The following is a 72,089-nucleotide window of genomic DNA, read 5'->3' on the forward strand; positions in this document are numbered from 1 at the left end:
TGGAAAATGAGGAATCTGGAGAATGATGGGAGGTTTTGAAGAAGGAGAATAATCACCTACAAAAATAGATGTGAGAGAGATAATTCTGGCTTCAGCATCAAAGACAAATTGGAAAGATAAAAAATGGAGAAAGTGAGACTGTTTAAAGAGTCCAGATAAAATTATGTTGGCCAGAAAAGTGCGAAAGAAGTTGGGATAAAGATAATGGATGGATGAGAGAGACTTTGTGGAGATTAACAGACACATCCATTTATTCAGGCTAATTCTGACATGAAGAGAAAGAGCAAAGGGATGCATTCATCAGGTACACATGAAGAACTTGAAGCTCAGGCGTGTTGAATACTTTTTTTCAAGGCCGAACACCTTACAGGAATCGTAGCTTATTCCCCTTGGGCTTTCTTACTCCCGGTACTATGAGGTCCTCTCCCCACACTGTCCACTGCTTCTCTTTTGCCAGTGAAGATCTCATGTGCAACCACTCTAATTTTGTGAATGTTGCCTTTCTTGGTTCCCAGGATACATTGCTAATATTTGTTAATATTTAAAATGAACAGCCTGGATGTAAAGAAGCCGATCTCACTGACTTCTAGTTTACAGTATGCAGCACAAAGGGAGCAAGAGCACTGGGATAAGCTCTGTTCTCAACTCTACTATGTCATGCACGTAGATTAGCAGCAAAAATAGAAATGCACATTTAGTTCCTTATTCAGCAAAAACTGGAAAGCCACCAGATTATAGGCGCAGCAGAATACAAAGATTGACATTTTGACAAAGCCTTCTTTCAGAAATGAACACCCAAGAACGATGACTCAGGCAAATTATCTCTTAATCGCTGACCAGTTTTTAACTGGGTCAACCCCAAATAAGGACATAAATTGAATTGGATGGAACAAATGCTTGTTACCTGATTTGGTTTAGAAGGACTTGGCAGAATTGGGGTTAGATGACTAAAAACATTCTGGGCTAGATAGTGATACAAGTTTAATCACTCAAGTTATTAAATAAACATTTATAACTTAAGACATTATCTTGGGAAAATAAAATATTTTATATATGAATATTAATTTTCCATTGTTCCATAACAATTTACCACAAGTGCTACAGCTTAACACAACACAAATATATTATCTCACAGTTCATGGTCAAGATTCCAAATCCATAATTAGCTGGGTCCTCTGCCCTGGGTCTCACAAGGCTGAAATCAGAGTATGGGCTGAGACTTTTCCAGGCTAACTGGTTGTTGGTAAAACTGAATTCCTTTTGATTACAGAACAAAGGACTTTGGCTCTCCAAGGTTAGTCTCCATTCTCTGCCGTATGGCCCTCTTTATAATATGACAGGTTCATTCTTTAAGACTAGCAAGACTACATCTCTGCTGCTTCAGCTCTATCTGCTTTCTTTCATCTCTGACCTCTGGATCCTCTTTCATAGGTCTCACCTGATGAGATCAGACCCACCAGGAAAGCATCTATTTTGATTAATTTAAAATAAACTGATAAGAGGCCTTATCACATTTGTAAAACACCTTCACCTTTGCAACAGAAAACAACCTAAACACAGGAGGGGCGTTCATACTTACAGTTTCTTTCTTTACTCAAGGGAGTATATGAAAGCGTATACTAGGGTGAGGAAGCACTGAGGTCCATTTAGAATTCTGCCTACCACCATGCATTTCTAGGTAATGGTGAATAGATGCAGATGTGGAGTTGTCCAAGTAACACTCTATTTTGAGGCAGGATCTAGATTCTAACCTAGAATCTACTCCAGAATGTATTCCTGATTCTAAGCCCGCAAGTTTCCCTCGAAGATGTGAAACTATTAGTAACAATGTCTCACTGTCATGGGCTTCTATTCATTATAAAACAAAATCAACAACACCTCCTGACACACAGCAAATGTTCAAGAGTTGGTGAATAAATGATCCAGTTGTAAGCGCTAGCTAAATTTCCAGCCACAAGGCTATAAGTAAGCTATTTAAAGAGAACAGAAACACACAAGGATGGTCAACAAATTGCCATGTAATTTTGAGGGATGTGCAATAATAAGGATAAAACTGATTAGAGTTAATAGCAATTGAAGACCCGCTAAGTGGCATAAAAGAATACATATTATTAGATAATGAGGAAACATATCATTTCTAATTAACATAGTAACCTAGCCAGGCTTACTCATTTGTTAAATGAGTAGATTGGGAACCAGCAGGTAAATAGTAGAGAGAACTCCCAGATCTTGACAAAATTGGCTCCGAAGTCCAGCACTATTTAGTATATCAAACTATATCTGAATTAGGACTAACCACGATTAATTAGGATGACATGGTAGAAAGTTTGGCTACTCTGAAGTGAATATCCAGGGGTCCAGAAAAAATATGTCAAAAGTTGTCATTTTGGTAACTTGCCAAGAGGTATGTGATATCAGGCCTACTAGCTTGGGATTTCTTTCTTAATCCGAGAAAGAGACAAGAAATAGAAAGGTCCTATTTCTGTGGCTCTAAACCCAAAACATGGTGACCTGGAGAAGAATCTACCCACAGAAGTAAAATAGTTCTGGATAGCGTATAGTGAGTGTATTAGTTGTCTATTGCTGTGTAACAAATTAACACAAACTTGAGGGCCTTAAAAACACATGCATTTATTGCCTAACAGTTTTGTGGGTCAGGTAAAGTGGACATGGCTTGGTTGCGTCTTCTATTTTTGATCTCTCATAAGGCTCCAATTAGGATGCTGCTTAGCACTAGAGTTTCATCTAAAGACTTGACTGGGAAAGAATCTGCTTTTCAAGTTATATGACTTTTGGTAGCATTCATTTCTTCATGCATTACAGGATTGATGATTGGAGCCCCTTGTGGGATTTTAGGATGAAAGATAAAATTTCCTTAGCTGGAGGATGTAGTCATCCCTCTGTTCCCTTCCACACAGGCCTCTCCAACTTGGCGGTTTGCCTCATTCAAGCATGCACACCAAGAAGTCAACAGAGAGAGTCTGATAGCAAGATTGAACTTGCAATTCTAAGTAATTAAATTGCAGAGGGGACATCCCATCGTCTTGGCTGTACCCTATTGATCAGAAGCAATCACTACATTGAGCCTACACTCAAAAAGAGAGGGATTTTATAGGGATGTATATACCAGGAGGTGGGGTTCATTTGAGGCCATTTTGAAGTTTCTCTGCACAAAAGTATAACATAAGGGTTGAGGATGTATACTTTCAGAGCCAACTCAGTGTGTCGAAGCCTTGGCTGCTTCATTCAATAAGTATGTGATATTTTTCATATTGGTAAAAATTTGTCGTTTTAAAAAATTTACTTATTTTTATTTTAATTGACAAATAATTGTATATATTTATGGTGTACAATGTGATTTTTTAATCTATGTATACATTGGAGAAAGGTCAAATAAAGCTAAGGAACATATCCATCATTTCACTAATTTATCATTTTGTGTGGTAAGGATGTTAAAATCTATTTTTTAGCAGTTTAAAAATATACACTACATTATAACTAATTGTGGTCACCATACAGTATAGTAGATCACTAAAACTCATTTCTCCAGTCTAACTGAAACTATGTACTTTTTGATCAACATCTTTCTTTTCTCTATTACTCTCTTCCCCCTACTCCAAACTCCTAGCCCCTAGTAATTACCTTTCTACTGTCTATTTATATGAGAGCAACTAAGATTCCACCTATAAGTGAGATTACACAGTATTTGTTTTTCTCTGCCTGGTCTATTGCACTTAGCATAATGTCCTCCAGTTCAATCCACGTTGTCACAAATGACAGAATTTCCTTCTTCATTAAGACTGTATTGCATTCCACTGAATATATATATCACATTTTTAAATCCATTTATTCATTGATGGACACATAGGTTGCTCCTATATTTGGGCTATTGTGATATTGTGGATGCTCCCTCTAACAAAATCTATCTTGTCAACATTTTACTTTTAATTAATAAAGCAATATCATGATCTTGCAATAAAAAATATCTCTAGTATTCACTTCTCATGTCAATTTAGGTGACTTACCATTTCTCTGCTCCCATTTTCTCATGTGTAAGTTGGTGATAACAAAGGTAATATTGGAGGACATTAAGTGATGGGCACTGGCAGTGCTGTTGGTGTTCAAGACCCAGATCATTAAAGCTATTTCAAAAGAACTTCTTTGACCACCTGATACACTGGTTGTCACTTCACCAATTTCTATTATTGCACCAATTACAGTTTGTTTATCTACGCCTTTTATTAGACTCTCAACTGTGTGAAGGTTCATAGTTCAAGCTCCTCGCCCTGCCATATCTCAACACAGAGCTTGCTATGAGCCCTAGGCATTCAATAAATGCATGTTTAATGTTAATTATGGTCACAAGAAGGGCTTGAGAGTTAGAGAGTCACTGATTAAATAAAAATTTATTTTCCATATTAAAATATAAAATCAAATTTCCTTACAATAGTTAATTGTGATAGAATTATAGATGGGTTAGTAATTCAAGACATTTCCAAACAAGACTCTCTTGTAGCCTCCCGCTCAGGTCTTCTTGAAGTGGAGCCATATATTCTGCATCTTTGAAAACTGGCTTTTAGATAAACATCTTTTCAATGAAACAAGTGCTGGTATTAACGTTTCTCTAAGGATAATTTTTTCAATTGTCTTACTGCGTTTGCTAAATTATGAACATTTTAGGAAATGTCCTGATTTGATCTTTGTTCTAATCTATGTCCATTAGCCTTTTACTGAACTTATTCATTCCTGAACATGTTAAACATATACTACACTGAGAACAGTTTGTTTTCTCGTTATTCTGTGAGTACATTAAAGGTTCAATTTACAGTTTAAGGGAAAAATAAGTTAAAATTACCAGTAAGTGTGCCTTACTAATTTTATTTTAGATAGTAATAAATAACAAGGACCCATTCGGACTCTTCTAGAGCTGTGTTATTCCATCTTCTCTTGCTATAAAGAATATCTGAGACTAGGTAATTTATAAATAAAAGAGGCTAATTTGTCTCACATTTCTGTAGGATGTAAAAGCATGGCACAAGCATCTTCTCAGCTTCTGCTGAGGCCTCAGGAAGCTCCCACTCCTGGCATAAGGTGAAGAGGAGCAGATGTGTCACATGGCAGGAGGAGCTGAGACTACAGGTGTGCGCCCACACACCTGGCTAATTTTTGTATTTTTAGTAGAGACAGGGTTTCAGCATGTTGGCCAGGTTGATCTCAACCTCCTGACCTCAGGTGATCCACCCGCCTTAGCCTTTCAACGTGCTGGGATTACAGGCGTGAGCCACTGCACCCAGCCAGTGCCAGGCTCTTTTAAATAACCAGCTCTTGTGTCAAATAATGGAGTGAAAACTCACTTATTACCATGTGGAGGGCACCAAGCCATTCATAAGGGATCCAGCCCCAGGACCCAAACCCCTTCCACTAGGCCCCACTTTGAATACTGGGGATCACATTTCAACATGACATTTGGAGGAAACAGACACCTAAACTATATCAAAAGCTGAAACACATTTTTTAATAATAGAGGAAGTTTCTTAAAGAGAAAACTGCCTAAATTATATATGCAATGGTAACATATTGAATAAAAGTTCCAGTCATTTCCCCGTTTCAAGGTGTATCAGACCAAATCTCTAATATGTGAATCCAGGTGGCAAACAAACATGCTAATTTTATGCTGAATGAATCTACCATGGCTTATAAATGGAGATTCCAGCAGTTTAAATTATATTCTTGTATGACATATCAATAGACACATGTATTTTTTCATAGTCTATTTGGGCTGCTATAACAGAGTATCATAGACTGGCTAGTTTATAAACAACGAAATATATTTATCATAGTTCTGGAGACTGTCAAGTCCAAGATCAAGTTCTGGAAGATCTGATGTCTGCTGAGAGCTTGCTTTCTGCTTCATAGATGGCCAATTTTTTTTGCTGTGTCCTCACATGGCATAAAGGATGCAAGAGCTCTCTGGAGTCTCTTTTGTAAGGGTACTATCCCTTTTGGGAAGACCTATTCACCTCCCAAAGACCCCAGCTCCTAATATCATCACATTGGGGAGTGTTTTCACATGTGAATTTTCAGGGAACAAATATTCACCATATACCAATAGCAAACTGCTAAAATACAATCGGGGATATTTGTACATGCAAAATATTAAACAAATTACCCATAGTTTCTGTGGCTATAGTAACTTTCCAACATGCTTTCGAACCTATAATATTTGTTTTTGGTGTATATTCTGCACTATGATTTGAGACTTATTTCTCAAACAAAACATAAGAATAATGTTTTTCTTAATTAAAAACAAGAACACCAATAGTGGGGAAAAAAATCAGGTAAACACATATGAGCTCCTGACTTGCAGTATTCCATTTACATACAAAAAGAAATGTTAGTATTTCTACAAGTGTTTTCCTGGTTGTCTTTACAAAACTAAATCTGATACTCGGAGGACTTGAAACTTGATTCCCCTCTTCCTTGTCAAATGAAAACAGAAAAAGTCAATCATGCTGTAATTATAATATATTGTATTCAAACTGAATTAAAATTTTCATGACAGTGTAAGTGGTATTCTAAAATTGTGTATCAAAAGCACAAAGAACTACAAAAATATAATTTGATAAATTATAAATATCTACATACTAAATTAAACTGTTATGTAACTTTGAAAAATGTACTAGCAAAATAAAAATTTCTGAAGGCTTTAATATGCACAGCCGTCAATTTTACAAGTACATTGAAAATGTCAACTTCCTGTAATCAGATCACAGGTAATTTCTACCAACACTGAAACACTGAAAGTGTGAACCACTAAGAAACCCTGGATAATACTATTTTACACATATGTTTAAAGGAACCAGAAAGGAAACCAGACAGTAAGATTTATGGGGGCCACAATCCAGAAGGAGGAGAAATGTTGAATGTGAAACTGACTTTAAAAAGCTCTTTTCTCCTAACAGCAATGGTAGAATTCCAGAAAAAGCTACTAAAATACCAAGAAGCCAGGCAGATAGTTAGATAGTGTCTGTTTTGGACCAAATGTTTATATACTGCCAAAATTACTATGTTGAAATAATCACGTTCAATTTGATGGTATTTGGAGATGAGGCCTCTGGGAGGTGATTAGGTCATGTGAGTAGAGCTTTCATGGTGGGATTAGCGCCCTTATAAAAGGGACTCCAGAGAGGACTCTCACTCTCTTTCTGCCATGTGAAGATAGAAGGAGAAGCCAACTGTCTGCAACTTGGAAGGAATTCTTCACCAGAACTACTGACCCAACCATGCTGGCACTCTGATCTTGAATTTCCAGCCTCCAGGACTGTATAAAATAAATTTTTGATGTTTAAGCCCCCCAACCTATGGTACTTTGTTACAGCAGCTTGAGCTGACTACAGCAGCCTCATTGGGTTATGGGGGAGGCAGAGAGAGGCTAGAATACTGGAGTCAGAGTCGGGGCAGGGGAGCTGGTTTTGGATCCACAAAGGCTGTATCCCAAAATTAAAGTAAGGAATAGACCAGCTCACACAAAGATTGAAGCCCAACTGTCAATCACATCTGTCTCCACAATTAGATTAAGTTGATATTTCATGCTTGTGGCCACCTTCCATAGGAAAAAGCAAGTCCTCTCTGGAAGAGGATATTCACATGCTAAGCTTCAAATTGTCTCCAAAATATCTGTATTACATGTATAACTTTCAAAAAAAAATGTAAAGCAATAGTCATAGAAAAACAAGAAAATCAAAAGACCATAGACATATACTCACAGGATATTGTAATAACTTAAATCACAAAATCAAATAGACTTCCTGATAGATTAAACAATGATTAGACACAAATTAGATGTAGGTAAAAGTCAACCAGATAGCTTAGGGTAGAACATATAGGACAGCATAAAATATATAGACTAAATTGGAAACAAAACATTTTAATATAGAAAATATTGTAAAATACATATTTAATACGGAGAAAATTTGTAAAGTATAAAATATGGTATCCCAGAAGGAAGAATGAGGAAATGAGAAGAAACAATATTTAAATAATTCATGCCCTGAATAATCTGAAATTGGCAGAAGACATCAAATATCTCAGATTCAGGAGGCAGTGGAAACATATCTGGAGAGGATATTCAAATAAGATAAATACAACAAAACCAAAAACCACACTAGGCATACAATAGAAAAACTGAAGAAAACCAAAGACAAAAACAAATTAAACGCAGATGGAAAACAAACCACCGAAGGAACTGTATTAGTCCGTTCTTACACTGCTAACAAAGGCACACCCAAGACTGGGTAATTTATAAAGGAAAGAGGTTTAATTGACTTACAATTCAGCATGACTGGGAAGGCCTCAGGAAATTTACAATCATGGTAGAAAGAGAAGTGGACATACGTTTCTTCCCTTTCACTTGGTGGCAGGGAGAAGAAGAATGAGAATCCGGTGAAGGGGGAAGGTATAAAACCTTCAGATATCGTGAGAACTTACTATCACGAGAATAGCATGGGGGAACCGCCCCCATGACTCAATTACCTCCCACTGTGTCAATTCTGGGGATTACGGGAACTACAATTCAAGATGAGATCCAGCTGGGGACACAGCCAAACCGTATTAGCAATCAGAAAGAAAAATAAAATATTTCTTACCTTGAAAGGTATACAATTAAGACTGACAACTGACTTCAGAGATAAGCCAGAAAAATGATGAAATGTGATATACAATGTGCTGCAAGAAAATCACTGTTTACCTGGAAATCTATATCCGGTGAAAATATCTTAACAATAAATGAATGATAATGAGATAAACGTATGTTTAACCAAGCAAACAGACACCAAGAAAATCTGTTACCATTAGATTCACACCGAGAGGAATACTAAAGAATACCCTTCGGGCAAAGTCAAAATAATCTAAAATGGAAGACTGAAGATGCAGGAAGAAAATAAATATTAGGGCTTTATATATATATATATATAAATATATCTAATATTATATTATGAATGTTTACATTCAAATAAATATTGACTAAATAATAATGTATGTGAACTTTCAAATCTCTTCATAGAATTAAAGTACAGGATAACACATAGGATAGGATAAAGAGGGAGTTTAATGAGGCTAAGGTGTTTCTTATATTTCTTATGTCTTTGTATTAAACTTTAATAAATCAAGAGTGTATGTAGTAATTTCTTGGGTAATTCCTAAAGTAAGATTAAAAGCAAATGAATAAGATTAGAGGATAAATGGAATAATCAAATATTCTAAAAATTGACACCCACATATTTAAATAACACAAAAAATAACAGCTTGTGAAACAAATAGAAGACATATAGCAAGATGATAGTTTTAAACCAAACCACATTTTACATTAACTACAAACAGATTGAATGCTCTAGTTAAAAGCAAATAGTTTAACCTGGTATCTCCCACACACATTGGTACCTACTGCTTACAAGAAAAACACATTCACTATAAGAATACAGAAAACTTGAATGAAATGCATTGCATGGATCTTGTTTAGATCACAAAAAAGACTTCGTAGAGGTTTTTTTTTCAGGCAATTATGAAAATTTAATGTTAAATAGATATTAGATAATTGCGAGAAATGATTATTAATTTTGTTAATTGTGGTTCATTTCACGAAATGTAAGAAAACATTTCATGTTTTTTTCAAGATATGTGGTGAGTATATGGGGATAAAATGCCACGGGATCTGCACTTCAATGTTTTTCAAACATAAGAGTAACAAGTATAGATAAAGAAAACCATGTCAAAACGTTAATGATAATTATTTTAAAGTAAGCCATCATCAAAACATGAAAAATGGAAAAAAAAAGACACAATATGAGCTTAGGGTAGATGTCCAAATTGCCGTCTAGTTAAAATGTTAAATAAACATTGTGAAACGAGTTTCTACACAAGAGAAATGTGTAAAATGCTGGAAACTCTGTGACCGCTTCTCAGTCTCTCATTGAGGTAACTTTATTTATTTATTTATTTATTTTTTTTTTGAGACGGAGTCTCACTCTGTCGCCCAGGCTGGAGTGCAGTGGCGCGATCTCGGTTCACTGCAACCTCCGCCTCCCGGGTCCACGCCATTCTCCTGCCTCAGCCTCCCAAGTAGCTGGGATTACAGGCACCTGCCACCCCCAGCTAATTTTTTTTTTTTTTTGTATTTTTAGTATAGACGGGGTTTCACTGTGTTAGCCAGGATGTTCTTGATCTCCTGACCTCGTGATCCGCCCACCTCAGCCTCCCAAAGTGCTGGGATTACAGGCGTGAGCCACCGTGCCCAGCTCATTGAGGCAACTTCTAAAGGAAGTACCTAAGGAAGGAGACAATTGAATCCAAAGGGGATGGGAGGAAGGTCAAAAAGAATGGATAACCAAATAAATTGGGAAATTCAAGAACAAGAAAAGCAGAACATAGTAAATAAAGTGAAAGACAGTACAAAATGAAAAACTGAACATCAATCAGTTAAATAGAAAACAAAAATACAGTAGAGATGAACAAGATTAAAGGCTAAAACTATTACTTCATAAATATATCAGCTGGTAACTGTTATATATGCACAAGGCTGACATTCATGATAGATAAAATTAATACATTGAAAAGCACCTCTCTTTCCCATTCCTGTTTTTCAAGAAGCTACAAGAAAACTTACGTTGTGTGTGTTTTATACAAATCATAGCACTGTTACTCTTTGTGTTTTGCTTTTTTTACTTGAGAAAGGATCTTAAGAGTTTTTTTCTTATCTAAACAGTAACGAAATTCTCACCTTGTTTTTGAAGCGTCATCTTGCATCTCAGGTGTGTATCATACATTACTTTATTTAACTAGGTCTCAATTGGAACATGTAATTGATTTTGTTTCTCTATCCAAGATGTTGCTCTTAACAAACAATGCTGCAAAGAATTGTCTTCTACTTTAAAAACTTCTTACAGATGTAGATATCTATAGGGTACCTTTAAAAAATATAATTGTTAAGGCTAAAGGTATAGATACTTAGAAGTATGATTTGTCTTCCAGAGTGATTTTCACTATTTACAACCACATCAACAATAAGAATGTTTTGCACACTCTCATTAGCACTAATACCAAGCATTTTAATATTGGCAACATGAAGATAAAAACTATATCTTGTGATTTTTCTCAGGACTGAGGGTAAACATTTTCTTTTACATATTTAAAAGCCACTTGTCTTTTTTGTGTACTATCTGTTTATGTTCTTTGCTCATTTTTAAATGGGTGCTGATCTTCATCTTATTTCATTTTAAGTGCTCATTTACATACTAAATTAAACTAACTGGTCTGTAATTAAACTTCACTATGTGGAAGCATTCATACAATCTTTTTTTTATTTGTCATTTGACTTTAATATTTATAGGGTTTTTAAATGCAGAATTTTTTATTTTGGTTTATGTGTAGTGGTATTTACACTATTTTCTTTGACAACCTTTAGGATTTATGTTAGAATTTTTCACATCAAATGATTTTTTAATTTTTTGGAACAAGTATTTTTTTTTCCTAATTTAAATCTTTTTCATGAGGTACAAAGTAAATATTCTAATTTTAAAACTTTTTCAGATGGCTATCCAGTTCTCTCAACAATTTTTAAACTATCTTTTTCTACAGCTTCACGGCAATTTATAATGACTAGGTACTCTCATTACCTTTCTTCTTAAACATTTTTTTCTAACTATTCATAATTTTTTAAAAAAATTCCATTTGACCTTAAGGATTTGAATTACTTAGTTCCAATTGAATCTTGGTAGTATTTTTATCAGGATACAAAAATACATTCATTTGAAGGAGAACTGACATTTTTGGGATGCTGTGTCTTTATACCCAAAAATATAGTTTGCCTTTTTATCCCACTGAAGTATTTTTTTGTGTGTTCCTCAGAGGCATTTAAAAATGTATTTTCGTAGATCTTGCATAACTTTTTGTTACTATTCTAAATGGAAACTTTTATATTAGTCACATATTATATTTATTATAATATGATACTTCGTTCATAGTATATTATAATGTTTTGAATTTCTTACTATCTATAACTGAGTTCTAAAAGAGTTTAAAGTCAATTAAAAAAAAAAATAGAGACAGGGTCTTGTTCTGTCTCCCAGGCTGGAGTGCAGTGGCATGATCATGGTTCACTGCAGCCTTGACCTCCTGGGCTCAAGTGATCCTCCCACCTCAGTCTTCCTTCTGAGTGGCTGGGACTACAAGCATATGACACCAGGCCTGGCTGATTTTTAAATCTTTTTTTTTGTAAAGACGAGGTCTCACTATATTCCCCAGGGTGGTCTCAAACTCCTGGGCTCAAGTGATCCTCCCATCTCAGCCTTCCAAATTGCTGGGATTGCAGGTGCCAGTTGCTGTGCCCAGTCCCTTATCTGATTTTTTAAAAGTTAAAGTGTTATCACTTTATACCATTTTGTATTTGATTTTAAAAGTATATGTAAAGGGCTTTTGCAGTAACTTACAACTGTGGTGTGACAAAGTTCACGTTTTATGTTACTGTAACAGATCATGGTGCTTAGGTAAAAAAGTCAGGGGAAGAAGGAAAGATGCAGATAAAGTAAATGCTGATTTGAAGAAGAGCAGATCCCATGGACAGCTCTGAAACTGCTTTTGAGCAAGTACATCACCGTAGTTTCAAAGGCATCAGGCCTCAGTCAAAACTCTTACCATCAAAAAGAATGAGTTCATGTCCTTTACATGGACATGGATGAAGCTGGAAACCATCATTCTCAGCAAACTAACACAGGAACAGAAAACCAAACACCACATGTTCTCACTCATAGGTGGGAGTTGAACAATGAGAACACATGGACACAGGAAGGGGAACATCACACACCGGGTCCTGCCAGGGGGAGGGAGAGCTTTAGGACAAATACCTAATGCATGCAAGACTTAAAACCTAGAGGACGGGTTGATAGGTGCAGCAAACCACCATGGCACATGTATACCTATGTAATAAACTTGCATGATCTGTACATGTATCCCAGAACTTAAAGTATAATAATAATTAAAAAAAACTCTTACCAAAGCCATGGAATGCAGAAGAGAAGGGCATGATGGTTGGTTTGTATTAGGGACAGAACACTCATAAGAATCTGTGAACCACTCTGTGAATTTGCCGTAAAGTAGATGAGGATGTTGCTGGGGCTGGAGATAATGCAGGCAGGTGGACCTGAGAGCTCAATAAAGTCTATTAGTGGTAGTATGACCTCATTTTTAGCCTTATCCTGGAGCAATGTGGTAATATATCACATATATTGTGTGCAAATATACACACATGCACATACATCACATATGTACACACGCGCATGTGCACACGTGTGTGCACGCGCACACACACACACTACAGTTTTCTGGCATCCTGTTCCCTGTAGGATAAACTAAGAAGCAAAAACTCTCCTAGAATTAAGAGTAGAGTCCATTTCTTGGGTGTGGGAGGCAATGCTAGAGCCCTGCTTGTTTCCACAGCCCCTTTCACTATGCTCATACTTGCTTCCAACTGCAAATATCTGCATGCATTCTTAAGGTCTCCCTTTCTTTCCAAAATTGCAGATAGTCACTGTGCCTCTGAATGAAATTTTGGGGAAATTAATGACCCATGGGAGTAGTCATTAGCCCACGCCTATTAGGAGTTGGTGTAGAGATATTCCAGTCGATGTAGAAACATTCCTCATCCCTTGGGAAGAAGCAAATCTTAGGCGCAGCAATTCTTGAAGTTCCCCAGGGAAATTGCACTTCAGTTGCCCACTGTGATAGCTGGATTAATGATGTACCCTGAATTAGCTCCGGTTGCCATAAGAAAATACCACAGACTGGGTGGCTTAAACAACAGACATTAATTTTTTTCACAGTTCTTGAGCCAAGAAATCTGAAATCAAAGCGCCAGCAGGGTTGGTTTCTGATGAAGCCACTCTTCCTGGCATGCAGACAGCCAGCTTCTTGCTGTGTCCTCACATGGCCTTTCCTCTGTGGACATGTACACACACACACACACACACACACACACACACACACACACAGAATGAGAGAGAGAGAGGTCTCTTTTTGGTCTCTTACTCTTTTTATAAAGACTAGTCCTGTAGTATAGAGCCCCACCCTTACGACCTCATTTAACTTTAATTTTCTTCTTAAAGGCCATGTCTCCAAGCACAGTCACATCGGGAATCTGATTTTAACATATGAATTTTGGGGAACACAATTCCGTCTGTAACGTACCCTTTATTAGCTGTATTTCCTTCTCTGGATCATACTCTGAACATCAAAACCCTCTCCCCCAGAACAAAATCTACTTTCTCTAAAATCCTTTTCTAAAAGTGTCTATGGAAGAACTTATGCTAAAACATTGGCCACAGATGATTAAACAGTGACTAGGGTCAAGGTAGGGGTTTGGTCATAGGAAAAATGTAAGAAAGAAAAGCTCATATATGAGTTACTGGACAGATTTCTTATTTTAATCTGTTTTATTTTCTACCTGTAGGTGTATCTATCTGTGTTTCTATGCATCTTCTTCCCATCTGTCTTTACAGGGTTACTTTTGCAAACATCAAAGCCACATAGAATTCTCCAAGATAGTTCCCTTCAAAAAGATTCGTTGTAAATAAATTATAGGCAGGAGGCTGAAGTTTCCAACTGTTATTAAGACTCCATTCAGAGTAACGTTTGATTTTTTTTTTCTGTTTTGATGGCAGCACCTCAGCAGGGTTCCAAGGCACCAATTTTTGCAGAGCCAAATCATTATTCAGGAGTCAGGTTTATAGAGAAGACACACCAAGAATGCTCAACTCTGAGCGGTGGCATACCTTATTCCAATTAGGGTAAGAAGCACTCATTTCCCTCATGGCCATGTGGAGACAAAATTTCCCTAGGAGCAGAAGAAGAAAGAAGATAGAAGCCCAATGCACTGATGGTGAATTTCTGAGGAAACATTCTTCATGAATCTTACATATGAAGCTGTAAAGTGACATGTCTAATTAGGGCCTTGTGGCTGGAAATGAAAGAAAATGTTGAGTTCACATGAATCTTATTAGGACACCCTGAGGTCATGAGGCTCTAAAGTTTTCACAGTGAACTTTGCTGGGGAGTCCGTGAGCTAAAGCTCTGAAGAAAGAAATTTAAGGCATAAATCTGTTCATGAGTTATGTGATGCTCAGTCCTGCCATCTTCTTGGGCCTCAGTTTCCTTATATGTAATTGAGATTAATCTCTCCCAAAACTAGAAGATAAAACGTCAGATGGCACTCAGAGAAAAATAAAGAATGATCCATCTGAAATATTTAGATGAAGCTTCAGAAACTGGTTTGGTTACTGTTTGAAAATTAGTCTTTATGAGGAAGACTCATCACCTCTCTGGTATCATTCCCAATAATGTACAACCTCTATCTAATTATGAGAAAACTTTGAGCAAATCCAAAATGAGGGACATTTGACAAAATAACTGATAGATACTTTTCACATATCTCAAAGTCATGAAAAGCAAGGAGAAACCAAAGAAATTGTCTCAGACAAAAAAAAAGCTGGGATATATATCTAAATTCAATGTAGGATTCTGGATTAAATCCTAGAACGATAAGGGACATTAATGGAAAAATTGTTCAAATTCAAATAAAGTCCATATTTTAGTTTTATTTTTAAAGCAGCAATATAGGAACAACCCCCACATTCTGTCCCAATATAAGGACAAAACAATTAGTTTTGACCCCTAAATAGGGGCAAGTCATCAAGTGCTGTTCCTACAGTGTTAGAAGCTGCTGGACATTCATATTCTGCTACATAATTGCTGTGAAGCTCTGGGCAGTTTATCCTCATTATTTGAACTCTTATGAGTTGAATATATTTATATTCATATTATGTATATGTTAATATATAGGTATAATTATATATATTCATGTTAATATATACAAATATTATTCATATCATATATGGATATAATTATACATAGTCATACTAATGCATATGAATATAGTTATATATTCATTAATATATACAATATAGTTATATATTCATATTAATACATATGTATATATATTATATGATATTTAAGACTGAGCATCAAATAACTTATATATATATATATATTCAAGAATTAATTCTGTGAAGCTACTTAGCAATAACTTGGCTTCTAATAATAATACTTAAATAACTCCCAACAAAGAAAAGAAAATGATTTATTCCCTGCATTCTTTTATTGATATGCATTGCCTATGAAGTCAATTTCAGATGGATGAGCGTGCTAGTCAATAGAATTCACTTGGATGTTTTTCTTGATTGCTTTATCCTGAATTGCAGTCAAACAGCCATAACATTATTATGGTCATCCTCCTTAATATTATCAGAACTACAAAATTTCAAATATAGATATTCTCAAACAAAAATTCATGTTTCCCTCTATAGGCCTCAGTTTCCTCTTTTGTAAAATGAATGAGTTTTATTCAAAGTTGCCTGTGTCATTTCTAATACTCCAAAATTATTTACAGTTAAGAATGAATAGCTCCACCAAGTATTGGTGCACAGATGTATTAATTTGAGCTACAGCTTTAAAGCATCTATAAAATATGTACTATGGAAGAGAAATAAGGGCAGCAAGAAAGGATCACCTGGGAAATATTGATGATTCCTTTGAAAAGTATTCATTTTAATTAGAATGTCCTATTTCAATTTATAATGAATTTAACCTCTGAAATTCAATTTTCAAAGTGAGCTTGGTCAAGCTGGTTCCATTAGAGACTGTGAAACATGATGAAAATCTCAACTGGAATGAAGATTCAGTTATAGAAAAATAAATGAAAAAAAAGATAGGGAAAAAATAGTACTGAGTAAAGACAACTGTTTCACTATTTTGCTTTTTTTATTTTTAAGAAAACAGTGTGCTTAGGTGAAAAATATATTTTTAGTACTTCTTACATTTTCCATAATCCATCACTGCCTTTTCACTGAATGGCTAGCAAGTGAAGATGGGAAAAGTTTGAATCAATGTGTCAGGGCCCACTTTTAAAGCAGTCATGTTTCAGTTCTATATTAGGAACACAGCTGCCTTTTTCTTATGGAAATGAGATTTTCATGTTGAAAAAAAAAAAACCTCTGCAACTTTAGAGGAGAAAATGTAGAATATTTGTAACTGAATGTTGCCTTAAGAATGGATAAAGTTTATTAGAAGGGGAACACACTTTTTAGATATGCTCTAAAAATACACATTGTGATTTTCAAAACACAAAGCTGTGTCTCAACATATTGGCCACAGGCATAGAGATAAATTACAGTTTCTTTTTGTTTTTCCCTGCTTATGTATGAACTATGTAAATATGATCATAAGTTACTTGTGTTTGCACATGAGATATGTATAATTTTGAATTGTCATTGCAGAAGTGCTATAATAAATTATTAGTGTTGTTGAGGGAGTATTTATCAAGATTATTCTATTCAATTGAAGAAAATATTTTTTCATAAAAATGAAAACTTGTCATTTAAGGTACCATTCAAAAAGCAAGAGATATGAAGAGATAAAAATAAACAAAATACATAAACAAAAGAGAAAAAACTGGGGAAGAAGGAAAAAGGAAGTTACCCTAAGAATTATATTTAAGCAGATTCCCAGAGTACTTGAAATACTAGTGACTGACACACATACTATTTTTTAAAAATACTCTGTTACTAATTCAAACCTGGTTGGCAGAATAGGAGGAGCACAAATCTTAATCAAGAGACTGGTTTTGAATCAAGCTTTGTTGTTAATTAGCTGGGTACCTTTGGGGAAATTACACAACCACACCCAGCCCCAGCTTCTTCATTTTAAAGTGTGTCTTGTAGAATGAGTAACTGTGCCCTAAGAAGAAAATGGGCAATGCAGAAGTGTCCCAAGTAGAAAGTTCCCTGAGTAACGACTATCCTGTGCACTTTGAGATTCATCAAAAGACGAGTCATTGTGATCTTAACTCAACTCCAGGAGACCTAAAATCCTGTGAATTTTCACAGTATAAAGTCCAACCCTGGCTGGATAAAGCATAATGATATTTTCAAATTTATCCATGTCTTTTGGCGTAGAGTGAGCATGCCTAATGAGTCACCAACTTATAAAATCGTGACATCCTTCCAGTCAATATATAGTAATTAACCACCTACTCTGTCTCAGGCACTGTTCTAACTAGGAAATTAGCAGTGTATACAACAGTCTCTATTGCCACAGAGCTTCCATTCTGGCTGGGGATGAGACAGACAATAGTCATATAAACCAACAGACTTGCTAGTTTATAAATACTATGAAGAAAGATCAAACATGAAGATCAAAGAATAATTGCCCCATTTACTGAATGCTTTTAATGCGAAGTCATTTAATATACATTTTATTCTAAACCCAACAAAAATTAATATCATTTTTCATTTTACAGAAAACAAAACTGAAACTCCTAAATTTTGTTACATTATCAACATTTTACAGTAGAAAAGTAGAAACGCAGACTGGGAAATCAAATTAGTATTTTGACCACAGAGTCACTTTCTACAACAATACACAGTCCCACTGACCTCATAAGCACTGGGCATACTTTCTTCCTTAACAGAAAACATTTTCTTAACCTTATTTTGGTTATAATGGAAGTAGGCATAACAGTAGATACTTGTTGGGAAACTATAATTGCTTTTGAAAACATATTCATAAATCAGCACTTCCATACAAGAAAAGTGGCACGTGTGCAGAATGATTAATCTGTAATACATTTTACAAATATTTAGAAACCCTCTACTTCAGTACCAGGCACTGCCCCAGACAACTGGTATACCACCATGTGCAAACAAACTATGGTCTCTGTCTTACTCCACCTGGCATGAACAAGTGGAAACACTGCAAGGTACAGGCCAGAAAAAGATGGTGTGACAGGAGTGTTAAGTAAGAATATCGGCATTGAACTCGGTCTGGATCTGGAGGTCAGGGTCAGAAAGGTTAAAGTTTGTTGAATCTATGTGTGTTTAAAACTTTTAGACAACTTTGTACTCATTGTTTAACTAGTATTAGATAGATTCTTAGACAATTTAAGTCAGTTTTCTAAAAGGAGTAATATAATTTAAAAAATGTTACATCAAGTTCAATGACTCAACATTCTGACTAGGCATTTGAGTAAATAATTTATTTTCTCTAAATCATGGGTTCTTCATCTGTTTTATGAGTCTGCTAATACACACCTATACTGCTTCACAGCACAGTTGAAAGGCTGTAATGGGAGAATGGATATAAAAGAAGTTAGTAAATCATAATATTTACATATCATTGTAATTCACTATAAGAATTATCAATTACCTTTTGCTCGATTGAATATAGTTATGAATGAAGAACAGTCTAGTCATGCTAGTCATTACATGGTGTATAACAAATACATGGTGTTGTAGGAGAAACCAGTATGAGAGATGACATTCCAGAGCAGATATTCAATGGATGAATTAGTATTTTTGGCTTCAAATGTAGAATACACAAATGGCAAGAAGCTGGGAACTACTGGAAATATTTATGAGAACTAACTTGTTTGGTATGTACTATGTACCCTGGGCCTTTCTTTTCTTCATGTAACAAAAGGGACATTCCATTTTCCCTGACAGTAGTTTTGGCAGCTTCATTGACAGCAGTGTCATCATTAGATAATTAGAATTGTAAGCCTTTACTTTTCTCCATTTTCTATACAGGATTTACTATACTTCCAGGCTTGTCTTCTTTCGATGTATGGAAGGTGAATCACGTGAAAAGCATACTATGAATTATTAATGTAAATAGTTTAGAAGTAGTAATCATAGAATAGAATGTAACATTTGCCAAATGCTTACTCTATGCCATGCCCTTGATTGTCTTGTTTGGGTTCCCCTAGAAGCAGGTGCTCAAACAAGGATTTGAGTACAAGTCGTTTAATAAAGAGATGATTCCAAGAAATGTAAGTATTGGAATAGGAAAATAAGAAAATAGGTAAAAAGGCTACGGAAGGTAGATTGTCAGACAATTACTACAGTGGGCCTGCTTTCCCTGCGGGAACCTGAAACAAAGTATAAGATATGACCCTTACAGGCATCCTGCCTAAGGAAGAGGACACTGGGGCATTTAACTGCCAGTGCCCAGCAGTCGTAGTTGAGTCCTGCTGATGAAACAGAAAACCTGCAACCTGCCCTGTTTGCAGGCAGAACAGACAGTTAAATATATCAGCCAAGGAACAGCAGGGGCTGGTAGCTGAAGTTTGGACAGTCGAGCCCATAAATGGTAGGGAACGGATTTGTCACAACATCAACTTTGCACGTATTATATGATACTTTTTTTTATTATACTTTAAGTTTTAGGGTACATGTGCACAATGTGCAGGTTTGTTACATATGTATACATGTGCCATGTTGGTGTGCTGCACCCATTAACTCGTCATTTAGCATTAGGTATATCTCCTAATGCTATCCCTCCCCCCTCCCCCCACCCCACAACAGGCCCCAGTGTGTGATGTTCCCCACCCTGTGTCCACGTGTTCTCATTGTTCAGTTCCCACCTATGAGTGAGAACATGAGGTGTTTGGTTTTTTGACCTTGCAATAATTTGCTTAGAATGATGGTTTCCGGCTTCATCCAGGACCCTACAAAGAACATGAACTCATCATTTTTTATGGCTGCATAGTATTCCATGGTGTATATGTGCCACATTTTCTTCATCCAGTCTATCATTGTTGGACATTTGGGTTGGTTCCAAGTCTTTGCTATTGTGAATAGTGCTGCAATAAACATACGTGTGCATGTGTCTTTATAGCAGCATGATTTATAATCCTTTGGATATATACCCAGTAATGGGATGTCTGGGTCAAATGGTATTTCTAGTTCTAGATCCCTGAGGAATCACCACACTGACTTCCACAATGGTTGAACTAGTTTACAGTCCCACCAACAGTGTAAAAGTGTTCCTATTTCTCCACATCCTGTCCAGCACCTGTTGTTCCCTGACTTTTTAACGGTCGCCATTCTAACTGGTGTGAGATGGTATCTCATTGTGGTTTTGATTTGCATTTCTCTGATGACCAGTGATGATGAGCACTTTTTCATGTGTCTTTTGGATGCATAAATGTCTTCTTTTGAGAAGTGTCTGTTCATATCCTTTGCCCACTTGTTGATGGGGTTGCTTGTTTTTTTCTTCTAAATTTGTTGGAGTTCTTTGTAGATTCTGTTAGCCCTTTGTCAGATGAGCAGATTGCAAAAATTTTCTCCCATTCTGTAGGTTGCCTGTTCACTCTGATGGTAGTTTCTTTTGCTGTGCAGAAGCTCTTTAGTTTAATTAGATCCCATTTGTCAATTTTGGCTTTTGTTGCCATTGCTTTCGGTGTTCTAGACATGAAGTCCTTGCCCATGCCTATGTCCTGAATGGTATTGCCTAGGTTTTCTTCTAGGGTTTTTATGGTTCTGTGCAGTCTGTATTATTACCAATGCTAATTATAAATGAAGAAACTGAGGTTCAGAGATGTTACTTAATTCACTTAAGGCCACACAGCTAGTAAGCAGAGGAAGTGAATTCCAAACCCAGGATTTCATCTGACTTCCATGCTTCGACTCTTGACCTCTCATTAATACGTTGTTTACTTGGCAACTAGTCAGTTTGGAAAGTTGGCTTTCTCTGGGGAATATCATGGGGCTAATTGGGAGATGCTTTCAATCACAATATGTTAATAATCTACAATAATTCAAAAAAGTGTAATAGAACTGTGGAATCCCTGAAGTAAAACATGATAAACCTCCACTTCTTTCTCTCTCTTTGCAGTGTTCTTAAGTATTTGTTCCAGTGTGTTGATGTTCCCATTATGTTTTTCTGTATGCATATGTATATGGGAAATACTGAAGTGGGACATAACAAATATATATTAACTTTGGGACATTTTTATTATTAGGGGCTAGGCTTAAGACATCTCATCACCTGTTTCTAGGATGTTAATGAATGTTGTGGGTGAAATAAATTCTCTTTAGCTTGCACAAGCTGGATTGGAACTCCACACTGGATTTCAGGGAAAACATGGCTTTTAAGGAAAAGAAAGAATTCAAATAAGGATAGAATATAGGACTCTGAAAGGTACAGAGGAGAAGGAATGTCATTCCAGGTAATAAAATTTGGTATGAGGATATTTGTGGAAGTAGAACTCTGCAAAGTGCATTCTGAGGATATGAACAAAACAATTTCATAGAATGGAATTTATGAGAGATATGGGACTCAAGGTCATAACGCTATATTGAGGCCAGATTGCAGGGGCTCTTGAATGCCAGGCTTAGAAGTTTGAATTTTACCTCATCTTTTTGGACCTAGAGAAGACCTTTGCTTCCATAAATAAAAGGACAGTGTTTACTTCCTAGCCATCATTACAGCAGAATTATTGCTTCTGCTATGCCAACCCTAATATTGCCTTTTTGGTTTGTTTTTCTTTATTTCATGATAAAATAAACTAGTTCACTGCAAGCAATTTTCTACAATAGCCAAACTGTAAAATAAAAGTCCTACGTAAATTCACCCCAAAAATGTCAGTTTAGTGTACCTTCCAGATATATATACACGTATATCTCTCATACACACAGACAGTCTCAATAAACAAGCTGCTCCTTTGTAATTCCAAATTTATTCACTTGATATAACATTAATATATTTATGTACCAAGATGTATCAATCTAACTCAACATGTTTATGTGTATGTATATTGGTAAAAATAGTTATAAACTACAAAAATCATCCATAATCTTACCATGGCTAGAAATAAATATTTATATTTATGAAAGTAGCTAAAGATTCCCCTGAACCCATTCCATTCCATTTGTATAAGGTAAATCTCTGTACCTTTCTTGACACATTAATATGTATCTTTCTTTTTCTTAAATAAGTATATATATATACACACACACACGTATATTTGTGTATTTTAATAAAAATGTAATCATTTCATACCTATAAAACTGCCTCTTGCTTTTTCTTATTGAATGCATCATGGAAGAGATGTACTTTATTCCTCCTAATAGATCAATAATATGAATTCACTCAGCCACTTTTCCTATTGTTGCAAATAAGTTTTTTTCCTAAGTGTGGTTTCTAGCCACGTTTATTTTTATGGATTTGTAACATATGTTTCAGCTGTGAATATTATGTGGAAACACTTCCACTTGCTGTCCAAACCTCTAATCCAAATTGTGACTCCAAACACAACTCTCTGGACCGTGTTCCATCTGACCAAATCCTCAAGCAAGTTCTGTAGCCCAACACTCATTTGTTTAGTCGCCAACCACATTATTTTTAAATTAAGTTCCTAGTATGTGCCAGAAACTGTGCATGCTGCTAAAGAGTTAAGTATATCTAAGATCTAATCCCTGCTCTCAACGATTTTGGCAACAGCAAGTTGAGAACATAATGAACTTTACGGCAAAATTTCAAATGCTTTCATAAAAAATTTAGTTTTGTCCCTAACACAAGCTTGACTCATTTTTGTTCCTGTGATTCAGACGTATTTCTGGTATCTGGAGGACTGCGGGTGGGTGTGCACATCATATATGTTCGTATGGTTAACAAACTCAGGAGTTTTTTTGTGAAAAAAAAAATGAATTATCCTAAAAGAGACCTACAAGGAGTATCATAACTGGTTTAAGGCAAATAAGTAATGATCTGATTGGAGGATAAATCTAAAGATCAGAAAATGTGAGCCTATGCAGTGTTGAGCACCAAGACTCTGAGGTCACAAAGCTATTGCTTCCACTACTCCACTACTTTTCTCCACTCCACTAATTTTCAGCTATGGGATTTTTGACATGGTGTTTATCTTCTCAGTGCCTTAGTTTTTTCATTTCTAAACTTATGATTTTAAAGATCGAAGTTTTGTAAAGCTTAAATGAGATAATGCATGCTAAAGACTAATCATAGTGTCCAAGGAATTATGAAGAATAATGATGTAGCTGTATTAATCAGCTCAATGAATTAAATAGACAAGTTCAATACTTTTAGCTATTATTTTATTAGTAATTATTTGTCTCCCATTATCTTGTGGGATCATATGTGATTTTTTTACCACAAATGCCTTTGTTAACGTGTTTTGCTAAATTTTTTTACTTTTAATTTTATGGGTGTATTAGTCCATTCTCCTCCTGCTAATAAGGAGATACCCGAGACTGGGTAATTTATAAAGGAAAGAGGTTTAATTGACTCACAGTTCAGCATGGCTGGGGAGGCCTCAGGAAGTTGCAATCATGGTGGAAGGGGAAGCAAACATGTTCCTCTTCACATGGCAGCATCAAGGAGAAGAATGTGTGTCCAACGAAGGGGGAAGCCCCTTATAAAACCATCACTTCTCATGACAACTAACTCACTATCACAAGAACAGGATGGGCGAAACCTCCCTCATGATTCAATCATCTGCTCCTGGTTCCTCCCATGAGAGGTTGGGATTATGGGAACTACAATTCAAGATGAGATTTGGAGGGGGACACAGCCAAACCATATCAATGGGTATAAGGTAGGTGTATGTATAAATATATAATATATAAAAATATATACACCTACTATATATATTATCTCTGTATAATCTATATTAACATGTAATATATAATTATATATACCTACTATATACTCATAAAATTAAAAGTAAAAAAATTAACAAGCAAACAAATGTGAGGTAAAAATCAAGTATGATCCAATAAGATAAAGGTAGAAAAATAAATACTAATACTAACAAAATAATAACAGTAAAAGTAAAAAAGAAAAATTTAATTAAAAATAAAAGTAAAAAATAATATCTTGTGATGGAGTACCCAAGATATTTTGATACAGGCACACAATGTGTCACATCAGAGTAAATGAATTGTCCATTACCTCAACCATTTATCCTTTATTTGTGTTACAAACATTCCAATTATACTCTTTTAGTTATTTTAAAATGTCAAATGGGTATTTTTAAATAAGCAAGTAGACATTAAAAGAATTGGATTATGATAATTTCCAGGGACGCTCAGAATGTAGTCTCAGATAAAATCTGTACGGTTAATGTGCTTCATTTCTTGGCAATTGTGTCAGGGGTCCCCATAAATACTGCTAGGTTTAATGATACACTAGGAACACTCATAGAAATCAGTATATAATTATGTTCATGGCTATGACTTATTCTAGCAAAAGAATACAAAGCAAAATCAGCAAAGAGAAAAGTCACCTTTTCTTGCACCTGGGGTGAAATTCAGAGAAAACTAGACTCAAGCTTCCAACAGACTTCTCATGGTGTACTCACACAAGACACACTTAATACCTCAAGCAACAAGTTGTCACAATGCATGTAAAACATCATCTACCAGAGGAATTCATTACAACCTCAGTGCCTGAAGTGTCTATTGGTAGCTGGTCATGTAAAAACCCTCAGCCTCAGATGTATCAGTATTGCAGACTCTCAGAAAGAAAGCAAGTATTCAGCATAAACCATAATGTTTGTACGGTTTAGGCACAGGGAGCTACATTTATCAGTTCCTAGAATGGTGGGAAATTGAAGTTACCACATGCCACCCGAGGGCCAACCTCGCAAGGAGGTCTTTCTAAGAATAGCAGTATCACTTAGGCTATGTTAATGATTTTCTACATAGCAACAAAAAAGGAAATATTTACAGGGAAGGTGCAATTGCATTTAACAGGAAGTCACGGTGGAGGTAGGAATGCCTGCAACAGTAGTGGTGCTATATGATACGTAATATTTGCATTTACAATAAAGTTATGTGAAAAACGTATTGTGTTTCACTGCCATGAGGTTGCTTCCACACTGAGGAGTTAGCACTCTGTCCAAACACTGGTGTTTCCAGCCTTGAGCAATTTAAATCCCCATTGCAAAAGTTTTTTCATGCAATGAAAAGTTGGAAGTTGTGCAGGCATTTTTCCTACTCTTCTCTTTCCCTTTTTGGCTTCTGAGGCTGACAGCTTCAACCCAGGAATCATTAGTAGAGATTGCATTTAGGCACCTAAGCAGTGGCAGTAATGTCTTTTATAGACATTTACTCTCTTCAGAGACTAAGTCACATTTAGGCGTGATCTAGACTAAATGTTTGTGTCACACTCAATATTTCTATGTTGAAATATTTACTCCCAGTGTGATGGTATTTGGAGATACTTTAGGTTAGGTTAAGTTGTGAGAGTGGAGCCCTAATGAATGGGATTAGTGCCCTTATAAAAGAGATCCCCGAGTGCCACATTGCCCCTCTGACCATATGAAGACATAGCCAGAAGATGGCTGTCTATGAATAAGAAAGCAGGCCCTCATCAGACACCAGATCTGCCAGCATCTTGATCTTGGACTTCCCAGCCTCCAGATATGTGATGGATGTTTGTTGCTTAAGGCACCCAGTCTATGGTGATTTGTTGTAGTAGGCTGAACTACTAAGACATATAGAGTAGAAACACAAGAAAATATGGCAGCCAAGAATAAATTCGAGATCAACATGAACCAACTCATTGGAAACTCTATGATCAGGTAAATAACACCTGAGAGGGACTGGAGTTCCTGTTTACCTGATGACACCCATTTTTACATAGTATTCCGTTTCCCCAGGCTTTCTGCATTTATTCAACGAAATTATATTTAGTATGTGTATCAGGCAAACACTTTTCTAAGAATTGGGAATCAAACAGTGAATCAGAGAGAAAAACGCCCTGCCTTCATGGAGTGTAATTCTGGTAAATACAGATCTTAAACTTGTTCCAAGTTTGCTAAATAGATCTCATATGGCTTCATTTAAATCACATAAAATTCTCAGAAGAACATAGCTAAAGTTAACACTGAACTTTTTTTCTCCATTTATGATGAAAGCACTATGACACCACCTTGAAATCAAATAAATATATTATCCAGCTCTCATTTCACCATGTTTTTTCCATTATGAAATATTTATTTACTCTCTATAAAAAAGACAACTAAGAAATTTGGCAACACTTGGCTCTTAACTCATGTTAGTTCTCATTGATCATTAATTTCATGCATTTTGAGTTAACCCATATAATAGATATCTTCACATACCTGTATGAGAGATCTTATGTATCCTAAGTGTTCAAATACAACATTAATTTAATTGCCTCCGTTAGACAGTGACAAAAATCTGTAATTTCCTCTCTAAAAAATCAGGACACATTCCTGATTTTTTCCTCTCTAAAAAATCAGGACACATTCTCACCTTTATAGTTCCTGGCACTTTTTCCTTCCTCCAGGATTTCTCAGTGTACAATGATGGCTGCTCAGTTATCAAATCGGCAGATTCTGTCAGCAGTCTGAGATGTAACCCCTGACTATGCTGAATACATTAATGTATGAGTGCAGCCTTCTTCAGAGTATTCAGAGCTATCAACCTCAATGGCACTTCCTATCATGGGCTTCCAGTGAATTTAATCAGCAATGTCTCCTTAATAACTCTGTTTCATCCTAAAGTGATTTTTTTTTTTTTTTTTTTTTTTTTTTAGATGGAGTCTGGCTCTGTCATCCAGGCTGGAGTGCACTGATGCGATCTGGCTCACTGCATCCTCCATCCTCCTCCCTGATTCAAGCGATTCTCCTGCCTCAGCCTCCAGAGTAGCTGGGATTACAGGCACGTGCCACTATGCCCGGCTAATTTTTTGTATGTTTAGTAGAGACAGAGTTTCACCGTGTTAGCCAGGTTGGACTCCATCTCCTGACCTCGTGATCCATCCGCCTCGGCTCCCAAAGTGCTGGGATTACAGGCTTGAGCCACCGCGTCTGGCCCAAAAGTGATTTTTTAAAATCACTCTAGGGTGGTCCTTGTAAGGCTCTAACTCTCCATGATGACCGTGTAGTTTGGTTTGACCTAATACCTGTTGCTGGGGAGACAGGACCAGACTAGGAAAGTGTACTTTGTATGTGACAAGCTGAATAGGTTGTTGACAGATTTTTACAAGGACGCTGTCAAACATAATTGGAAACATTGTGGCAGAGCTGTTGATTCTTGGGAAATGACACCTGCAAAGAGGTTACTTGTCAATCTCAAGCCACGTGGTTCTGCTATAGTAAGAGAAAACAAAACTTCCTGTGGGGAAAAAATGGCAGAGCTTTTAAAGGGAGAAGGATGTGGGAAGCCACGGTCATTTTGACGACAATTGCTGCAGGCACATGGAACAGGAAGAACACAAGGTTATGTATCCATCATATTTATAGACACATAGACATTACCATAGCTGCCATTTTTTGATTGGTACGATGAGTATTTAGCAACTGACTTTCAAATGACATACAACACACACAGAGACACAAGTCTTTGGTGTATGATTTTGGATTGCAATTAGAACAATTTCACAGTATACTGAAAGATTCTAGACAGCAGAGAAGACCTGAGCTATTTCCCTGGCTTTTCCACTTACAGGCAGAGGAATTTTGGACAAGTCATTTCACCTCTTTGCATGTCAGTTTCCTCAGCTATAAATGAGGAAATTGGATGCAGTATTTAAAACTCCCCCTTTTTCCCGGTCCTAATATTTATTGAGTAAATATTTCTAGGTATAATGTAAAAATATACAAATCTAAATTATGAGATATCACGTACATCTTTTCCATGCTTACAGTCCCTTTTCAAGTAAGTAATGGTCATGAAAGTTTCTGTGGTTCAGAAAAAAAAAAGTAAGAGAAAGAGAGAAACTCGAAATTTGAAAATTATTGTTACTGTGAAATTACCTGGTTCTCAATAAGAACGTCATCAATATTTAATACCTATTTGTTTATGTTAGATGATGTTGAGGCCAGTAGGAGATGTTAAATGGTAAAACAAAACAACATGTTGAAAAGTTTATAAATGTGGGTTGTGTTAAATACAGACTGGAATCTGCTTTAATTGTGGATTCACTAACAATGTTTAAAGAATTCTGAGGCTCCTCGAAGTAAAATTAGCAAATAATGTGATCAAAACGTGGAACTCTCAGGGGATAAATTATCATTAATGGGTTGATACACATAAGATGGCAAATTGAGCCTACTTTCTTATCTCATTACTCAATAAATAGCAGTCAAAATATAAGTTTGCTATATCATTTAATTTTAATAATAATAATATTACTAGAAACCACCCCCAAGCCTGTGCATCTCTTATTCTTGGCAAATCTTGGGACATTGGGTTCATGGACACTTTTTCATGCTAGCAGGCCCATCACTCCATTTCATATTTTCCAATTATGGCCATTGATTTCCAGCCATAGATGTTTATATAACCGCACTTAGTAATATGTTGAAGATCCTTTTAAAAGGGCATATTTTTGATTCCCTAATTTGTTAATTGTGTCTAATTTGTTAATATGAGCATTTAAGATGACAAAGTTCACTATTTGCTTAGAAATAGCTGCACTCAAGGCCACAACCCTAGTTCTATACCAACCATGTCTGCATTATAGAAGACTGTTTAAGCAAGCCCACAAATCACATGACATTCTGTTCTCTCCTCCCTGGAGATGGGGATTGAAAGTAAAAAACGGAGATTGGAAAGACAAGGGAAGGAGATGAAAAAGGTAGGCTTAGAAGTGTACTTCGGGCCTATCTCCATGAAAGAGTTTATGACCAAATCTATGATCAGATTAGAGGTCACTGAAGTTTCACACAAAGGAATTTTCAACTCAAATCTCCATGGCATAGTACTTAATGTAAGCTGATTTTATTTGTTTTATATAATGAAAACAAAAACAAAAGTACCTACTCTTTTTATTTCCCTTTTGTGAACATCTACAAGTTTACCCAACGACCATTAAAAACATGATTATTAGTTATACCAATTGCCCAGTATATGAAAATGCACCTGAAAACATTTATTCTAATATGAGAATTAGTAGAAAGTCCAGGCTTAGGTATGCTGTACAGTTTCTTAATCACTTTTCAGAAGGGCAACTTGCCCTCAATGCCATCTTCTAAAACAAACGGAAACAGATAATTCAAGGACCAAAACAAAACTGAGACACATGCAGATTATATTTAATGGAAATAAAATAATGTTGTGCAGGGTTTGTAAATTGTTGTTTGCTTTTATACTGATACATAATAGTTGTGCATATTTATGGAATCCATGTGATATTTTGAGACATGCATATAATGTGTAATGATCAAATTCAGACAATTAGGATACCCATCACTCCAAACAGTTACAATTTATTTGTGTTGGTAACATTTCAAACTTCTCTTCTAGCTTTGATGAAATGTACAATAAATTATTGTTAACTATGGTCAACCTACCATGCTAGCTAACACTTGAACTTTTTGCCTTCTATCTAACTGTGTGTTTGTACCCATTAACCAACCTCTCTTCACCACCTCTCACCCTTTCTACTCTCTGATACCCATAATTCCACTCTCTACCTTCACTACATGAACTTTTTTAGCTCTCATATATAAGTGAGAACATGTGACATTTGTCTTTCTATACCTGGCTTATTTCACTTAACATAATGGCTTCCTGTTCCACACATGTTGCTGCAAATAACAGGTACTTATTCTTTATCATATTCTGATATCGTTTGGCTGTGTCCCCACCCAAATCTCATCTTGAATTGTAGCTGTCATAATCCCCACATGTCATGGGAGGGATCGGGTGGGAGGTAATTGAAACATGAGGGCACATTTTCCCAGGCTGTTCTCGTGATATTGAACACGTTTCATTAAATCTGATGATTTTATAAAGGGCAGTTCTGCACACACTCTCTTGCCTGCTGCCATGTAAGATGTGCCTTTGCTTCTCCTTCACCTCCCGCCATGATTGTGAGGCATCCCTAGCCATGTGGAACTATGAGTCCATTAAACCTCTTTTTCTTTACAAATTACCCAGTCTTGGGTATTTATTCATGGCAGTATGAAAATGGACAAATACATATTCCATTATATATATACACACCCCATTTTCTTTATCCACTCATCTGTCGATGGAGTCTTAGGTTGATTACATATTTTGCCTACTATTAATAAAGCACTACTATTAATAGTGCTTTAATGAATATGGTAATGCAGATATCTATTCTATATACCGATTTCATTTCTTTTGTCTATATATCCACCAGGAGAGTTACTGGATTACATGGTAAATTTACTTTTAGTTTTTTTTTTTGAGAAAGTTTCATACTGTTTTCTATAGTGGCTGTACCAATTCACATTCCCACTAGTAGTGTACTTGCATTCCCCTTTCTCCAAAGGCTCACCAGCATCCTTTTAAAAATCTTTTTGATAATAGCCATTTTAACTGGGGTGAGAAAATATCTCATTGTGGTTTTAATATGCATTCCTCTGATGATCAGTGATACTGAATATTTTTTAATATGCCCATTGTCCATTTGTACGTCTTTCCAGATCATTTGCCCATTTTTAATTGGATTATTTGTTTTCATGCTACTGAGTTGAGTTCCTTATATATTTTTGTTATTAATCTTTCAGCAGATGGATAAATCTGCAAAGATTAAAACTTCCATTATATAGATTGATTGTTTTGTCATTCTATTGACTGTTTTTATTCTGTGAAGAAACATTTTAGCTTAATGTAATCCCATTGGTCTATTTTACTTTTGTTATCTGTGCTTTTGGGGTCTTATCCAAAAATTTTTTGCCAAGACCAATGTCCTAAAGCATTTTTCCAATGTTTTCTTCTGGTAGTTTTATACTTTCAGGTATTACATTTAAGTTTTTAATCCATTTTGATTTGATTTTTATATATGGTGAGATATAAGGGTCTAGTTTTCTTTTTTTGCACATGGATATCAAGTTTCTGCAGTATCATTTATTGAAGAGACTGTCCTCTCTCCCACTGAATGTTCTTGAGGCCTTTGCAAAAATCAGTTAGCTGTAAGCACATGGATTTATTTCTAAGTTCTCTATTTTGTTCCATTGGCCTATGTGTCTGTTTTTATGCCAGTAACATGTTGTTTTCTTTCTATAGCTTTGTAGTATATTTTGAAGTCAGGTACTGTTATGCCTCCAACTTTGTTCCTTTTTGCTCAACATTGCTTTGGCTATTCTAGACTTCCTGTTACCATATTAATTTTACACTTTTTTTATAAAGAATGACATTGGTATATGACACTGCAAGATTGCATTGAATCTGTAGATTAGTTTTGGTAGTACAGTAATTTTCACAAAATTAATTCTTCCAGTCCAGAGACATAGGATATCTTTCATTTTTTGTAATCTTTTTATTTCCTCAGTGTTTTATAGTTCTACTTGTAGAGGTCTTTCACCTCCTTGTTTAAATTTATTCTCAGGTATTTTCTTTGTAGATCCTGCAAATGGCATTGCTTTTTGGATTTCCTTCAATGAATTTGCTGTTGGCATACTACAATGGTGTTGATTTTTGTGTGTCAATTGAACAAACACACTTTGTGTGTCAGTGAATAAACACTGTTATAAAGACTATAAATTGCTAGTTTTCTGAGAAGGCAATTTGAGAGTATTTATTAAAATTTTAAAAATGCACATACTTATCAAGGTAAAAAATGTAACTGCAGATATGTGTTCTAGAGAAATATTTATGCATGCACTTAAAGGGGAAAAGGTACAAGCATGTAAACTGCAGCATTTTTAACAAAAAAAATTATTTTCACAGTAGAAACTTTAAAAAAAACTATTCAATTCAAAAATGATTAAACAAATTATAAACATCCACAATAAAGACTCTATTAGGTCAGAACCAACTTCTAAGCTTAGTAGACACAGTGCCTAAAGCTGACACAAATGTTCTAAGTTTAATCTTTCAAAATCAACTAAAACAGTGAATATAATAATAATTATAGCAATTATTATACGATTAGTTCATCCTTAATTATACTCATTCATACCAAAAAGTAATAAAGAATATTATTAGTATCTTAAGAGGCTTATGAAGAAAAAAATTGCTAATGTCCATGAAAGTTACATCTCATTTCTGTATTTAGATGTTAAAAGCAATTATATATATTTATACCCAAGCTGCAATGTTACGATTTCCAACATAACCAGTTACATTCAAATGGCAAAAATTTTGAACCATATGAATAGTATTCCACAAATTATTATTATTATCCCTCAAAAGAGAGTATCTATAAAGTATGTAAGTGCATAAAGTATCTGGAAGAATGCACATCTAGCTTCAAACGGTGACTACTTTTACCAAGAGTACTAACTCCTTTTGTTCTGAGGGTATGTGTGAAGAGATCTTTTACTTTTGGCTTTATATTCTTAGATATGTGTGGATTTATTTTACAATATGGATATAGGTTTGAAATATAATACATTTTTATTTAAAATGTAACATTTTGGTTACTAGTGTGCATCACAAATCAAGTCAGACTTAGTGGCTTTATCTGAAATTTCTTAATTACAGTCTCACATTCTGAAGGACAGCCACATGGACATTACACAATGCTTGTCTCTGCGTCATAACATATGGGACTTCTATTTGGATGAGTTAAAGACTAACCATAATGTGATGATTGGGGGTTGAGATCATTTTAAGGCTCTTTCCCTGACAGGTCCGGTGCCTGGGATGGAATGAATCAAGGGCCAGAACTGCTTACTCTCATGCAAACATGCAAAATCACCACGTAGCTTAATTTTCTCAGCATAGCAGTTCCACGGCAGTTAGACTGCCTTCATGAAGGGACTGAAGTATGAGTTTTCCAATAAGTGAAGCAAAATCTGCATCACCTTTTGGATCACATCTTGCAAATGGAAGAATGTCATTTCTGCCATACTCAAAGCAATCACAAGGCCTTTTTTCTTTCCTCATTTTGAAGGGAGAAGTTGCAAATTCACACTATAAATAAATACGTGCAATACAGTTATAGATATCTTTTGAAGATACAACTCTCTCCAATTTGACTTCTAGTCCCAACAATTTACATCCCTTCAAATTAGAAAATACATTCGCCCTCCCCAACACTTCCAAGTTTTCTACTATTATGGTATCAGATGGAAGTTTAAGATTTCATTATCAAAACCAGGTCCATGTTCAGATGAAGCCCCTTTTGTACGACAACTCTAGTGCAGTTTCTATCAATTTAAAAATCTGTAAACTAAAGAGACAGGAGACTATATACCTCCCGACTCTCTCTCTCTCTCTCTCTCTCTCTCACACACACACACACACACACAAAATTCAATAGTGGGACAGGCACGTGACAACCACTGTAGTCATTTTCATTCAAAGGCACACAAAATAGAAGACACCAGATAATAACAATTTCTAAAATGCAAGCAAGCACACGTCATCAGTTCTGGATTAGAATTCCATGCTACTCCTTTTTAATTGTTACCCTTGACTCTTGGTTCTGCACTCTGTGGTCGTGCCCCAACCTTCCAAATCAATCAGTTTTCTACATTTTTAGATAGGATGCATGTTTGTAACTAAGTGTCCCTCTCAGCCAACTTTCTGCCTATTAAAATCTGGTTTCTCAAAAGTCTATTTTCTCTTTATACTATCTGTTCCTTTCAGTCCTTTTCTCTTAAAAACTTTCTAGAGCCAGGTGTGGCGGCTCATGCCTGTAATCTCACTACTTTGGGAGGTCAAGGCAGAAGGATCACTTAAAGCCTAGCTTGGGCAACATAATGAGATGGAGATCATGTCTCCACAAATATATATATATATATATGTGTGTGTGTGTGTGTATATATATATATATGAATATATATATACACACACAGAGACACACATACACATATATTTAAATGGCATGCCACGTTGGCACATACCTGTAGTCTTAGTTCCTCAAAGGCTGAGGCAGGAGGATCTCTTGAGCCCAGGAATTCAAGGCTGCAATGAGCTATATTGGCACTGCCCCTGCATTGCAGCCTGGGCAATGAGCTATACTGGTACTGCCCCTGCACTGCTGTCTGTGCAAGAGAGCAAGAGCCTGTCTCCAAATAAATTAGTTTAGTAAATAAATAAAATTAGTCAAATTAGTAAAAATTAGTAAATAAATGAAAATAAAACTTTTTGGGTTTCTTGTATATTTATTTATAATTTATTCCATTAGACTAAGCATACTTCTACAAATTTTCTCTGGATTAGGTTTCTGGGAGGCTCTTCAGATTCTCAGAAGCCCTATAGTTTAAGAGAGATGGTCTGTAAAGCGCAATGTTAAGATCCTTAGAAGGCCTCAGTCTATTTTAAAGGTTCTATGAGGTACCACCTAATATAGTTCTAAAGTATTACAAAGGATTTCTACAATAATAACCTTGGCTTTATATTTATTCTGCAAGTACTCTGTGTTTTATTTTTGCCCAGTGGCTCTTTATCACATGATTTTGCATTTTTGTTTTTTGTTCTTTGTTTTTAATAACCCAACAAATCCTGGCTCCTTTATAATTCCTATAAATTTTAGTTGCTTTAAAACCCGACAATTTCTTGTTGGCTCACTTCTCTCTATCCATATGTTAGCTAAAATACATCAAATAATCATCTTGTTTATTTCATATTCCATATTGGAAGTTTTCTCAGTCAAATCCACTAGTTAATTAAAATTATTTTCTATTTTACACATCATCACAGGGAAGAGTCCACCAAAACTTGTTGCTACTGCACTTCAAGAATTACCTTGTTTTCAGCCTCCTGTAACAATTTCCTCCCTAGCACTCCAGTGTTCTCTGATATTCTCCTCAAGGCCCTTCAAGATTCAGTCCACTGTTTGGGCCACAGTTAATGCCACATGATTTAGGTTTTTGTTAGAGCAGCATCACAATTTTGGTGTCAAATTTTATTCTGATTCTTCACTCCATAACAAACTGGCCCAAAACGTATCAGCTTACTGCAAACATTTAATTATGTTCCTGGATTTTAGAGGTTGGGAATTCATAATGCACCTCAGGGCACAGTTTGTCTACACTACATTACTTGATGTTGGGGACCATGGCTGAAAGACTCAAAAGCTAGGGGGTAACTTGAGCCTGGAGAGAATACCATCGAAAGGGTTGTTCACTCACATGGCTGGTGCCTGGCCTGGGAAGATCAAAGACTAATCCTGCTGTTCAGAGCCCCAACGTTTGCCTACTATGTAGCTTGGCTTCCTCACAGTTTAACAGTTGCAGCATATTTAAAGTGTGTGTGTTCCAAGCACAGGTATTTCAGTGAAAAAGGCAAAGGTGCATCACCTTTCATGAGGCAGCCTGAGAAATTATAGGCATTCTCTATCTGTTAAAGGATTTGGAAGCGCACTCTCATTTAAGGGAAGAAGCAGAGGCTTCATCCTTCCATGAAAGGAGGGCCAAAGTCACATTGTAGAGGAAGATGCAAAATAGGAAATGTTGTGACTGTTTTTGGAAATACAACCTGCCATGTCAGAATCACCACATTAGAAGTATTAATATTAATATCTAGAAATAATTGAAAGTTCTTGAAAATCCACAGGAAATCTTGTAGAAAGAAACCAACCATTTATTTATTTTTAAAAATCACAAATTATATCAAAACATAATTAAATCTCCCATTATATTTTGTGTGAAGAGTTTAATTGGTTATAAAGCAATCGCTTATGGAATGTATTCTGTATGAAAAAGTATTTGATTGACTCGGCTACCTCCTGCTCATACTAATTAACTTTGTTTCAGTGTCATCTCTAGGAAACTTTCTGACTCACCCCTCATCCCTGCTTACTCCATCAGGGGTGTCCTTTATTATGCTCCCAGGGCATACCACACTAATATCTATTTTAGCATGGAACATTTGGAGTGTTTAATCACAAACCACCCACCCTGTCTCTCTCCCTCACTCTATCAGCTAGCTGAGAACTAGATTTTGCTCCCTGTTCATTGAATACCTAGTGTTTGTTTACAAAGTGCTTAGAATACAAGCAGACAATTTTCTTCCTTAGGAAAGACAAAGAAAAATAATAATAATAGCAATAATATTTTACATTTATACATTCTTGAAGTTTACACACATATGATCTAATTTGCTAATTACATGTTGGGGATTTCTATTTTTACTAGTAAATAAACTGATGCCTGGAAAGCTTTCGTAGCCTGCTCAGTATCATCAGACAGGTTTGTAGCTGAGCTTAAAATAAACTGAAGGATTCCTCAGTTTTAGTCAAGTCATCTTTCCATCACCCCTTTCTACCACTGTGAACAATTTAGTAATGATGACTTGTCATGAATCTACCTAACACACATTGATACAACTTTGATTGTGCCATATTATGTTTTGAATAAAGCAATATTAATAGATTTACCTTGAAAAAACTATATATAGAATGTCAAGATAAATAGATGTCACTCTTAATTTCTCCCAATTTATAGTAGCCAAATCCCATATAGAAATAAGAACGTCGTATTAGGATTCTATAAAGACTGAAGTTTCGTAGGAAAAACTCTAAACTTACAAAACTGAAAATAAGATTATTTACTTGCATTTTTTCAAACAAGACATATTTGTTCTTATGACATGCCTCACACATCTTAATATTTCATATTTAAGTATGCACGTGGAAAATATTCACGGATACATAATTTATCCAAATATTTTAACCAAATATTTGTTCACTTATTTTAAGTTCAATTGTTTAGACAGTTTTGTGAGAAATTAAATGAATGCTTTCATGATCATGGGTTGTTTCTTAGTATACTAGTAATTATAATTACATAAAAACCCAGAAATCGGAGGAGCAGCATTATGATTTTGTGTTTTTATGTTTTTCCCTTTTCTAGGTCCATTCTTCCTAAATGTTAATCAAGGAAGCAAAGGACATCTTGGAGGGAAGGAAAGAGCAATTCACTGTTTTCCGTGATTCAGCTACTCTCTGTATTTTTTAAAGCTGTTTGAATATGACAGCGTTTCAACCTTTCAGAACATTCGTTTTTGTCTTCTGAAAAATGGGCTAAGAGGACCCATCACTTAGATTTGTCTAAGTGATGGAGGAGGGTGACAGATGGAATTGTGTCCCTTTAAAATTCATATGTTGAGTCCTAATCCCCAGCATGTGTGTCATGAATACACCTTAGCATGTAACTACATTTAGATATAAAGTCTTTAAAGAATTAATTAAGGTAAAATGAGATCATTATGGCAAGCCGTAATCCAATATGACTGGTGCCCTTATAATAAGAGGAAATTAGGACAAAGACAGAAAAAAACTAAGGAGTGAAGACGCACAGGCACAGGGAGAAGACTGTCATCCACAGCGCAGGGAGAGAGGTCTCAGAAGAAATCAACAATTCTGGTCTCCAAAACTGTGAGACAACAAATTTCTGTTGTTTAAGCCATCCAGTCTGTGCATAACTTTGTTATGGCAGTCCTAGCGAACTAATGCAAGGAGATTATGATTTATCCTAAATTTAGGATTAAATGGATAATGGCACAATCTGCAATGTAGAAGGTAGATTTTCTCTCATTCCTTTTCTTACTCAGTTTTCCTGCTCTTGAAATCTCAGGAACAGAAAACCTGCAGATATCTTGTTCAGATTTCAATGCCAAGTTTTCTTCATCTTTTTAAGGTCACAACTTTTTTTTCCTTATAATGTTTCTTAAATTAAAACCTATCCATTTCAAGCCGCCCTTGGATCTTTCTGTCCTCACAACATTAGTGTTTGCCTGTGTGAGATTGCCAGTGAAATTGATGCATGTTTCTTACGTTGATAGGCATATTTACCTCTTAGTGAGTGTGCATTTATCCTCTAAATGTTAATGGGTCTTATGCATCTCTCTTTCCAGGGAGACTGTATCCTCACACGAATACAGATGCACAAGGAAGAAAAAGCATCCTTTGTGCTGGCCACTCCACATAGCTTTCTCATCTTCAGTGCATCCAAACAGGCATTTCCAAAAGCCAGGTGGCTCATGCTGCCTCACAACAGAAGCTTTTGCTTTCCAACAGTCTCATTTGAGTAATGGGCTAATAGAAAACCAAGTTATGGATCTCCAGGACCAGAACAATAATAAGGCCATAATGAGATTGTTATCAATCTGGCCTCAGTTCTGGTTTCTTCTCTCAGAGGAACATCATGATGAAAATAGGAAAACTCATCAATCATAAAAATCACACAAGAGCCAAGCCAACTGGCTTAAATATACACACAACATTGCAGGTGAGACTGAATTTCACCGCTGGGAAGCAGTTTCTCTTTGAAAAATCAGAGTGACACACTAACTGATGGTTAACACATTAACTGATGTTCCTGCCCCTTTCTGAGTAGGTCCTGGGAAGTATGAAGTTAAGCAACTTTCCCAAGGCCACACAGATAACAAGACGTAAAACCAAGGATAAGAACTCATTTCTGAAATAGAGTTCATGTTGCCTCTCTGGCTCTTTTACTGTAAGCTTTAGGTGTTCAGCAACTCATATGTTATAAACAAACAAACAAGCAAAAAGCAATAAAATAAAGAACAAAGAACAATAAAGGAAATGTATAAGTAGAACAGTGAAATAACCCAACCAGTTAGGCAGCTCTAGTTAACTGAGAAGCCCTTGACTTTTCAACATCATTTCACCCCTTATTACTATGTTGATAACAATAGACAATAATTGATTACAATAGACAATAATGATTATGCAGCCTGAAGTGTAAGAGTAGGCAAAGACATCAAATTTCCAAGGTATACATGCATCTTCACGTACTCATTTCCTATGGGATGTACACTCTATCACTAACAGTGTTTTTGTTGCTTTTTTTTTCTTTTCCCCCAAACTCTTAGATTTATTCCACTCTGTTAAGCTTCCTGAATCACAGAGAAGTTGTAAGAAAGTTTTTAGCTTCCGCTATAGGAAGTCCTGCCCACCTTCTCCAGATCTCTGTTCTCATAGTCCATCCTCTGGTTCCAGGTAAGCCACGACCTTGGAGTTTTTACCAAGACAAAGGGTCTGACGCCTGTAGTCCCCGCTACTCGGGAGGCTGAGGCAGGAGAATGGCGTGAACCCAGCAGGCGGAGCTTGCAGTGAGCCGAGATAGCGTCACCGCACTCCAGCCTGGGCAAAGAGCGAGACTCCGTCTCAAAAAAAAAAAAAAAAAAAAGAGTCTCACCACATACTTGAGAGGTAAAGTAAAAGGAATGTGAAGAACCATTGTTAAAATCCTCTTATATTTACATTTCTTTACTCTTCCTACTAAAAGCTTCAACTGTCAGGGAGGTAACCTAAGGACATATTTTGATTTCTCAATTTTCTCTTCAGCACTGATAAAGCTCCTTCTCATTCACAGGAAAGTAAGAATGAGGGTAGAACATGTAGAAATATGTAGAAACAAGGGTAGAAGCAAGCCAGCTTTGCTTATTTATATCATTTTTTTTGACATCCCAGGTTTATTATACAGGAATAACACCACAAACCAGGAAAACTTCGGAAGATTTCTGATAAAAAAAAATAATTAACTTGATTAGAACCTCTTTAGACAGTGGACTCATAGTCCAATCACTTCCAAAATAAATAGGTCAAATGGAATCTCTCTTAACATCACTACCAGTAAAAACAAATCACGCTGATAAAGTGTTTGACATGGCCAATTTGGGAAAAAAAACTGATACATCTATATGTAATTTTTGAAACAATTTATAGCTCATGCAATTATCTCAGATCTGAAATTTCTATTAAACAGATATTTATTGAATGCCTCCTGCCATGTCAGGCAAAATTCTATCTGCTGAGGACACAGCTATAAGCAAAATTCTTGTTTTCTCATGGTTTATTTGGAAAAGTTACAAAACAGTAAAATAAAGAAGAAAAATATAGAATGTTGTAGATTTTTTAAAAATTCAGAGAAAGAGAATAGGAACAACCAGTCTGATGGTACATGTTCTTGCAACTGTAATTAGAGCAGGCAAAGGAATTCTCACCCATAAAGTGATATTTAAATAAATCCTTGAAAGAGTGAGAGATAAGTCACGTTGGTATCTGAGCCAAGAGTGTTTAAGACAGAGGGCACCACAGAGCTAAATCCCTGGAAGAGTGAGTTCTTAGTATCCTCAAGAACTAGCCAAAGGGTAAGTATGGTTGCAGGGTAGAAGAAAGGATAAAATACCAGGACATGAGACAAAGTTGAACACAGGATGCTGTGAGATCATTGAAGTCTTCGTAAATTGATTGTTAGGATTTGGTTGTCATTTTGGGCAGAAGAGTGGCATGATATCACTTACATTCGAAATCATCACTCTGCTTCTGTGTTAAAAATAGATTACAGAGGCCGGGTGCGGTGGCTCATGCCTCTAATCCCAGCATTTTGGGAGGCTGAGGTGGGCGGATCACGAGGTCAGGAGTTCAAGACCATCCTGGCCAAGAGGGTGAAACCCCGTCTCTACTAAAAATAGAAAAATTAGCTGGGTGTGGTGACAAGCATCCGTAGTCCCAGCTGCTCAGGCGGCTAAGGCAGAAGAATTGCTTGAACCCGGGAGGCGGAGGTTGCATTGAACCGAGATCACACCACTGCACTCCAGCCTGGGCAATAGAGCGAGACTCTGTCTGAAAAAAAAAAAAAAAAAGATTACAGAGGGCAAAACTGACAGAAGGAAGACCAGTTAAAACATTACTTTTACCCAGGCAGGAAGTGATGGTGGTTTGAAAAAGGATAGCAGTGGTGTTGGCAAAAATTGGTGGTATTTTAAATTTATTTTGAAGGCTGCACCAGCAAGCTTCTCTGACAGATTGAATATGAGATACAAACGAAAAAAGAAGAGCTAATGGTGTTGCCAAGTTTGTAATCAGCTACAAGAATGAAGTTTCCACTTACTGAGATAGGAAGACTTAAGGGAGGCAGGCTTGTTGAGGGAGGGGATGGATGAAGAAACAAATGCTCTTAAAAATTGTTCTGAGTCAACATATCTATGGTTAAGAACAGTTTGATGAAAATGGGTTGGAGTTAGTTAAAGAAAATTATTCTTGGCATATGTTAAAGTTCTCAAGAAAGCATTCTTGGAAAAAAACATGTTTAAACTGAGGTCTAAGGGATAAACAGGAGTTGTGAAACTGAAGGGTGGGGATGGAGAAAGGGTTCTATGGAAAAGCCTAGTAAAGACCCAGGAACAGGATAAACCACAGCACATCAAAGTGCAATCTGCTGTAGCACTTGCTTTGAATAGGTGAATCTGTTCCAAAGCAATTGATTAAATTAGAGGTAATTTGAGTATTGGAGGAAGGCCTCAAAGAAGAGATTCAGAATTCGGTGCTTCAATCCAGAGTCTCATTCAAGAAGAAAAAACTTTTTGGGAAACTCCCAAGCTTTCTTACCCATTTCATATTCTAAACAACTACCTTTCCCTTCTTTGTAGAGTGCAACCGAATATTTTTATTCTGTAGACCTATTACATTAGCAAGTCTGTGTGCAGTAAACAGTTTCATGTGAGTCCAGACATGAAAGGATGGAGAAATCACTCCAATAAGAAATGCAATTGAATGGCCAAAACGAGGGTGTTGTGATGGCTAATTTTATGTGTCAACTTGACTGAGCAAAAGGATGCGCAGGTAGCTGAAAAAAAAAAAAAACTATTTATGAATGTGTCTGGCAGGGTATTTCTCAGAGATTAGCACTGAACTGGTAGCCTGAGTAAAAAGGATTACCCTTCTCAATGTGAATGGGCATCAACCAACTCATTGAAAGTCAAAATAGAACGACAAGGTGGAAGATGAGTAAATTTTCTCTCTTCTTGAAATGAGACAACCATCATCTTATACCTTCAGACATTGACACTCCTGGCTCTTGGACCTTCACACTCAGACTGCAACTTAAACCATTGACTTCCCTGGTTCTCAGGCCTTTAGACGTGGACTAGAACTTCATAACCATCTCTCCTGTGCCTCCAGCTTTCAGAGAGCTGATAGTGGGACTTCTCAGTTTCCATAGCCATGTGAACCAACTCCTTATAATAAATCCCTTCCCTCCCTCCCTCCCTCCCTCCCTCCTTTCTTTCTTTTTCTTTCTTTTCTTTATTTCTTTCTTTCCATCTACCTATTTGTCTATCTATCTGTCTGTCTGTCTGTCTATCTATCTATCTATCTATCTATCTATCTATCTATCTATCTGTTCATGTATCTTTCTATCTCCCATTGGTTCTGTTTCTTTGCAGAACATTCACTAATAAAGGTGTGGTCCTCCAGAGAGATGAGTACATTTTGAATATATTATTTCTGTTATTCTCACAATAATTCTAGGAAATGCGTAGAGCCTAATTTCTTCTGCCGTAACACTTTATTATGTGTTGATTATCCTCAGGTAAGTTAATTACTAGTAAGGATAATGAAAAACCTGAAACTAGCAGTTAAGTGGGTGGGAGCAGTTCAAGCATAATGTAAATTATAAATGTTTTCCTTTTCTTCAATTTTTGAAGATCTAAAACAGCCATCACCTTGCCATCTACCTAATACCTGAAAGATTAAGAATTAATGCAAAGAAAAAAATCATCAAACCAAATGCAACTTATTCCCAGAGTGCTAAAGGACATTATTTTAGTGATTCAGGAATAAAACTTGGCAGAAAGTTATTCCTTTGATGTGTTTGCTTGATTCATTATGAAGCCTATGATACTAGGCCTTAAATGTTTCAAACAGAATTGAGCATATACAAATAACTATCTTTTCAGGTGGAAGAATTCTAAAATCACACAAAAAAATGTAAGGTAAGTTTGTAACTATTCTAATTTTACAGCTGAGGAAAGTGAAGCTCATAAAACATAAAGAACTGAGCTAACATCATCCAGGTGTTAAATTAAACCTAGAACATCAATTCATTCTCTTGTATTTTTAGCACTGCATTAATATACCTTATTAAGCAGGTGTGATGTTGAAATGTTAAATCAATTATGCCAGACTATATAGACCACGACGATATGGGTCACAAGTGTTTTGTCACTATTCTATCCCAAACTCAAAGCACAGTGTTGAGTACACAATAAGTCCTAAATAAATATTGGCTGAATTTATGAAAAAAATGATATTATTAATAGGTCACCTTGTTAGGGACACAGTCTGTATCTTAGAAGTTATCAAAATTGCCTCTAAGTTATGAATGCATTTAGGACATTGCTTTTTAAGTGGTAGCATTTTGAGAACGGGACAATTTGAACTTGTGCGGGAAATGTGTACATGTGTGTTTGTGCATGTGTATGTGTGTGTGCACATATGCATGAAAATGAAGGGCTGGTAGTATTGAAGAACCAGAAGGAAGGTCTAGGGATCATGAAAAATATCCCAAAAGACAACTAAATGTAAGTAATGTATCATTTCTAGAATTTGGTTTTAAAATTACTTTGGAAATCTTGCTCTCCAGAGAGGTCATATGCATTTGAGAGCAGATAATATTGGGGCAGATGTGACCTTTAGAGATCACTTAGTAAAGGGATTAGCAAACTACGAACCATGGACCAAAATGGTCCACTGTTTTGTGAATAAAGTATTATTGGAAGATAGCCATGTTCACTGGCTTACGTATTTTCTATGGCTGTTCTCACATTTAATGGGTAGAACTCAGCAGTTGCAACAAATAACAAAGCCTAAAACATTTACATTAAAAATGTTTTCTGACACCTGATTTAATCTACATTCTTCATTTTACAGACAAAGAAGCTGAGATCTCAATGGATGACAAGATCAGCTCAAAGTTACAAACACAGACTTACAGGCAGGGCTGAACTGCCATTTCTTAGCATCTCCCTTTATCATCATCCTATTTTAAAGAGTAACACTGACTCGCAAACAATTTAGTTTTACTTTATTACAAAATTCACTGTTTTTATTTCCTATACATATGGTTTACCTTGTCCATGCAAACCGGCATCTTCCAGCTGCTTTATAACATCTGCTACATAAGAATACCTTGGACCAGTAAACCCCCAGGGGAAATTGCAACATCACTAATGGGCTTATAAAAGCTGAGTTGAAAACTGACACAAGAGCATACAAAATTTTGTAGAAAATTGATTTGAAAAAGAATGAGGTTTCAGCAATAACTCAATGGCCAATTGTATTAAGATACCAGCTGTATATTCTCCTTTGATGGGCCCTCCATAAATATTAACAATGCTCAATTTTGGGATACAGAGAAAGACAAGGTAATGGGTCAGAATCCCTCAGTTCCCATTTGGAATGTATGGTGGATATTTCAATAGTGATAAGGGTGCCAACATGATATAGGAACTATCTCTCCCTTACAGAAATGGAGAATGGGAATTGACCTCAGGAATGAAGTCTAATGAGGCCAAGATGACAAAAGAGCTCCTACTGACCCTCTGTGTGAAATGCACAAATCAGGACAGTATGCAGAATTGCAAATGAGTTGAAAAAAAAGCCAAAGAAGGAATTATCCATCAAAATAGAAAAGAATCAAGAAAGCAATTAAAAATTGGTATTAGTCGAAGGAACCAAAGTTGGAGTTTATGGGTGAAGGAGAAAAAGGAAATCAGAGCTTGTGGTTCTGAACTTCATGGCAGGTTAAGGTGCCTGTCCCAGCAGCGTATCTGTGCTGACTGGCTTCACATAAAGAGCTAGTGGGGAACCAGCCAAGCAGATAAAATAAGCACATTCGTTCATTGGAGAATGATTCACAGAGTTGTTTTCAGTTGTTGTTGTTTTTGGTTTTGGTTTTTTTTTTTTTTTTTTTTTTTGAGTCAGAGTCTTACTCTGTTGCCCAGGCTGGAGTGCAGTGGCACGATCTCGGTTCACTGCAAACTCCACCTCCCGGGTTCAAATGATTCTCCTGCCTCAGCCTCCTGAGTAACTGGGATTACAGGCTCCCGCCACCACGCTCGGCTAATTTTTGTATTTTTAGTAGAGACGGGGTTTCACCATGTTGGTCAGGCTGGTCTCGAACTCCTGACCTCATGATTTGCCCACCTCTGCCTTCCAAAGTGCTGGTATTACAGGCATGAGCCACCGTGCCCAGCCAATCCACAGAGATTTTAATTAATTAACAAATCAATGAATAACTCCACAAGTGACGATTCCTGCTACCTAATGTCAGACCTATGTGAGTCTTTTGACAGTCCACATTGCCTCCATTGGAGAAATGACTCTTTCCCAAATCATGTCAATTTGCTATCAAGCTACTTCCCCAACAACAGGATGGGCTGCTGACCCAGGTTAGCTATAAATAACAATCAGGGTTATTAGTTGCAAACATATGAACCAATTCTTTCTAATTTAGCAAAAATGACAACAAACCTTGAATTTCTTGTGAGGTGGCACAAATAATCTGTGAGAATGTCACAGTCATTCATGCAAGAGAATGCATGGCCAGAAACAAAGTCTGAAGATACTGATGAAGGTACATGGACATTTGTGGTGTCAACCAGTACCCTTGCTGTATTCTTCATAGCACCTACTTCCTTCCTTTGCTCTATTCTGAATGAATCTTACATGGATGAGTCTGAGAGGTGAAATGTAATACTCATGTCTATTCCCTGGATGCTAGAAGAGGGCATTTTAGGCTAACATCATGGGGACATGGAATTCATTATATGGGTAATTCCCTAAACATAACCAGGGTACAATAAATGATAGTCATTCATTATTTTATCCAAAGAGAGAGCCCTATTTCTTAGAGGGACCTAGCATTTGATCCAAGTAGAATCTTATGGGTTAGACAGAGTCAATAAGACTCCTTCTTGGAGGAGAATGTATAGATGTTCAAAGATACTGGTTAGAAACTGTCACTGAGACTCCTTTTTTAGGGGAAGGGGCATAGATGTTCAAAGATAGCAGATTATTCAAAGATAGTGGATCTTTGGCCCTGCTCCATCGTGTGGCAGGAGTACCAAAAGTTGAAACACACAGAGAAAAATGAAGCTAAGAGATATTGTAAAAGGCAAGGATGTGACTGCATCACAAACACCTGCATTCAGTTGCAGCTGAAGCCACACAATCCTGAACTGTACAATTTCCCTAACTGGTTTTCTTATTATCTTAATTAAACTAATTCACATACATCAAACAGCCTAATAGAATGTCTATTCTCTAAATTTATGTGCTTACTGAGTAAAATCCTAGGATAGGAGACTCCAACAGAAATTTCAGGAAAGAAAATCAGAATGTTTTGCTGTACCTCTTACACATGAAGACTTCAAGCAGAGGGTAAACAAGATAAACAGGACACTTACTCTTTTCCTTCCTTGCACAGATAGTGCATCACTTCCTTTCTAACAATTCTTCAGGAGTTTTAAAGTTGATGGGACAGAACTCCTTGACTAGTACATGTTTTCCAGTGAGTGTGGTTATGGAACAGACACACATACACATCAACATATGGATGGTTTTCTCTGTGTGCCTAAGACAAGGTGCCATGCAGGCTCAAAAGCAATGTGCCTGTGTTATCTCTCTCACTCTTTCTTCCTGTCTACATGTTGGTGCTCTCGTATCTTCCATTTCTATACAGAGGATGAGGCTGATGCTACCATTTTTGTTTACATGGAGAGAAAGAAGGAGAAAGAAGCACACACACACACACACACACACACACACACAAACAGAGAGAGAGAGAGAGAGAAGAAAAGAAAAGAAAGGAGACACTCAGAGGCTTTCAGCCTAAGGCACTTCCTTTAGCCCAATTCGCCAGTTGACCCAAAACTCTGCATTAGATTTTAGGCAAAAACTCTCTGATAATTTTAAAGTCTAAATTCCTTGTGGTTTCCTCTCCTCCCTTTGCAGATATCTTCCTCGAATACCAACAGAGAAGAACAGCAGCCACGTGGATAAGGCAGAGTTTGGGAAATCCTGGATTCCTTTATCATAAAGCATCTTAGAGTAACCTCAGAAATGCAGAAGTTACTTGTAATGGTGCTGTAGACACTGTACGAGAAAGTTTCACCTTTATGATCTAATTTAATTCTCACAAAAACCCTGTTAGGTAGGGTGTTATTATTTAAATTTAAATCAGAGGAAAATGTAACAGGAATTCTGCAACGTACAGTCAAAGAGATAATAAACAGGAGCATCTGTGGTTTGAAATTTGGTTTGACTGAATTAAAACCCACATTTGAGGCCTTATTCCTTGCACCTGGGGTGTGATTCATAGTGATGTAAATCAGTTTTAGCAAAAGAAGCAAAAGGTTGAAAGTCCTTTGTTTAGTCTGGAAGTGGCTAAAGACATATGAAGATCAAAATTGGCAAAAAAAATCATCCATATGAGACTCTTGTGTGTAAAAGATTAAATGGAGTCTGTGTCATTCCAGGAAAAAGATCTAGGGCCCAATTGATATAAATTGAGGAGAAGCTCATTCCCCACTTTTAATGTTTCCATGATCCTCTTAATCCAGGAAAGAAATGTAGAAAAAAACACTACCATCCTATCTCTCCACTTATTTTCTCATTGGTGAGGGAGAGAGGAAGATTCATCAGTCTGATGAGATGATGGGTCTCAAAAATAAACCAAGAGTGTGCAGCAGCAATTTCCTTCTAGGTCCCCTGTTTGAGTCAGATTTCTCCAGAGAAGCAGAAGCAATAGCAGGTGTATATACAGAAAGAGAGTTATTTTAAGAAACTGGATCATGCGACTGCGGAGGCTCAGGAAGTCCAAAATCTAGTAGGGGAGGTCCGTAGGCTAGAGACTTCAGAATGAGTTACAGTTTGAATCCAAACGCAGTCTGGTGGTGAACCAGGGAGACATGATGTTGAGGATGAAGTCTGAAGGTTGTCTGCTGGCAAAGTCTCTTCTTGCTTAGGGGAGGTCAGTCTTTCCCTTCTAATAAGGCCTTCAACTAATTGAATGAGGCCCACCAAAACTATAGAAGATACTTGGCTTTGCTTTAAGTCCAGCAATTTCATTTAAATCTCATCCAAGAATACCCCTCTCAGAAACATCCAGAATAATGTTTGACCAAATATCTTGCACTGTGGCCCAGCCAAGTTGATACATACAATTAACCATCACACTCCTTTCTCCTCTCTTTTTAAGTCTGGCTCTCAGACATGTAGGAAGTTTACTTTTCTAGCACTCTCAAGGACCGGGTAGGGGAAAGATAAATTCACAAGTAGAAGGCATATTGGAAGACTGTTGACAGCAGAGGTAAGACTGTATTCCCTTCAGCTTTATTAGTCACAAAGATAACATTTTGACTCCTTTACTGAATTTCCACAAATGGGTCCTCATTTGAGTAGGAGATGATGGCACATTACATAAGGGATCATGGGCTTAGAATCTTAATAATTAGGGACTAAAATTATGCATAGAAAATTTGGATGTGTTGAGGGGGCTTTTGCCTCAGTCAGGATGAGATGCCTTAGGATTTAAGTTTCAGTGAATTCAGATCTCCAAAGGCTTTTTGAATAGGGTAGATCACAGCTACCCAAATTGCTATTGGTTATGAACATGGAGCTATTTTTAAAAGGTGAGGCCCTAAGTGATTCCCTCCTTGGCTTTTTGTAAGCACCTCCCAGGGGCCTTAACATGTAGGCCAGTGTAGCTTACCTTGGCTTGAATTACATAGTAAGGCTAAATCAGACAGTAGGTAACAGGGAAATGATTTGAACCCAAGTAAGATTTCTCAAGGAAGAGATGTTTTAGGCATTAGTAGATGAGATCGTTTGTGCTCTCTTTATAAGTTTTGTCCTCCACTCCGCCAAAAGATCCCCAGGAAGCAATTTAACACTGCAAATACGTAAGTGCAGCTAGGTTCAGCTTAAGTTGTAGAGCATAGCTTTTGTTTTCAGAGAGAGTTGGGACACGTGCCTGGAAAATGGTATTAGATTTCAAAAACACAAATTCATGACAACAAAGTAGTGGTTTTAACCAATTAATAAATAAAAAGGAATAAGCTCATCACTATATAAGAACTATGCCATATTCTTGGATTGAGGTAGAGAGTAACTCAGTGAAACAATGGTGAACTGAAAAAATTAAGAAAAAAAAACACAAAAAGGTTTATGCTTATAACCCACTTCATCTCTAAGAAATGAGTTGCTCCAGAAATGAACTGGTTTAAAATTATGCTTCTGTCTTTCTATTATAATAGGGGCAGTAGAGAATGACAGACATGCTAAAGAAGGCAATATGTTTGTGTGGAAAGGAAGGTGCTCTTTCATTAAGATAATTGAGTCTGGATCACTGAGGCCATGCTGGAGAAATAGGATAAAAGAAGGGAGACAGATGCCTGCAGGACAAATATTCTTGTTGAAGGTAGTTTAGAAAAGAGGCAGGTGTCTGAGTTGATACTATATCAGAGAGGATGATACCTCTGCTCTCAATCATACATAAAAAGGCAGCTTTATTTCAGTGAGCAGAGTGCAAAGACATCCCCGGAGGAAAACCAGATACAGGGCCTAACTCGGGCTTTTAAAAGTGTGTCATAACACAAGTGAAAACTTCCAGAAAAGATCAGAACAGCTGTATACAGTGGTGATGAGCAACTCGCACTGATTTGAGAAGGAAACATCAAGAAGAAAAACAATAGCTGCTCAAAGCCATCTAGAGTGTTAGAAAATCACAGTTGTAGTTAGGGACACAGCCATTGCCTTGAGTGAGTATAATAGGGTTTGAGAGTCTAAGAAAAGCACAGGAAACAAATGCCACTCCTAAGGGAACCTAGATTGACAGAGATAAATAAAGAACAGGCCTGGTTTAGATGTTAATCTGAAAGGAGGGTACTACCAGGGTAGAGCTATGCTCCTTAGGAAGCTGAGAGAAGACAGGATTGTCTGGATGGAATTGTTCTGGATGCTTTTTCTAAGATCCACAAATCATTGTATCTCTCATTATGACAAAAATCTACAGAAGATGCTATAGGAACAACTACCTGTGCCTCAAAAGACAGATGAAAGGAAAAAAAATGATGCTTAGATCTAGTAAACTGTGCTAGCATAATAGGAAAGGGACTAGAAGAAGAAATCATTAAGTTCGACTAAACTATTGAACCTTCTTTAAAGGAGCAGAGGGAGGCAAGAAAATTAGGTGGAAATAGGACATGAGGGCCCTATCTTATTCTGCTCAAAAAGATACAGCTGAAATGCTACTCAAAGCCTGAAATACTCCAAAACAGCAGAAAGAAAGGTCTTGAGGAGTTCACAGTGAAGCTATTGACCCTCACAGTGGTCGGGTGGACAGTGACTGAAGCTATTACACTCACTCAGGCGTCCGAGGGCACAAGCATCATGACCAGCCCCAGTGGCTTTAGTTATAGACTCTGCTGAGAGTGATGCTTGCCAGAAATAAAATATAATGAAAAAGAGTGAATTGTTCCCAGCAGGCAGTTTTTCAAAATCCTGAGAGTGTCTATGACAAAAGGCTGTGGCAAAAGCCACTGTGAGATGGGGCTAAATGTGGCTGCTCAGGAGATAGAGTCTGGACCATCAAGGAGCCCACATTCAATGAGAAGCCAGGCCACCAGAAGTCCAGACACCAAAGGGAAATGAACATCGGGAGCTTTAAATGGCAGGGGAAGGCAAGACAACGTGTTGAAGGGGCTGCCAACAACTTTTTCCAAGAAATGGAGAAATGTCTCTGGTGTCTATGAGAGTATGCATGGGGAATTTTTCACCCCAGATATAGTCAACGCTTTTCTCTGTGGGTGGGCGATTTCCCTCAATAGAGTTCAAGTTCACAGGTTTCACTTTCTGGATATGTATCACAGACTAACTGGTATCCTGGTGAGAGAAAGCAAAGCATCTGTCTTCATGATTCTTTGACTACTGAGTCTCCAATGGTTTTTTTGATGAGTGCCAGTGACGTGGCCCTGCGTTGCCCCAAGTACTGGACGTTGATATTAATTTTACTTAATTGTACTGCTTTTAGGGTCTAAGATTTCTTTTTCCTTTTCAGCTTGAATGCAGATAGTTGAGTTAATTATACTCTTTAGTCCATGCAACACTATCTTTTTAGGTACCAGGAAGGGCTTTTTTTCCCCCTATAACTTCTCTCTTTATCTCTTGTCCCCACTCTGATTCCTCTCCTCCCCCTGGCCATCTGTGCAAATATATTTGGTATTTATCTGCAGTTGTGCATCTCCTTCTTCTATGTGTGGAGGAGTGAGGACTTCCCTGGCTCCTTTATCTAAAATCTTATCCACCTCCCACCCCCAACTTATATTCTGACTCGTTTCCAGCTTTGTACATTTTTTTTTCTTTCTGGCACGATGAGAAAAGGCATGATGGTTCCACATTTAACATGTGTGTATTTTCCTTATGTGCATCTTTCACATTTTTTGCCTACAAATGTAAGTTCCATGAATAAAACAGTTTCTGTCAGTTTTGTCCAATGTTGTGGCCCTAGTTCCTGGCATAGTACTGGCACATAGTAGGCATTTATTAAATACCTGTGAAATGAGTGAATAAATAAATACTTTAAATAGTGTTGGGATGAATATTATTATGTTTTTGCTTGTGTTTGGTCAATATAGGATTGTGGAACTGGCTATGAGGAAGTCTATAATGTTTTATAATATTAACATCTGAATTCTTAAAAGTGAGATGCAGGAGGGAATTGCTGTTGACTTAATTCAACTTCAGAAACTGGGAAGCAGCATCACCTATTATGGGAATCCGAGTAAGACTGGAACTGCATGAAGAGTGAATAGAGAATCATATTGTTAATTAAAACTAAAAGAGAAAGGAAATAAGATCTTTAAGCACTTTTTTCTTCACTGAGGATTTGATAGAGGAAAGATACTTAACATGCATATTTGGAGGTATTCTGTGTTAGAAATATTGTGTTAAATGAGTACCTTTAAGTTTACATATGAAGTTGTTGCTTAAACGCTATAGGATTTTATGTTGGGCAGAGTGGATGTGTCCAATAGAACAAGGAACACATTTTGGGCCTTGGGTAAAATAGACTTTTTAAATTATCTTTAAATATTTTTCTGTGCTATTTAGCTTTGGCAGGGAGGGTAAAAGAGAAACTGTCCACCAGTGGTTCCAGAAAGAAAAACAAAAAGACTTGCTTGGAATTAGGAGAAAATATTCACCAATGAAGACAAACTACACTAAAAACTGTAGTTCTAGCCGGTGAGGATGAGAGCCACATGTCTGGTTGGCCATAAAGTTTATGGATATGATCAACAGTTTAAGGAACAAAATCTGGGAAGTTACGAAGTTACAGAGAACCCCTTACCTTTCCTTCCTGCTGTTTAAAGGGAGCCTAAAAATAGTCCACTCTACATGAGGTACATACAATATGCTGAGACTCTCCCACGCTTTCTCTTTTTAAGCCTTCTCTTGTGACAGTGTGTAGCTGGAGAGAGGGATAGAATGGGATAGAAAATTTAAGCTCATTCTCCTTCTTTGATCTCTTTGCCTGTAATATATATTTCTCACACCACAGGGTAAATATCCCTGAAAATCTGCAGCTTTATGGCCAGGATTCAATTTAGGATGAGAAATCATATTAGGGAAATAAGGTGTGGTCATGGGTCAAGCAGCATTTCCCAGTAATATCTATAATACTTACCAATAATAAAACATAGTTTTATATCTATTCTTTCTTCTAGTTCTTAGTAGGTTCTATACTTGAGAAAGAAAGAATGGTATTGATGGATTTCCTAAAACCCAAGAATATACCAAAATCGATTTTGATGTAACACAAAGACATTCTGTCTCAAATGGAGAGATGTTTGTAAATTACGATGTGGCTGCTTCATAAGGTATCAAGATTCCTCATCTGAAGAGGCTAAGCCACCACCTATCCAGATATTATTGAGTCCTCTCCCTAGGATAAGATGGGATTTATTTTAAGATTAATAATTGTTTCTACATTGGATAAGAACTTTAGAGTTTACAAAAGACATTAAGATGTATCATTCCTCTTAATATGAAATTATTTATATTTATTTTTGTATTTACTTACCCAATTAATTTGAGATGATGAAATGTTCTAATGAATCATTTTCAAAGTAGACCATTGAGAGTTTACTTGATTTTATAAAGCAATGAAATTTTTTTAAAAAAGGTTTTAAGCTACAAATTAATAATAGATACTAGTATTACTGTCAATAGTAGTAACAGTACAAGGTTAAATATGCTATCATCACTCAAAACTTTGGTATATCCTCAAAGGGCCTATAGCACGCTTTGAAATATTTCTTATAATGAAAAATTATTTACTTTGATGTAACAAATCTATTTTTATTTTAACTTCATGTCTTTAGCAAAAGTAATCTCTAGCTTAGTGTTGTGAATAAGATGGGGTGATTGAAGAAAGTAGTGGAATTTCTAGTACATCTAGAGGTTTTTTTTTAATTTGCTTGATTCTGTTATTTCTAGGGGCCAGTATATGACTTTGGTCAGATGCACTGTAAAATAAAATTAAACCAGAAAAATAGTATTGTGGTGCATGATAGTAGTAAAGAACAAGATCTACTTTGAATTCTGGGCTCACAACTTACTATTTCTGGACTATTGCAAGCTGCTTAAGCTATCTCTAAGCTTTGGAATCTTTATTGATAAAAATGAGTTAAATAATACCTACTATCCCTAGATTCTATGTTAAGAATTACATGAAAAATACCCAGAACAAAGTAAGTGCTGAATAAATGGTACAAATTATACACACATAACCAGGCACTCTTTCTGCCTGCTGAGGGATCCTTTAGCAACACAAATCTTATTTTGAAGAATATATTCTAGTCTCTTGATTACAGCATCAAAATCATTACAACAGAATCATACTTGAAGTGCAGAATAAATAACGTGCAGTCAGACAGTTGATTTAGAGTACTGCTGTGTCCTTAAAACTAAGGAGAGAACTCTCTTGGAAATAGGTATCTAAATTTTTCAAAAGATGCTCAGATCTACCATAATAATATAGGATCAACTTTCCCTGGAGCTATATTTGTGCTTTTACTGGTTCGCTAGTAATCGCAAAGCCATTTGCTTTGTGATTCTACTTTCACTTTGCCTCCCAGCTTCAATTTATTACTGGGCAGACTTCAGATTTGAAGCTAATAACCACTGGCATTTTATGTAGGCCATTCTACAGGAGGATTCTGGTTATCCCGTTGGCTTCTCTGCTGTTCCTTCAGTACTGACAGCTCTGAGACCTTTCCCTGTGTAGTACAAGTTTCTACACATGTCTCTTTAGAGAGATGTCAAGAGGAACATGGCACTTGGGCTGTGATCTTATCACCACACAGTCTTCAGTAGCTTCTCGTGTCTACCTCTGTGATTTGCCATTTAGAACTGGTGCCAAAATGTGGTCACACTTCTAAAAAGAAAGTACCTAAAAAGGGTTGGAACATAAATCTCCCAAAGAATGGTTGGAGCAATGTGGGTATTTGTAATACTAAAGTAGGAGTTCCCCAGTAGGAGGCAGACATTTTGCATCAGAAAACCCATAACTTGCACAATGGCTGAACAAATTTACACTCCCACCAACAGTGTATAAGCATTCCTTTTTCTCCGCAACCTTGCCAGCATCTGTTATTTTTTGACTTTGTAAAAACAGCCATTCTGACTGGTGTTAGATGGTAATCTTATTGTGGTTTTGACTTGCATATCTCTAACAGTCAATGCTGTTGAGCTTTTTTATCATTGGATTGTTGTCCACATATATGTGTTCTTTTGAAAAGCATCTGTTCATGTCCTTGCCCACTTTTTAATGTGGTTGTTTTTTCTTCTAAATTTATTTAAGTTCCTTATAGATGCTGGATATTAGACCTTTGTCAGATGCATAGTTTGCAAAAATTTTCTCCAATTCTGTAAATTGTCTGTTTACTCTCTTGATAGTTTCACTTGCTGTGCAGAAGCTCTCTAGTTTAATTAGATCTCATTTGTGTTGCAATTCCTCAAAGACCTGAAGACAGGACTACCATTCAACCCAGTAATCCCATTACTGGGTTTATACACAAAGGAATATAAATCATTCCATTATAAAGACACATGCATACGTATGTTCATTGTGGCATATTCACAATAGCAAAGACACGAAATTAATGCCCAACATTCATACACTGGATAAAGAAGATGTGGTATATATACACCATGGAATACTATGCAGCCATTAAAAAGAACAAGATCATGTCTTTTGCAGGGACATGAATGGAGCCAGAGGCCATTAACCTTAGCAAACTAACACAGAAACTGAAGACCAAATGTCATATTTATAAGTGAGAGCTAAGTGATAGGAACACATGGACACATAGAGGATAACAACACACATTGGAGCCTTTCGGAGGGTAGAGGGGGGAGGAGGGAGAAGAGTAGGAAAAACAACTGGGTGATTAAATAATCCATAAAACAAATCCTAATGACACAAGTTCACCTATGGAACAAATCTATACTTACTGGTATCCATGAACTCAAAACGAAAGTTTTTGTTTTTTTTTTTAAAAAAGGAAGAAAACCCATAGCTAATGATGGACTATTCCACTGAATAGCAAGATCCCAGTAACCACCACCACAAGATGCAAATTACATTTTAGGCAGTAATAAATTAAAAAACAACTATGTAAGCATTAAATACTTCTTGAAAACTTCCTTTCCAAGAGGAGCTGCCTATGTTATCAAGTTCTGATAGAAACTTGATCATAAAGGAGAATCATTGATAAGGCAAATAGTAAGTTCCTTATTGACCTTTTTGTTTAGTGGAAATATTTTCATGATGAATCATTATGAAATCAACTTTTCATTGCTTTAAAAAATAATAGTAATCCTGCTTTTCCTAGGCAAAATATTTTGCTTTGGGCATTTAAGTAGTTTGTTAGAAATGGCTTATTAGCAGATTCCAGAACAATTCCTCATTTTTTACTTTTCTACAATAAGCTGTGATTTCTTTGGGAGCAGCGAACATCTTTCTACTGAAGTTAATGCCAAAAGGAATCAACTTGATATCATTTTGGTTGGTTAGCTGATAGGTTGGACAGTGAATACATGAATCAATGGGAGGGAAGAGAGCATGATATGAGGGCCAAAAGAATTATTTGAGTCTTAGACAAATCGTAGTTGGCATTGCGGCTGCTCTGTTTCTCAGCTGCTTGGAATTTCAATGTTCTCATCTGTAAAATGTATATAATTAAAGAACTGACACCTAGCACAGCAATGGTTGTGAATATAAAATAGGATAATGTATGTAAAACACTTACTATAGTACCAGAACATAGCAATTTTTTGATGATTGTGATCTATTATCTATCTTTCTATCTGTTACCTATCTACCAGTGATGATGATTATTATCATCATCCTTCTCTTTCCGATTGTCTTTCAGAATTAAAAGTAACAAAGTAAAAAATAGTAATGCTGGATTTTAGCTCTAGCACTATTTTCCTATATGATGACAGTCAAGTCATTTAATTGTTCTGGGTATATGGGTCCTCGTGTAAAAATAGGACCAATGATAACAGCTCACACTCGGCATGATCTTCATAAACCACTACACTCGCTCTTCAGCATAACTAGTAACTGAATGCAGATGAGCTCTACTTGATCATCTCCAGCTCTGATTTCCTCTTTGAGCTGTAGACTTTTCTAAATTTAACTCTCGTTATTGTAGCCATTTAAATGACTCTCCAAAAACTCAAATTTAACATGTTTAAAATGGCATATAGTTTCCCTAAATCACGCCCTATCTCCACATTTTTTTTTCTTTTTGTCATTGCCTACTTAGTTAGTAGCTTTTCCACTTACCCAGGAAATTAAGACAAAAATCCTCAAGACGGCCTATATTTCTCCCTCTCTCTCTTCCCAACACCCTTTGAGTCACAAAATTATTACTTATAGAATGTCTACATGTCTGTTATTAATGGCCGATTCTCTCACTTAGAATTTAACTATTTATGGGTTATTTAAGCAGCTTAATATCTTTTTTTTGAAATCTAGTGTTGGCATATAAGTGCTAGAATAATTAACTACCACCACCACCTTCTCACTGGATCAAGAAATCATGTAATCTAGCCCCGTTGTTTGCTGATGAGACTTTATTTCCAGGAAGGCTGAGCTTGTGTCTGTCCTGTTCAACATTGCATCTACAGTGCCAAGCTCAGTCCCCAGAAATGTATGCTATATTTCGATTAGGCAAAGAGGGACAACTGAAGTACAAGGCAGACAGATCAAGACCTGGGGTATCCCATGGGTATAAAAAATGTATATCAGAAGAGAAAAGACTAGGCCTGAAGAGATCTCATAATCTGAAGATGTTTGCTGTAGAATGTTTCCCTGTGACATTAAGGACATATACCTTAGTAAAGAATAAGTCAGCAGTAAAGTCTGGATACATCAAACCATGAGTCTGTTTTGGAAAAGAGCTGTTTCTTTTCCTTCTTTGTCCCTTGTAAGAAGCAAAATGTTGGATACAGGATAAATATTCAGCAAATTTGTTGAACTGAACAGAAATTATGAGTTACTTTTTGAGCAGAAATTACATTGTAACTATAATTTACCTGAAACACCATGATTAAATTTCTTTGGGCATTCAACATTTCACACTGGTAATTTATTTGTCATGCAAATCAGCAAATGCATATTGTTTCAACAGTACAATTTAGAAAGTCAGATCACCAAGGTAACTTGAAAAAATATGATAATCAGTAGAGGCCTGAAACATAATTTCTTTTAGCACCTTCAGAAAAGTCAAGGATTAGAATATGTCATACAGGCGTGAAGATTATACATGAACACACACAGAATATTAGTCATTTTGTGTATTTAGGCAAGGTAAAAGAAAATAAAATATAAAAACCTAGTTTTAGAGTCGAAATTCTCCTTTGGGATTAAAATATTCCTCATACAATGAGCTAACTCATTGTACATTTCTGATCTATGTCTCTGGATATGCACAAAGTTAAATTATAAAGCATGAATTTAATTTTTTTTCTTTAAATTTATCATTTTTGTGAGAAGCTACAAGAGACTAAGTAGCTCACACAAAATGTCATCCCTGCAGAGGCTGAGATGTGGAACTATGCAGTGCTCATGAGGATGCTGAGGTTTTGTTTCTGCAATTTCTTTTTGCTATCAAAGAACTGGAGGATTGGAAACCAGGTACCAAGACTAGAAGCCTACAAACAAAAGGAGAACAGATACATAATTTCAAAACTCTTGCCTGGAACTGAATGAACTAACCAAATAAGCAAATTCCTTCTTTGTCACTGAAATTATGATACTGTGTACCCATTGTTTTCAGTCTGGAAATTTATTCGTGAAGTCACCAGACAAGAAATCTAAAGGAAGTAGAGCTTTTCAAACACAGTTTCTTATTTCTACAGAAGACACTGAATTCAATAAAAACCGCAATAGGATTAGATACTCCTATGAGTCCCAGAATCACTGGGAACAATATAAAACATAGAATACATGTTCCTATAAAAAGGCTAAGATGAACAAAAATTCAAGAGTAGGCCTATGTCCTCTAGTGCTGCCATTTCCTTGAGGCCAACAATAATGATAAATAATGACAGACTGTACTGATCAGGGTCCATTTCCCCACTAGACTTGACCATTGTGCAGTCTGTCTCATGTCTTGCCAGAACTTGGAAAGTATTAAGTAATAAAAGATAATAAAAGAGCCACCCTGCAGGCCATATAAGACATAAAAAAAAAGATTCATGATCATCCAGATAAATATCAAGAGACCTCAAAGAAAAACACTCAATATTTTCCTAAGAGTTCAGAATAAACCTGACTTTATTAAAGTGTACGTGGAAAATACAATATAAAGTAAACCACATTAAAATAATCTAAAAAGGTCTGGAGCGGTGGCTCACGCCTGTAATCCCAGCACTTTGGGAGGCCGAGGCGGGAGGATCACGAGGTCAGGAGATCGAGACCATCTTGGCTAACACGGTGAAACCCCGTCTCCACTAAAAATACAAAAAATTAGCCGGGTGTGGTGGCGGGCTCCTGTGGTCCCAACTACTCGGGAGGCTGAGGGAGAAGAATGGCATGAACCTGGGAGGCGGAGCTTGCAGTGAGCCGAGATAGCACCACCGCAGTCCGGCCTGGGTGAAAAAGCGAGACTCAGTCTCAAAATAATAATAATAATAATCATCATCATCATCATCATCATCATCATCATCATCATCATCTAAAAACTAAAAGGGGATACATAAGAAACAAATTCATTAATTGAATTGCTGATCAGCAAATATTTATTGAATACCTACTGTGAACCTGGGACGACCCCGGGCACGAGTGATACAATGATGAATTGCACAGATATATGTCTCTCTCCTAATGGAGCTCATGATCTAATGAAGAGAGACCAGTCAATGAATCCAATATATAATTTGCAGGTGGGTGCCATGTGATGGGAAGAAAAATAAGGAGACTGAGAAGAGGAATGTGTGGTGTCAGTAAGGTGGTTTAACATTGAGCCACTGAATGGGTTCCAGGGATTAGGGCATGCGCAGGCATCTTGGGCTTCTTCTGGAGACTGACTTGATCCAGGAAGAGAACGTAGGAGATAAGCCATGACAACCCCATGGTGGAGAGTGAAGAGGAAGCTGCTAATGAGGGGGTCACAGGGCTTCTGAGGATACTTCTTTCCTTACCGTTGCAATGTAAAATTGAGGGAAGGGGTGCTTTGCTTTCTCTTGAGCATACATAGGGCTGAGTTACCCTCTTGTATCCTGGACAAGCCAAGCCCTGGTATTCCTCCTGACTCTTCTTGGTGAACATAGTGTAGGTAGCAGAGGGGTGTTCATAACTGGAACACCACAGCTATTTGTTCTGCAGGAGGTGAGATCAGCAGAGAGGAGGGCCCCCTCTTCCTCCTGCTGGGGCCAGGATGGTGACTGCTATTTTTATTTTATTATTATTATACTTTAAGTTTTAGGGTACATGTGCACAACGTGTAGGTTTCTTACCTACGTATACATGTGCCATGTTGGTGTGCTGCACCCATTAACTCGTCATTCAGAATTAGGTATATCTCCTAATGCTATCCCTCCCCCCACCCCCCACCCCACAACAGTCCCCAGTGTGTGATGTTCCCAACCCTGTGTCCAAGTGTTCTCATTGTTCAATTCCCACCTATGAGTGAGAACATGAGGTGTTTGGTTTTTTGTCCTTGCGACAGTTTGCTGAGAATGATGGTTTCCAGTTTCATCCATGTCCCTACAAAGGACATGAACTCATCATTTTTTATGGCTGCATAGTATTCCATGGTGTATATGTGCCACATTTTCTTCATCCAGTCTATCGTTGTTGGACATATAGGTTGGTTCCAAGTCTTTGCTATTGTGAATAGTGCTGCTATAAACATACGTGTGCATGTATCTTTATAGCAGCATGATTTATAATCCTTTGGGTATATACCCAGCAATGGGATGGCTGGGTCAAATGGTATTTCTAGTTCTAGATCCCTGAGGAATCGCCACACTGACTTCCACAATGTTTGAACTAGTTTACAGTTCCACCAACAGTGTAAAAGTGATCCTATTTCTCCACATCCTCTCCAGCACCTGTTGTTTCCTGACTTTTTAATGATCGCCATTCTAACTGGTGTGAGATGGTATCTCATTGTGGTTTTGATTTGCATTTCTCTGATGGCCAGTGATGATGAGCATTTTTTCATGTGTTTTTTGGCTGCATAAATGTCTTCTTTTGAGAAGTGTCTGCTCATATCCTTCGCCCACTTTTTGATGGGGTTGTTTGTTTTTTTCTTGTAAATTTGAGTTCATTGTAGATTCTGGATATTAGCTCTTTGTCAGATGAGTAGGTTGCAAAAATTTTCTCCCATTCTGTAGGTTGCCTGTTCACTCTGATGGTAGTTTATTTTGCTGTGCAGAAGTTCTTCAGTTTAATTAGATCCCATTTGTCAATTTTGTCTTTTGTTGCCATTGCTTTTGGTGTTTAGACATGAAGTCCTTGCCCATGCCTATGTCCTGAACGGTATTGCCTAGGTTTTCTTCTAGGGTTTTTATGGTTTTAGGTCTAACATTTAATTCTTTAATCCATCTTGAATTAATTTTTGTATAAGGTGTAAGGAAGTGATCCAGCTTCAGCTTTCTACATATGGCTAGCCAGTTTTCCCAGCACCATTTATTAAATAGGGAATCCTTTCCCCATTGCCTGTTTTTGTCAGGTTTGTCAAAGATCAGATAGTTGCAGACAAGCAGCATTATTTCTGAGGGCTCTGTTCTGTTCCATTGGTCTATATCTCTGTTTCTATCTCCAAGAACATGGCTGGGTGCAGTGGCTCCTGCCTGTAATCCCAGCACTTTGGGAGGCCAAGGTGGGTGGATCACCTGAGGTCAGGAGCTCAAGACCAGCCTGGCCAACATGGTGAAACCTCGTCTCTACTAAAAAGACAAAAAATAGATGGGCATGGTGGCGTGTGCCTGTAATCCAAGTACTCAGGAGGCTGTGGCAGGAGAATTGCTTGAACCCTGGAGGCAGAGGTTGTAATGAGCTGAGATGGTGCCACTGCACTCCAGCTTGGGTGACAGAGTGAAACTCCATCAAAGAAAAGAAAAGGAAAGAGAAGGGGAGGGGAGGGAAGGGGAATAATTTTATTTATTTATTGAAATTTTTAGTTTAGAAAACAGAAATAACTTTGGAAAAAAATCACTTTATGATTTCCTAAGAAAATCGAAGAATACACTTTTTAAATTAAAATAATAAGTTATGAAAGACAAGTGTCAAAGAATTTTTTTAAATAAAGGGATTTAACAAAAGAACTACGGCCATAAAAGTTATAAAAATACATATTTGCCCCACAAAATTTGGTGGAATTTAGGGAGGGAAAACAAAAAATGAAAATTCAAATTTCCAGTAAAGACTGACTATAAATATAAAAGAACATAAAATATCCAAAAATTAAAACCCTCAAATAAAAAATATAAAATATTTTTTAGAAATAAAATTATTATCAGAATAAAAATTCCTGTGTACACCAAGCATCTGTGGGGTGGACAGGAAAATAGAGATGTAGGAAGGAGTACTTGCTAGTGATTTTCTTTATCACAGATACAATGAATTAACCTTTTGTGCCTGATTTAACAACTTTAGTAATAAGATAAAATATTTTAAAAATAACAAACACAATTACTCATTGAAGTAAACGGGACTGCATATTTGAGATGGGGGTCATATAAAGCAAAGAAACTCAAAATCTATAGCAAATATTAAACACAAAGAGAAGGTCTTTAAAGCATTAAAAATAGAAAATAGCTCAAAGAACATCCAAATACACCTGTTTTTCAGTAAAATGAATGGACTATACTCACAATTTTTAAAAATTAGCACTATCAAAATTTAAATATTACTTAGAGGTATACTTTAAACAAACTGATTTTGAAAGGTTAAATGTAATAGAATGGGCCATGTTAGATTATCACAATACAGTATTAATTCAAGGTAAGTGGAATTCAAGATTAAAACAATAATGTTAATAAAGAATAAAAGTGATCTTTTATGGAGATGTAATTGTTGGAAACTAAAATGGGAACAAGTTTTATTGTTCAGTTTTCTTTTGATTGCAGGACAAAACTTAACTTCAACTAACGTAGGGAAAATAATTTCAAGTTCAATCTAGTGCAGTAGGAAAATAATATACCTGAGTCTAGGAAATAGAAAATTATCTCAATGGGCAGATGTCTACTCTTAGACTATGCATTGCAGCCAGCAACTGCTACCAGGCATAAGAGAAAAATTGAAATATAATCAGAGAATCACTGAAATAAAGTAGTTTCAGGGATGCATTAAATGTGTCTCATAATCCATGAAATGCTATAAAAAATGAGTATATACAATCTCAGTAATTATAACGTAGTAGATGTAGTCATACATGCATACATGCAAATACACATATATTTATGTATCCAAATATACACACTTTGCAAATTAAGAACATTCATCTTCTTGTGCTTACAGAAAACTTATAAAAAACAATCACATATTAACTTAAAAGAAAAACCTCATTATATTACAGGAGATAGAAATAACACAGTGTACTTTCTCTGCTCTTCACTGAAATAATAGATTAGCTATAGTAATATAAACAACTAAAATAAGAATAATTAAAAGAAAACAAACAGAAATATCTTTTCCTTCCTAATCTCTTTGGTGAAAAAGAGAGAACGATAATTTAATAATATTTAAAAGCAATGACAATGGAAACAATGTATACAAAAATAATGAGGCAGTCAAAGTGGTACTCAGAGTAAATCCCCAGATATTCTTGTTTTTATTACTAAATAAAGAATGTAAATTTATGAGTCAAACTTGGACCTAAAGAACTTCTGTGTTTGTATAAAATAGTAATCCTGGAAAAAGCAAGAAAATGTCACTCATCAAGAATAAAAATGAATCATAAGAAATATAGCAGAATCAACAAATATATTATGAATAGGCTTCTTTGGGATACAATAAACATGAAGCACTTAATATTTAATTGAAAAATATAACATATATTTGATAAAATAGAAGAAATTTAATATTTTCTAAAATATATATATAAGTTGTCCATATGTCCTAAAATGTGGTTGTAAAATACAAATTGATGTGGGAAATTTGGAGAAAATTCTTCAAGAACGATCCACCAAAAAGCTATGTGTTTCACAAGTGAATCATGTAATTACCAGTGAAGTAACAGACAATCATTATGTTACTTAAAATAATCCAAACTGTAGAGAAAGACGTCTACCCAGTTACATTATAAAATTTGACAATAGTGGCTAGAATAACACATAAAACATATTTAACATTGATCTTACTTATGAAAACAAGTACAAAACTCTGAGTAAAATCATATAACATCCACCTGTTTGTATAATAAAGAGTACTACCTTCTGCCTAAGTAGGGTTTACTCAAACAGTGCAAAGATGATTAATCAGTCATTCGTCCATTGTGTTAATAAGTAAAAGAAAGAAAGTTGATTGATTGTTTTGATAAATATCCAAAAAAATCCCTCATACAGTTGAATAGGCAGATATTGGTTTAGAAGGCAAAACAAAACAGAGCAATGAATTCTTAGTACCATAGCAAAAGAATGTCATTAATACAAAAAGCACAACTTTAGATAAATATTTAAACTAATGGCAAAATATGACACACTAGAGAGAATTCAAACAGTTAAAGCAAAGAATGGCTACACATTATTAACATTTGCATATTAATCTGAAAATGTATTAGGAAAGATATAAAGTAAATAGTATAAATGAAGTGACAAAATATAATTAAGTAGATGCATATATGGAAAGCAAATACAGTTTCAAAATAAATAAAAATAGTTAATAATAATAAGAGTTCACTAAGATGTTCAGCTGAAAAATAATGGTACATAAAGTTTTGATTTTTTAGAGACTGATAATAAAGATAGAAATCAAAAATAACTTTAAAAACTTATCAGAATATCCAAAACAAATTAATTGACTTGGAATCAAACTTTAGAAAAAACTGTTTGTAGCTATTTAAACAAAGTAACAAAAATGCTTTCATATGAGAATATTTGAATAAACAGATATTGCTGGATGTGGAGCCCCAATTATATATGTATAATGCTTTAATTGCAGACCAATGCTTGAAGTAGGTTGGTTAAGTCCATTTTATATATATGAGGCATAATGTATTTAAGAAAGTTACTAAATATTACACAACTATGATAATAGGATAGTTGATTATATGTTCCAGTCAAGATTAAAACCTAGATAGTCTGACTCCAGGGTCTGCACTCTAAACAACCGTGCTATAGAGGATGAAATCCTGTAGGAAAAATAGCTAAAGAACATGAAAGGTTATATCTCTGTGAATAAAATACAAGTGATTTTCAAAGATATTAATAATATTTCATCTTAAAAATCATCAAGAAATGAAAAACATCACAATAAAAAATGACATGAGATATCATATTTCACCTATTGGACTGAAAAGCAGAGAACTGTTGGACAAGAGTTAGAAAGAGGCATTTCTCCAGCCTGGGCAACAGAGCAAGACTCCGACTCAAAAAAAAAAAAAAAAAAAGACAGAAGTGTTCACGGCTGGGCGGGGTGGCTCACACCTGTAATCCCAGCACTTTGGGAGGTCAAGGCAGGTGGATCACGAGGTCAGGTCAAGACCTGGCCAAGATGCTGAAACCCTGTCTCTACTAAAAATACAAAAATTAGCCAAGAGCAGTGGCAGGCACCTGTAACCCCAGCTACTCGGGAGGCTGAGGCAGGAGAATTGCTTGAACCCGGGCGGCAGAAGTTGCTGTGAGTCGAGATCATACCACTGCACTCCCACCTGGGCGACAGAGTGAGACTCTGTCTCAAAAAAAAAAAAAAAAGAAAGAAAGAAAGAAAGGGACATTTACTAAGATTGCTTCTAGGAGTATAAATTGTTACAACATTTTATCAAGCTGATTTGCTAATATATCAAGTTTGCTAATCCTTAGAGCTGTTTGGGAATATTTCAATCCTTCTTATCACAGACATGTGGAAGACTTGCTCCTTCCTTCATCTGTTGAAGTCAGATATAACCATGTGACTTAGTTTCTCCAATCAAATGTAAGTAGAAATAATATATGTGCCTGGAAGGTGGAATATTTTATTATATTTTTCATTAAAATTAACTTAAAAGTTAAACACAAGGAAAAAAAGTTGACTTGAGTTTTAAAATAAAGACAGTTATCAGAAAGATCTGAAATAGAAAAGATGCATAGGCGGGGGGCAGTGGCTCACGCTAGTAACCCCAGCACTTTGAGAGGCCGAGGCGGGAAGATCACGAGGTCAGGAGTTTGAGACCAGCCTGACCGACATGGTGAAACCCCATCTCTACTACAAATACAAAAAATAGCCGGGCATGGCGGCGCATGCCTGTAATCTCAGCTACTCAGGAGGCTGAGGCAAGAGAATCAGTTGAACCCTGTGTAGCCTGGGAGGCGAAGGTTGCAGTGAGCCGAGATCGCGCCACTTCACTCCAACCTGATTGACAGAGAGAGACATGTGTGTGCATGTATGTGCACATGTACAAGTTAAAAATAGCATACATGTGTATAAAGACCATAAGTTTGATAACACAATGATGGGGACTTGCTTTTTGTCCACACTACTCATTTGCTATTTGACATGTATTGGCCTCACTAATACTCTTCTTCTATGTTATAAAATAGCAGAATTAAAATATACTTTACAGTATTATTGTAAAACTTATTACAGAGATTGAAATAGGCAGAAATATATATAGCTTAACATAGTGACTAAAACAAATCACAGCTCAGTAAATGTTAGTTTCTGCCTGGAGTAACTTCATCGATGTAAAATAGGATGGAACACTGAAAATAACAGTGGCTCAAAGGAGACAGTTTTCCTCTTCCATAAAAGAAATTTGAAAAATGAGCTACTTAAGACTGGATGGTGAATTCCATCCTCTTCTGTGTTCTAATTCGTTATCTTCATATAGGATTCTATTTTAAGTTTACTTAGCAGTCCAAAGTGACAAAGTGAATGCTAGAGTTCTGGCTACCATGTTCACATTCCGTGTAGCAAAAAAAACTATGTAAGAAACACAAAAGAGCCCCTTGTCGGGTAAATCAACTTCCTGTTTCTATAGCCTTAATACATTCCACACTATATTTGCATACATTTTTTTGGCTCAAACTGAGTCACTTCCAGGGCTGCTGTCTTCCATTCCACAGACAGACCTTCTCAGTTTTCCCAGAGGAAAATGATTTCTAAGTAGCTAAATTATGCAGATACCTCAGAGTGAAGTTTGGGAATTACCAGAGGAAGGAATTTTCTGCCCCCTTTCTTCCTCCGACTGGCTGTCCCACTTTCTTTTAAAGTGACCCCTCTGTGTTCTCAAAACATAGCAAAAGTTTTCCACTTTTCCTACATGCTAGTGGTGTGTGTGTGTTCACTCACACACAAAATCTCCAGCTCTCATTGAGACTATATTCCCTGAGAATGCTTCCCATCAAACCCATCTGTCCTGTTTTCCCTGGCATAGCCCTCAAGTCTAGCTTGAGAATTTGCTGTGAAAAGCCTTCCTCCAGAACTGATTTTCCCATGTCATGTAGGTGGAAGTCCTGCCACCTTACAAATACTTTCTTGAATCTCACAACTATTTCCATGCTTGAGTCTGCTTTTTAACACTGATGCTTCTCTTTGGTGTGCCCTCAACTAACTTAGTTTAAATTTATCTTTCTGAATCCTTGAAAATTGGGATCACTTGACATTTAATTGGGTTCACATCACCTCCCCTACCTGACATCAGGTCGTTGAGGTCAGGGAGCATTCCCGAGCATCTCTTCTTTCCCTATGTGGTTAGCAGAGAGCCTGGCACAGGAGTCATTTGCTCACAGCATATGTAAACTGGCTTAACTGAAAAGCACCAGCCTCCAAAGTTTCCAAAATAACTTCATCCAAATATATGTTTATTTTTATTTTACTATTACACTCAATTAGGGTTGATTAAAGAAAACTGGTAAAACAGAACTATGAGAGGAGAACTTTCTCAAAGTCTAAATTCTACAGTGCTAATATATTTTGATTCATTTTTCTGAACAATTTAATATGATTATAATAATACATCATATAGGGTAGTTATCCTGCTATTTCCTTTAATGCAAAATGCTTATAATTTATGACTTCCTCTTCATAGGCATTCAGTTGAAATGTTGTATGATATTTCATTAAGTATACATCATTTATAATTTTTAAATTATTCAAAATTTGTCATCCATTTAAGTTGTTTTACATTTGTTGGTGTTACAAATATTTATGTTAAATGTTGAATGTAAAGATGTTTCTGTATTTAAGACTTCTTTCTTTAGCATAGAGTTTCATAAATACATTATGTCTCAGTTTATTAAGATTGTGTTTTTCTATTAATACACAGATCCAAAAGGCTTTTTATAAGGATCATGCCAATTTTCTTACTCACACTTTTTTTACGTCACCCTTGCCCACATCAGAGATGATGATGATGGTGTTGATGGCGATGATAATGATGTAGCACCATCATTTTTTATTTTTACTGATGCTGTTAATGTGCTGAGATTTTAGCACTAAAACGTAAAATTGTTAGTACCAAAATAGAAGACAGAATAACCACAACAAATTCATTCCTTTTTCCAGTGTTTGGTTTATTTTGGTACTAGCAGAATGAGGTTGATTTAAGACCGGAAAAAAGTAGGAGGAAGAACAGGAGGAGAAGAAAATGTAGAAGAGGAAGAGGAGAAGAGAAAAATAAGGAAGGTATCTGTGTTATCCTCCTTCCATCTTCTAGAATACTAATTATTTTTAAACATCATCATAACTTTACCTTTACCTAGGTTCTTATTGAGAAGTAATTATTGCCAAATAATCCCTTTAATGTATTTTATTATACATTAAATTTAGATGCTTGATATCCTTTAGATGATGATATTTAGAAGCTTGGGATAGTATAATCCATTAACCTCTCCATAGAATAAAATAAAATTTTAAGTGATACATTTTATATACAAGATATCGTTAAATAGAACGTAAGAAAGCAATTTCCTTGTTAAATGATTCTTTTCATTTTCAAAGTATCTAGGCTAAACAATTATTTGAGTAACAGCAGTGTGAATAACCTGAAGTCGAATACAGTAAATGTTACAGGCTTCAATGCTATTCGCTTCTAAGCCTAGCTATTAAAAATCTTCTGTTCTGGGAAACAAGAGATTGTGTACTTGGGCTTTTATATCTAGATTCAGAGACTCAGAGATGACAGCTCAGAAGAGACTAATAAATCATCAGGTTATTCCCTTCACCAGATCCTGCCCCAATTCTGGCACTCTCTCATTTTATAGACCTGTCAGGTAGAATAACTTGTCTAATACTGAGGTTCTTGCCTTCCACATTTGCATTTCTTTGATTTATACTCTGTTAACTTTGAAAAAATGGTATTTTCCTAACTTTTTTTGACATTAGTAAGATTTTATCTTTATCTCCCTCTAATTCAAATTGTGAGTAACCTAGAAAGGGCTCGAATTATCATTGAAAAGCTTCAAGAAATGCATGGGAAAGAGTTGAGAAGAGCTGAAAACTAAGAAATGGGGTAGGAGAATATCAACGTGTTTATAACTAGCATGATCTTGAGTGCCTGGCTTGTTTGACCCTCGGAGACATTAGCCAGAGAAAGTTGGCAAAATAAATTATCCAGAAGATCATACCTAGAAAAAGAGACCTGAATAGAGATGGAACTTTGAAGGAAATCACCCATAAGGTAAATTGTGGTGCCTAGGAGGTGGAAGGGCAAAATTTGGATTTGCCTTGGCTGTTTGTTAATTTGCCTGTGCACAAATTCCAGGTTTTTAATTGGAACAGGGCTCCAGACTGTGGCTAGAGGATATAATAGTGCAGTCTTTGGTGAGGGATTTGGCAAGAACCAGGCAGAAGGAAGTAATCTCTTCAAGTTGTTGGGAATTCAGGGTAGAATTCTCATTTTAAATGGAAATGTTATTCGTCAAAATAAATATGAGACATACAGTTGGTCTTTGGAAGTGAGCAAAGAATGTTACTAAGGGCTACATACATACAATGGGTGGGTTTTAGAGTCTACTATAGGGTAAATACGTGGATAGTCTCCCTGCAGCCATATTGCATATACAGGAAAATTAATTCTAAACATGAAAAGCTTGTAAATGAGATGTGAAGAGGGACAACATTGAGGCATTGCAGAATCTACATTTTTATGTGTGTATATATTCTAATAATGAAGTCATGCGAAAAGGAGGGAAGAGCTTAAGAGCTAAAATTTATAATTAATTTTATAACATGATATTGAATTATACATTTGAAAAAGTGTGCAAATTTTAAGTTTAGTGCTTAATACTTTTACACAAAGTAAACAACCATGTAATCAGCCTTCAGATTTTTAGACCTTGATCATTAACCACATCACAGAAGCCTCTCTCACACCTTCACTGAGTCATCCCAATAGCAACTACTGTTCTAACCTCTACATCCATTGATTATCTTTGACTGTAAAATTCACGTAAATGAAATATACATATCTGGTTGAACCTAACATTGTCTGTTAGGTTCATCCAAGTCATTTTGTTTAGTAGTACTTTTTGTTGGTTAATTCATTTGTTTGTTTCATTTTTATTGCTGAGTATTACCCCAGTACATAAACGTACCACAATTATTTATACATTCTACTTCTGATGTGCATGTAGGTTGTTTCCAGAATTGCTATATTAGTAGCACTGAACTATCACTAATTGTGGTAAACATAAAAACAGTGTTCTGATGCATAAACACCTAGAAGTGAAACTGATGAATAAAAGAGTGTGAGTATGCACAGTTTTGGTAGAAAGTGCCATACAGGTTTTACAAATTGACTTTACCATTGAGTATGATATTGGCTGTTTTTGTTTGTTAGTAGTTTGGAGAAATTGATTGAAGTTCCTTTGGTCCAGGTAGGAGGAATAGGTTTTCAAGATTGATTACACAACAAGATGACCATAGTTAATAACAATGTATTGTACATATCAAAATTGCTAAATTAATAGATAATAAATATTGTCACTACAAAAAATGATGTCTGTGAGGTGATGTTATGTTAATTAGATTAGTTATGTTAATTACTTTTTAAAGTTAGCTTAATATAATCATCCCACTATGTATACATAGCGAAAATATTTTGTACCCCATTTATATACAAGTATTTCAATTAAAAATACAAATTTAAAATGAAAATTAATAGGTTTTCATTGTGGGATATTTCGTTTTTCACTACAGACATCAGTGAGCTCAGAGAAGTCCCTTATTAGATTCCACAAAAAGAGTGTTTCCAACCTGGTGAACCAAAATAAATGTTCCATTCTGTGAGATGAATCCACACAACACAAAGCATTTTGACAGACAGCTTGTTTCTAGATTTTATCGTGGGATACTCGATTTCTCACTATAGGAATCAATGGGATCAGAGGAGTCCCCCCGTAGCTTCTACAAAAAGAGTGTTTCCAATGTAGTGAATCAACATACAGGTTCCATTCTGTGAGATGAAACACACATCACAAAGCATTTTCACAGATAGCTTGTTTCTAGATTTTATCGCAGGATATTCGATTTTTTTTTATGGACCTCAATGGGCTAAGAAATTCCCTTGCAGATTCAGAAAAAGAGTGTTTCCAACATGGTGAATCAAAACACTGCTTTGATTCTGTGAGATGAATTCACACATCACAAAGAATTTTCACAGATAGCTTGTTTCTAGTATTTATCAAGGGATATTTGACATTTCCTTATGGGCCTCAATGGGTTCAGAAATGTCACTTTGTACAATCTACAAAAAGAGGGTTTCCAACCTGGTGATTCAAAACACAGGTTCCATTGTGTGATATGAATCCAGACATCATGAAGC

General features: G+C 36.2%; 1 long non-coding RNA gene across 1 annotated transcript; it reads left to right on the top strand.

Moving 5' to 3' along the window:
* The first annotated feature begins 20,069 nt into the window (after positions 1–20,069).
* Positions 20,070–47,859, top strand: LOC130541485 (uncharacterized). The gene is made up of 4 exons (XR_008955541.1): positions 20,070–20,247; positions 39,633–39,759; positions 43,503–43,538; positions 47,560–47,859. It is a non-coding gene; the product is annotated as an uncharacterized LOC130541485 (long non-coding RNA).
* Positions 47,860–72,089: the final 24,230 nt, after the last annotated feature.

The sequence above is a fragment of the Pan paniscus genome, chromosome 3, assembly GCF_029289425.2.
Source record: "Pan paniscus chromosome 3, NHGRI_mPanPan1-v2.0_pri, whole genome shotgun sequence".
Lineage (NCBI taxonomy): Eukaryota > Metazoa > Chordata > Mammalia > Primates > Hominidae > Pan > Pan paniscus.